The sequence below is a fragment of the Helianthus annuus genome, chromosome 12, assembly GCF_002127325.2.
Source record: "Helianthus annuus cultivar XRQ/B chromosome 12, HanXRQr2.0-SUNRISE, whole genome shotgun sequence".
Taxonomy (NCBI): domain Eukaryota; kingdom Viridiplantae; phylum Streptophyta; class Magnoliopsida; order Asterales; family Asteraceae; genus Helianthus; species Helianthus annuus.
Window position 1 is genome coordinate 41,846,511 of NC_035444.2, and position 72,089 is coordinate 41,918,599.

Consider the following 72,089-nt stretch of genomic DNA (forward strand, 5'->3'; position numbering starts at 1 on the left):
GAGGGATCCTTTTCTCTTAAAAATTCTAGCCTTTGGTGGTTCTCAAGGATCGTTGGCTCATCCCATTTTTCCATTGATCTCACAGAGCCAAACTTTGCAGTAACCATCTCCTCCTTCATCCTCCTAAACTGTAGTGCCCTTTTGTCATTGGCTTTCTCCCTGTTTTCTAGTTTGGGGATGTAGGTTTGATATCTGGATTAAGTTTCATCTTTTCAATCCTTACTATTTCATCTAGCAAGGGTTTAGTTAGCCATCCTACAAATGGATCTCTAGTTGCATTGTAAGGCTTCTTTTCCATGATGTGGTTTTAATAGTCTTCCCTCGATATCTTTTTGAGATATGGATAATCTATTGAAGCATGGGAGAGATTTTTGCACACATCTCTTGCATAATCCTTCAGGGCATTTACTTTTCTGTATTCCTTAGATGGTATTTGTTATAGTTGCTTGTTATATTTCCCTTTGTTTCTTTCAAGAATAATTCTTTTAGCCTACTTCATTTTGAGCTCCAAATGTTCTCTGACATTGATTGGCTTTGGATGTATGGAAATGGTTATGGCTATGGTATTTGGTAGGTTTGATAATGGAAGTGATGATGTGTTTTTATGGGTGAGGTTTGAGGGGTTTCATTAATATCATCTTGGACAATGAATTTAGCTTTTTTTATGGTTTGTATTATGGGTGTTTTGTGGATAAGAATGTGACAACCCGAGATTTCAAGGTCTTTCTTCTACGCATCACTTGTTTTACAATCCTATTTTCATAATTTGTTTTACGTTGTAACACGCGCACAATATATGAATGACTAAAATATTGTTATGTGGGTTGTATATGACAATCTAGGAGTTGTTTAATGTTTAGACATGGCGTGTTCATGCTTCTTAACTTTGGGCCGCACATCACCCACTCAAGTCGACGAAGAACCTATCCTTCGTTGACTGTCCTTTTGACGAAGAACTAAGGTTCTTTGTCACAATCACAACGCGGCGAAGAAGGTTCTTCGCCAAGGGAGTCTTTCGCCGAGAAGACTCTCGGCCCAGGTCCATTCGTGGCCCAAAATGAGCCCAACAATTATTTTGTTTGTATAACCTATAGAACTCAAATACCAAACCCTAAAACCCTCTCCCTTTCCTCTTCTTCCTGTACGACGGCAATTGTGGGTCTCGAAGCCTTTCCATCTCGAATTAGCTAATCACTTCGGTATCACGGTTAGGGTTCATTATTTTCCGTTGCTTAAATCCTAATGTTGTGATCTTATGTGAGATTAGGGTTCCATTAATAGGATTGTAAGTCTAGAACTGGCATGAGGAGGGTTCGATGATTTGTATACATGCATGTTCATATGGTGGTTTGATAGTTCTGCTTGATGAATTTATATCATGAAAAATTAACAATCTGATTTTGTGTGATCATTGGATGATTAGGGTCAATGATTGTTTAGAAGGGTTATTTATGTGTATTAAGGAAACTGTTACAATTCGAGGATCCGTATGAGCATGAGTAATAACTGTTAAATCATAATGTTTGATCTGTTTTGGGAAAATGGTAACGTGTTTATAGAAATCACGGATAGTTGTTATTGAAGAAATCAGGATGATCTGTTGAGGAACAGCGGCGAAGGGTTTCTCACGAAGAACTCAGGTCGACGAAGGACCTGATTCTTTGTTGACTGGCCGTTGACGAACAACCAGGGTTCTTCGTCACAGTCACTTCCTGAAGAAGTATGGTTCTTCGCCAAGGGGGTTCTTCGTCACACTCATTCTTGACGAAGAATGGTCTTTCGCCATTAGGGTTCTTCGCCATGGGAGCATCTTCGTGAGGATGCCGCAACAAAACAAAACAAACAGAACAGTCCAAACAGTAGATGTGTCCACATAACATAAAGTTTCGAATAGTTCATGATGCATATGATGATGAATGTTTCTGTTTATACAACTACGTTTGTTGCATGTTAACAATATTAATTAGAAATGAGGAACTTGATTTGATTTGTGTGAGTAGCCAATTCATCTGTTAAATGTTATTATGTGACATGCACATGGGATGTGGACTTAAATGAGAACTGAGTACTTGCTTTGTGATATACGGTGATCTTTGTGATGAATGCAATCTATGAAAATACGTGGCTTGATTAATTATGAAACTGATTTTCATTGGTAACCACGGTAGGGTTTGGGTTGACCAACTTGGAACAGGTAACTTAACATACCGAGCAAAAATAAGGTGAGTTCACTTCTCTTGAGCATGCGTCCCGGTGTGTGGGACAATCAAATGGGTATTCCTGAGAGGAATAAGTCTTTTGGGTAAAAACTGGGATGTTAGATAATACACTCATTTCCTATCACCTTAAGTCCCATCTTCTACCGAATAGTTACCTGAGAGGTAACGGGGTATTAGTTGATAGCGCTATTAGGCTTGGCAACCTCACACCGTACCTAAGAGGATGGGCGTGAACTAATGACCTTAATCATGACCAATGCTTAGATATGGGGCATTGGGGACGGGCAAAACAATCTGGAGCCATCTTGTACGGTACTCGAGTTATTATCAACATTATTATTAAACTGAACTAAACACTTGGCAATTAACGTTTTCACAAAACTATGAACTCACCAGCGTTGTCTGATACACTTGTTGCATGCTCGCAGGTCGTTAGATACTATGGACAAGGAACTTGCTATCTAGGAATGATGGAGTGGTCATGGTTCGAGCCTTTTGGAGAACACATGATAATACATTTGGTTTTCATATATTTGGTTTTGAAACATTGGATGATGACTAATCTTTTGCTTCCGCTGAACATGTTAAACTTGGGTTATGTTTGTGAACGTTTTATTTTAATAAATGGAAACTTTATTTAATAACTTGATATTAGTTCAATGTGATTGGTGGCTGGATCCTGGTTTGTCACACGCCTAGCGGGTTTGTCACACGCCTAGCAGGTTTTTCACGTGTGGTATTTTGGGGGTGTGACAAAGAAGACCAACAAGGGACTTTTGGGAAATAGGCTTGACTAGTTCTAGTAATGTGGTAAGTGTTGTTGTGGCTATAACATTCGTTGTCATTTTTGTAGTGCCAACAAATGTTTGGAATGAAGGGGCAGTGGTTTGAGTAATAATAGTGTAAGTTGCGAGAAAGCTTTGAGAAACTTGTCTTGCAGATTGTCTTCTTGTGGGAGCAATTGTTGATGGACCTAGATTCTCTTGAACTTTGTATGTCACACCCCGCGCAGCGGTAGCCAAGTGAGGTGCGACGTACAAAGGTTTTCAAGCATTCGATTAAGCAAACATCTATATGATTAAAACGTAATCATTGATACCGAATAGGTTCAAGAGTTACAAGCCTCCAAAAGTACATGTTTTCAAACGGTTACATCGACCCAGAACATTCATTTAAAATGACTAGGGATTAAACAGCATATCCCATGACGTAACAAGAATAAAAAAATAAATCTTCTTCAAAAGCGGTATCATATGATGCATACTTATGTTCCAAACTCCATAACTTCAAATCACTTCCCTGAAAAACATGCTGAAAATTGTCAAGATAATGCTGGTGAGTTCACAAGTTTAAGACTCAACTGTAAAATTCATTTCCCCGTGGAAACGATTTGTAAAAATGTACATATAGCTTATGTAAAATGCATGATCATATTAATGTGTAATTAGGACATTAAAAATGTGGCATCATGAGCCTATAAACAAACCAAGACTAATCAATTGCGCCTCAAGGGTCAAACAATTAAGTGAACTACAGTCGTGGAGGCAATTACAAGCACCACAAAGGCTTGGAGCGACCAATCAGCAGCAGGGGTATCAACCAATAGATCTATTTGAGAATTCCGTGGCTTCGTACAACTAAGGGTTATAGTATAAGGACTTTCTATCTGATTAACTAATTGTAAACTCTTGAACACATAAAGATCACATAATTACATATATAACTAACATAAGCGTAAATGAAACTTTGCATGTCTCCCCCAAAAGTAACAGTAAAAAGGGGTCGTGAAACTCACATAGATTCCGAGAAAAGCTAGTAATTATAAATTAAGCTCGAGTTACCCGACCTACATGTGTCCTAAGATATATAAGACACTAATGGTATCATGATGTGTATATGTGGCAATTTTTCACCTAACTTACTAGATTTAATGAGATGTTTTACTTATGAAAAAAATGTTTAATTTTACGACTCGTTGGTGATGATTATTATTCAAGTTACAAATATATATAACTCACACATAGAACATAAATCAAATTATAAATCCAATCATTATATAGGTTCCATCCCAAAATCTCGTTTCAAAACTCGTGTCGTCACACGACTCGATCTTTAATGAATATATATTCTAAAAATAATATATTTAATATTTTCAATATTCATTGTGTTTCGAAAATCGACTATGTATTTATATTTACTTTTAGGTCAATATATACTTTTTGAAACTTCATCGAAATAGTATCTAGACAATATATATATATATATATATATATTAGATTTTTATAAACATGAACAAGCTGTTGGATCTGAGTTTGATTTTGATTGTATTTTGTCTTTGTAATTAAAGTGAAAATGGATGAGTGTGCAGCGGAATTAAGATGAAAACAAACTTTGCATACAATCAAACGAGAGTAATACTTTTATCAAACATCTTTACACAATGAATCGGAAGATTGAATTTATTTCAATAACGATTACAATGATTGATGAATGAATGCAAACTCCCCCTCAGCCAGAGCTCAGTTGTTTGTTCGTGCAAAGAAGACGATTGTGCAAAAGAGCTAATAGAACAGTACAAAGTACTGAACTATTTATAGGACTTGCAAACTACTGAGCATCTTAGCTGACGTCACCATGAAAGTGACATCTAACCTCCTAACAAACTCAAACCTCTGATCTATACAAACACTGTTGTGTTAACTACTGCTATTACATTATAAAACAAAACAGACTATTGATCAGCTGCTGCAACCTTCTACTGCTGTGAACCCAGCAGCACTTGTCCGAATCAGCAGAGCTTGACTCAAAGCAGTAGATTGAATCAGCAGGGCTTTAGTCTTTCATCAGGTCTTTACATGAGCAGCAGTTGTAGGTCAGCATTTAGCAAGATCAGCAGATAGGAGGTCATCAGTTGTTGAAATCACTTTCAAGGGGAGAGATTTGTATGTAAACATCTGCTTATTTAGGATCCACTGCTCTGATCCAGTTTTGGCTTTAATTATCTGTTCCTCTGATAGGGTTCAATCCCAACAATCTCCCCCTGGAACAGATAATGCCAAAACTCTTCATTATTGTGGACATTTATTGCCTCATCAACAGTTCCCTTATTTGACCTTTAAACTGTAGTTCAAAGTTAAGGGCATCTGTGTCTTCATCATCCCTGCTAAGTGGAAGATCAAGGAGATCCTGCAAATCTTCAAGACTCAGGCCAAGAGCTTGTTCCCTTGATATTTTCTCCATTTCTCCACCAGACCTGAGCAAAGTCAATACGCAGGTCTGTTTGTCAGTTTCCCACTTTTGTATTTTTGAGCCTGGTGGGTTTCTTGGGAGATGTTTATTTGCAGAGGTATTTGGTGAGGCTGGCCTGTTCATAACTGGCTGAGCAGTTTGTGCAGATTGACCCAAACCAAGAGTTTCTATGATCATTTTCTTTATGCCTTCTTTTAAAAGGTCATCTCCTTTTATCAACTCTTGGATGGTTTCAGCTCCCAACTGTTTGTGTGACCTTCTTTTATAGATGGCAGCACCAGTTGGAGCAGTGGTTCTCCTGATTTGCAGCTTTGATGGTCTTTTTGAAACCTCTGCTTCAGGATAGTCAGGCTTTTGAGGAACTTTTGGATCTTTCTTTCTTAATTCCTCCAACCTTTTGTAGGTGATCCTGACCACATCTTCTTTCCATCTTGCAACTTGTCTTTTATTACCATATTCTACAGCAACCAGTTCTTCTCTCATTCTTTTCAGTTCTACCTGTTTGTCAGGTACATTCTTTCTATACTTTGCCCAGTCAGGAGGAGTGTGAGTGACTTTCCTTTTTATCATGTCTTGAATTCTTGTTGCTTCATCTTCAAGCTCAGGAACAGTCCACCCTTTGTACATGTATCTCTCTCCCTTGTACTTTTTGTGTGCCATGATGCTTTCAATGTAGTCTTTCTTCAAAGTTTCAGCTGCTCTTTCTGAAATTTGTTGACTGGCATTTTTTGCAAATCGTTCAGGGGAGCTGACTTGTGTGAGCAGATATTGATAGTTTCTAGAAATTTCTTTGTCAGATTTCCCTTGGGTGTTTTTCTTTGAGATATCCTCTGCTTGCTTGGCCTTGATCTTCAAATACTCATCAACATTTTTAGGCCAGGGATATCCTTTTATTGATGGCAACCTCCTTTTGGCAGGGTCATCCTCATAGTAAAAGGATTTTATTTCTTCTCTAACAGCTTCAAGTTCAAGAGGAAATTGAACACCTGCAGGAGGTAAGGGCTTGTGCATTTGATCTGGAGAGATAGAAACTGGTTATGTTTTTGTGACAAGAACCAAAGATTTTGAAGATGTTTGGGATGGTGAAGTGTCATCATCTTTGAGAATTAGCCTTCTCCTCTTTGGTTGAGGAGGGACTGATGATGTTTTGGATGGAACAGTGGTAGTGAATGTAGTGGCAGTGGTTTGTGATAGACTAACAGTTGTTGAGACAACTGGTGTTCCAACCACTGTTGTCTTTACAGCAGATGTTGTAACAACTGCTGTCTTCTGCCTTTTGGCAAGAGGTGATTTTGTTTTTGGTGGTGATGGTGGTAAGGCAGTGGATGTTGTGTGTGTTGAAGTGGTGTGTGTTGAAGTGGAAGCAGATGTTGAAACCACTAAAGTACCAACAGTAGTGGGTACAGCAGGAGTTACAACAGCTATTTTAGGTGGTGGTTTTGAAACAGACTTTGAACGTCTGGTTGGAATGGATTTGGGTAGCCTTACTATTTTTGTAGGCTTCTTCTTTTCATCATCTTTTGACCCTGAAGTACCCTGATCCGGATAATCCACCCTGGCTTTCCTTTTGGCCTCTCTATCTCTTTTTACACTTGCAACTGCTTCTGCCAGTGCATTTGTGGTCACATCAATTTTCTTGCTTCCATCTGGCAGAGGGATCTGTTTGGTCCTATTTGCATTTTCTGGTGCAAGGTAGATACCATCCTCTATTCCCTTCTTTTTCCACTCCTGAATTTTCTCCCCCTTTTTGGCATTATCTTCGGGAAGTTGATCAATGAAGAGAACTGTTGGAGGAGCAGTGCCAGTGGTGTGCAGGATCTGAGTTTTGAGAGCCTTTAGATCAGCCTGAGTGTTCTTGAGCCTTGACTCCATTGCATTTCGCAGCTGTTGAACATGTTTTTCATGTTGCTGATCTGCTAGTTGTGCTTGTTGATGGAGAAAAGGTTGAAATAAATTCTAGAGCTCATTTGTAGCAGATGCCTGTGGTGGAGCAGGTGCTTGAGGTGGAACAGCAATGGATTGTACCTTTTGTACTTGTAACAACTGTTGTAGCATATCTTTGAGTTCTGCAACAGAGTTATCAAGTTTTTCAACATGAGCCGTCAATTTCTAGTAATTTAAACCATCACCCAAATGAATGGGATCATCTGATTTCCCACTAGCAGTGGTTTTATCAGTGGTAGAGGTAGGGAGTTTACTCCAAACTTTAACCACTGATGCCCCTTTTTCTTGGTACTGGGGTCTTCTCCCTTCAACACTTGACCACCTTTTGATGTTGCCAGTAGGATAAATAAATCCGGATAAATAAATCCACTGGTGGTTGGCAGAGGTGCTATAAAAGGAATTGCCTCCAAGGAAGTCTTATTGATGTAATCACTGTCCAACTGTAAACCAGTGGGTTCAACAGATGTAGTGGCTGCTTCACTTGGATTACCACCAAGAGTTACTTGTAACTTAAGGGGTGTAACCTCCTCAGGTTGTGTTGGTGGGTTATCAAGGAATGATACATCAGGCTCAGTCATTTGTGGAGGCATATTCTCATTAACAGGTGATTGAGAAGGACTGGGTAATGCCTGGTTCAAATCGATTGCATCCAACAGAAGTTGTGTTTTTGGTGGAATTGTGGATGTGATGGTGGGTGTAGAAAGAGTATTTGCCCCGGGCATTGAGCTGTGGATGATGGAAATGAGTGTATCCAGAGCATCATAATGTGGTGGCCCTTTGTGTACAACCTGTTCTTTTTGTGAAGAAGCAGGAGGAGTTATGGTTATGGGTTGAGATATTTGTACCAACTGATTTGAGGAAGTAGCAGCAGTGGTTTCTTGTGACATTTGTGTTGTCACAGGCATTAGCTCTGGTATCTCATCCTCCACAGTTGCCGTTTTGATTGGTTTGGGGGGTTTTTTATTTTTCTTTTTGTTTGGCTTTTTGGGATTTGTAGGTGTGGGTTTCAAAACAGTTGGTCTGCTGCTTTGATCACCTAGAGCAGTAGGCTCAGCAGCAGATACCTGAGGAGCAGTGGTAGCTGCTAAATTCTGCTCAGGCACCTCTGCTTGTGTTTTGCAAGGTGCTAACATTCTTGAAAAAGTTTCAGTTGTTAGGCAGTTTATTTGAGTAATTTCACCTTGATTTATTGCAACTAAATCATCCTTACTGAATTTCTTTTCAAAATAGTAACTTAAAAACCTTGGAAACAGTAAGAATGATTTTGTCTCAACATTACTAACCAAATCTTTGAAGATTTCCCGAGAATAGTTAAAATTTTCTTCTTGTAAAATTGCATATCCCAGATTTTGAATCTTTAAAGGGATTTCATTGAAAGAAGTGGTTTTATTTGAAACACATAGTAGGAGGGTATGAAATAAAAATCTGGTTGCAGAAGGAAAATAACCTTTTTGTAAGGTAAGTTTCTTCATCATTGTGGCTTCATACCCTCTTTCAATGAAGTCAGTTTGTAACTCGTTTTTAGTGAAGGAAGTTTTACCTGCTTGATCATCGAGTTGAAAGACCTCTGAAATGGATTGTGGCGTGATTTGGACAGTTTTACCCTTTATGGAAGAGTGTATGGTGGTTGCAGTATCTCCTTGTTTTCCAAGGGTTGCATTCTTCCAAAACTCCCGTTGAGTAGCCAAATAGATTGGTATATTGGCGGTGAGCAAAGTTTTGTACTTTGATTTTGCCATGATGTTAATGATGGAATCGAAAACATCGGTGGTTCCTGGTTTTGTGAGAAGACCCAGGAGATTGTGAGAGGATTTATAAGGAATTTCAGTGGAGATTGTCTTTTGAGAGGCTGTTTTCGATGATGATTTGGATGTGGGTTTTGCAGATGGCTTCGATTTTGTCATTTTTGAGGAGAATGATCGAAGAAATTTGTGAACGATGAGATGAAAAACTGCTTTGAGAAGAGAATTTTTGAAGAATTCAATTCGACAGTAAAACCCTGTTTTGGTGGTGAGTGGGGGATTTTATAGGGAAGAAAGTGAATGCGGACGTGGCAGCCGTTACAAAAGGTCTGACCATTATGTACTGCCCACGTGACAACCCCTGGTGAAAGTGAAAGACAGTACTTTGATGAAAGCAACTGATGAAGGCAGTGGTAAGGAAGCAGTGGATGATTTTCGCTATCAGTGGATAGCATATCAGTGGATAAGACACCGTTTTTGAACAACAGAGGTTATCAAGAAATGAGAACAGGGGTTGACTTTCAGCAGTGGACAGACTTTTGAAGTAGAGCAGACTTTTGAACAATCAGTGGATATGGCAGACTTTTAAGGATTTTAATGAAAATTTCATTTTTAGCTATTTTTAAGGATGGATTTTTTATTTTCTGAAAACATTTTGTTGCATTTATTCATAGAAAAACAAGATGTTGCTTGTTATTCCATGTTCAGCATCCCAATCCTAGAGACCAAGCTTTCAAAAGTGGCTGTATCAAGTGCTTTTGTGAGCACATCTGCCAGCTGGTCTTTAGTTGGGACATGATGTAGAGAAATCAAACCTTTTTCATAGCAATCCCTCACAAAGTGATGTCTGATGTCGATGTGTTTGGTGGTAGAGTGGGAAACTGGATTTTTGATGATATTTTCTGCTGCCTGGTTGTCCAACATGAGTGGTGTTTTTAAGGCAGTGATACCAAAATCCAGTAACTGATTTTGAAGCCACAGGAGTTGGGCTGTACAGCTTGCAGCAGCAATGTATTCAGCCTCAGCAGTGGATGTTGAAACTGCTGCTTGCTTTTTGCTTTGCCAAGAAACTAAGCAATCACCTAGAAACTGGCACCCTCCTGAAGTGGACTTCCTTGTGGTGTGACATCCAGCAAAGTCACTGTCTGAAAAACCTGAAAGCTTGATATTCCCATTAGCTGGATACCAGATACCAAGTGTGGGAGCACCTTTTATGTATCTGAAGATCCTTTTTACAGCAATGAGATTTGATTTTCTGGGAGCTGATTGACTTCTTGCACAGACACATGTTGCAAACATGATGTCTGGTCTAGATGCAGTTAGGTACAATAAAGACCCAATCATGCTTCTATAGAGTGTTTGGTCAATCAGCTCATCCTTTTCATCAGACATGACCAGCTTATTTGTTGCCATGGGTGTGCTGCATGGTTTACAATCATTCATATCAAATTTGGTCAAAAGTTCTTTAGCATATTTGCTTTGATGAATGAAAGTTCCATTTTGCATTTGTTGTACTTGGAGACCAAGAAAGCATTGCAGCTCACCCATTGCACTCATTTCAAACTCAGCTGTCATGAGTTCTCTAAACTCTTCACACATTTTATTACATGTGCTTCCAAAAATAATGTCATCCACATAAATTTGGACAATCATTAAATCCTTCCCTCTCCATTTAAGAAACAATGTTTTATCAATGGTACCTCTTTTGAAACCATTTGAGAGTAGGAAGTTGGAAAGAGTTTCATACCAGGCCCTTGGTGCTTGTTTCAGGCCATACAAGGCTTTGTTTAGCCTGTAGAAATGATCAGGATAAAATGGATCCTCAAAACCTGGAGGTTGACATACATACACCTCTTCTTGAATTGTACCATATAGGAAAGCACTTTTGATATCCATTTGAAACACCTTCATGTTGTGGTTGACAGCAAAGGCCAGGAACAGTCTAATAGCTTCCAATCTTGCAACAGGGGCGAATGTTTCATCATAATCAATCCCCTCTTCCTGTCTGTAACCTTGAACCACAAGTTTGGCTTTATTCTTGACAACAATGCCCCTTTCATCAGTTTTGTTCTTGAAGACCCACTTTGTGCCAATGGGACTAACCTCTGCTGGCAGTGGTACAAGCTCCCATACTTGTTGTCTTTTAAACTGTTGGAGCTCCTCTTGCATGGCTTCTACCCAGCTGCTGTCTTTCAGTGCCTCTTGGTACTTGACTGGCTGATGGAGTGATAGAAAACCAGCAAAAAGACAAATGTTTTGGGTTTGGCTTCTTGTGAGCACCCCTTCATTGATGTTGCCAATGATTTGATCAGGTGGATGAGATCTCAAGAAGATTAAATCTCCTTGGTATGGTATGATGGCATTTGTTGGTGAAGGCTGCAAATGTGTATCATCTGAGCTAACCACTGCTGGTGACTTTGATGACCCAGCAGTGGCTTCAAAAGGTGGTGGAATAGGAGGTAATGAAGTGGAAAACTGCTAACTTTTATCCACTGTTTGAGGACTTTTGTCAGTAGTGTTTGAGGATGTGGAAGCAGTGGTGAATGGGCTACTTTGGTCAACAACTGTTGAGATAGCAGTGGTTGAGCTTTGACAGCTGTTTTGAACAACTGATGCTTTTCCATTTGTGGCAGACCTTTGAGGGATGATGATTTCATACCCATAGTCTGGTGTTGCATCCTCTGTTGGACCTGCACTGTTAGTCTTGACAGCAGTATTTTCAAAAGTAAACTTTTCAAGATCAAACAGATCAGCAGGATTTGCTGGAATTTTCATTGAGGAAAGTTCATTGAACTTTACATTCAAAGTCTCCTCCACTGCCTTGGTCCGTGTATTGAACACTTTGTAGGCCTTGGCAGTGGCTGAGTATCCCAGATGATAACCACAATCAATTTTGGCTGCAAATTTTGAAATGGAGTCTTTTAAGTTCAAAATAAAGCATGGGCAGCCAAACACCTTGAAGTATGAGATCAGTGGTTTAATTTTATACAGAATTTCATAAGCAGTCTTTTTGTGCCTAGGGTTTATTAAAACTCTGTTCTGGACATAGCAAGCAGTGTTTACCGCCTCTGCCCAGAAAGTTAATGGCAAACCTGAATCTGCAAGCATAGTTCTGGCAGCCTCAATCAAAGTTCTGTTTTTTCTTTCAACAACCCCATTTTGCTCTGGTGTTCTAGGGATGCTGTACTGCCTTACAATCCCTTTCTTCACACAGAAGGCATCCAACTCCTTATTTTTAAATTCTGTGCCATTGTCACTCTTGAAGCTTTTCACTGGAAGGTCAAATTGCTTTTCAACCTGTGTCACAAAGTCTTGCAAAATGCCTGCAGTCTCATCTTTAGAGTGTAAAAAGAAAGTCCATGTAAACCTAGAAAAGTCATCAACAATAACCAAACAATATCTTTTCTTTTTGAGGCTCATGACTTGAACTGGGCCAAACAAATCCATGTGTAGCATTTGCAAACACTGGGTTGTTTTGGACTCTTCAATGGACTTGAAAGAAATTTTATGTTGTTTTCCTTTTAAACAGGAAATGCAATGTTCAGGACATGAAAACAATTTTTGTGGTAGGCCTCTCACCAAACCATTTTTTGAAATTTCACTGATTGTCTTAAGATTTGTGTGCCCCAGCCTTCTGTGCCAAAGTTCTGTCTCTTTGTTAGAGGCAGCTGAGAAATGACAGGCATCAGCTCTGGGACACTCTTTTGACATATCAACAACATAAACATTGCCACTTCTTTGAGCAACAAGTTTAGTTTGACCAGCTTTGATTATTGCTTCAATCTTTTTGACCATTTCTGGTCCAACAATCCTACAACAATCTTTTGTGAAGAATGACCCAAACCCTTTGTCACTCATTTGTGATACACTCAGAAGGTTGAATTTTAGATTGTCTATTAGATTGACATTTTCAAATTTTACATTTCCAGATTGCACTGTACCAGACCCTAGAACTTTCCCTTTACTATTATTCCCAAAGGATATATCACCCCCTCCATGGATTTTAAAGTCTTTGAGGAGGGCTTTACATCCTGTCATGTGCCTGGAGCCTCCACTATCTACATACCAAAGACTATCAAAGCATGCAGAAGCTCCCTTGGCAGCAGCCATCATTGCACAATCACATTGAGGATTTTCTTCATCTTCAGCTCTTTCTTCTTTTTCACCCGCCTTTTCTTCTTTCTTTTCTTCCTTGTTCTCTTCGGACCATGGGTCTGTCAGCGGTTCAATTAGGGTACCTGAACTTTCTCTCAACAGTAGTTCACCAGCCACAGCAGTAACCACTGCTTCAGTCACCTCATCCACTGTTTCAATACTCAGCTGTTCCTCCTCAGTTTCAACCCCCTCCTGTATTGACTCTAATGCCATCAAACAAAATTCATTATTAGAAGAAACATTGGAAGCATGGAGTGCAAAATTTTCATCACTGAGGTCTTCAGGCATACTGCTCCAGTCAACAAAACCTTGAGTGAAAAAAAATTTGTTGATCTGGTTGTACTGCTGCTGGAGTAGTGGTTTGAGGTGCAGGCTGCACTTGTGCCTGAGGGACAGGGGTTTGAACATATTGGATCTGTGGAACAGTGGCTTGGACATAGTGCACTGGCACAGGGGCAGCAGCATAGTGAGCAGTGTTCACTTGAGCTGTTGGGGCATATTGGGCATAGTGCACAGTGCCTTGATTTTGAGGTCTAGGATTTGAGCTAGGATGAGTGATTATGGGACCAGTAGTTTGACTCCTACATTCCCTAGCAAAGTGTCCCAACCTGTTACACTTGTAGCACTTGGTTTTCGATTTATCCAGCCCAACCCTTAGATTCCCATGCAAACCTGGGAATTTTTGCCCTGTTCTTTTATAAAATTTGCTAGTTCTAACACTTAGCAAGGCCAGTTGATGCAGAATGTCCATTTCCTCTAAGTCAGTGGGGTCAAAATGCTGTAGATCATTGAGTTCAAAGCTTAGGTTGTCTGACATCTGGTTTTCGTTTGCAGTGAATGCATAACTTGTAGAGTGAGGATCAGGGTTGTTAAAATTTGCACCAGCAGTTATGTCAATGAAGTGATCATAACCCTGATCCTTACCACTACTCCCAGATTCTTCTTGACCCAAAAGAGCAGTGTTACCGAATGTATAATCATCAACGGTTTTTCCTGACTCTTGTAACTTCCTTTTCTGGTTCAACTCCCTTTTGTAGGTCAGGAGTCGACCGTGGAGTTGGGTCAAGGTCAGATCCTTGAACTCTGGTGAGTTTCGGGTGACAAAAGCTATGGTGTCCCATTTTTCTGGCAGTGACCTGAGGAACCTGCTATTTTGAGTTGAATTTGTAAAAGTGGTTTTAACAAGCCTCAGTTCACTGATGAGACAACTGAAATGCTCAAATTGTTGCGTCTGTGATTCACCTTTAACATGACAAAATGTTTCATACTGTTGGTTCAGGATTTCCCTATTGTTTTCTATGACTTCTTCGGTTCCCCCAAACTGTTCCTTAAGCGCGTCCCATAACTCTTTGGCACTGTTACAGTGTAACAGTCCAGCATATATTTCATTGGGCAGCGCTGAAGCTATGATGCTAAACGCTTTAGCATCTAGTTCGATCTTTTGAAAGTCGGTTTCGGTATAGTTTTCAACTGGTTTTGGAACGAACTTTTTAGTATCTTCAGCGCTTGGCACTGTAGGAACATGGGGACCGAAAACGACAGACCTCCAACAACCTGTGCTTTGTTGAGCGAGGATGTGACCCATCTTCCTCTGCCAGATGTTGTACTCATTTCTTTTTAGCATAGGTGGTTTAAAAAGAGAGCCGATGTTGTTTTTATCATCCTGAGATTGTGACGTCATTCTTGTTGTTTTACAGACACTGAGAAATCAACTTTAATGGTGATTAATCCTTGCTCTGTTTTTCAACAAATGAACAAACGATCAGTATCAACTGTTATGAGCTGAACTATTTACGTCAAAATGATTGTTAAATCAAATTTGACTGTCCAGGCTCTGATACCAATTGTTGGATCTGAGTTTGATTTTGATTGTATTTTGTGTTTGTAATTAAAGTGAAAATGGATGAGTGTGCAGCGGAATTAAGATGAAAACAAACTTTGCATACAATCAAACGAGAGTAATACTTTTATCAAACATCTTTACACAATGAATCGGAAGATTGAATTTTTTTCAATAACGATTACAATGATTGATGAATGAATGCAAACTCCCCCTTAGCCAGAGCTCAGTTGTTTGTTCGTGCAAAGAAGACGATTGTGCAAAAGAGCTAATAGAACAGTACAAAGTACTGAACTATTTATAGGCACTTGCAAACTACTGAACATCTTAGCTGACGTCACCATGAAAGTGACATCTAACCTCCTAACAAACTCTAACCTCTGATCTATACAAACACTGCTGTGTTAACTACTGCTATTACATTATAAAACAAAACAGACTATTGATCAGCTGCTGCAACCTTCTACTGCTGTGAACCCAGCAGCACTTGTCCGGATCAGCAGAGCTTGACTCAAAGCAGTAGATTGAATCAGCAGGGCTTTAGTCTTTCATCAGGTCTTTACATGAGCAGCAGTTGTAGGTCAGCATTTAGCAAGATCAGCATATAGGAGGTCATCAGTTGTTGAAATCACTTTCAAGGGGAGAGATTTGTATGTAAACATCTGCTTATTTAGGATCCACTGCTCTGATCCAGTTTTGGCTTTAATTATTTGTTCCTCTGATAGGGTTCAATCCCAACACAAGCCTTTATGAAAGAAGAATTAAAAAGACCTAGAATGGAATGGAGTGGAGATTCAAATAACGTAACTTCACATGATACCCTAGGAAGAGAATCCTGGGCACAACCATCAATAAATTACAGTCAAGAGTCAGCATTAAGAGGAAGAGGTAATAGATTACCAATATGACAAATATACAGTGGGGGTATGTTATTATTATAACAACAAAAACCCCAACTATGGATAGATAAAGTATTAACATGGGAACAAACAGTAGTTATATATATATATATATATATATATATATATATATATATATATATATATATATATATTACATTATAACACTAATAACAATATCACTTATGCATAAATCACTATTTCACATATGCAAACTCAATCATACACGTTCACGTTCACGTATCGTTAACTTAGCAATCCATAATCGTACTTAGCACATTCTCAATCAAAATCACTAAATCATGTATAACCAGTATATATTCTCCTAATGTGTGTGTGTATGTATATATATATATATGGTGCAGTTCAGCTACAAAGTCCATTTTTCCTACAAAGTCGACAATTTCAGCCATAAAACACACTCGAAACCCACAAATAAATAACTGAGTGAAGATCATTAAAACACAATATCTAAACCCTAACAGTCCATAAAAACTTCAAACACGCTATCACAGAATTATAAACATAAAACACAACATGATAATTAACATAAAACACACTAATGTTAGTCATTCAATAATCAAAGCCTTATCATCCAAAACACAACACAAAACCCAAAAATATGATGTTTTAGTAATCTTCACTTTGTTATTTGTGCGTTTTAAGTGTGTTATATGGTTGGCATTATGGTGTTTTATGACTTTTTACACTTTGTAGAAAAAATGGACTTTGTAGCCAACTCCCACCCTATAAATTATATATATATATAGGGTAGGGTTCTAACGTGAACAACCTCCCAAGAGTGAACTGCGTGAACAGATATGGACCCTTGATTTCATTTTTAGTTGTTAAGGGTAGGATTGTAATTATATAAAAAAATTGATTTAAATCATTATTTTAATAATTGAATTAAGTTACATCTTTCCTAATTTAAATTCATTATCCACATTATGTTTATTTATTAATAAGATAATTATCAAAACAAACAACAAATCACCAGATTTCAATTTTAATTTTTATTTCAGATTTCATCACCAAAATTCAAATTTTGATTTTTAAGATCCACGTAACCTTCATATTTCAACGGTATACACATGTGTACTTGGATATAAATAGAACAGTACACATATGTACTGAGCATCGTACATATGTGTACAGTAATTCACAGGTGTACATCAACATTCAATACAAAAAAAAAATTCTGAGATATCACAAAAATAGACGATATACACATGTGTACATCGCATTAAAAAGATGGCAAAATGAGAATGCACATGTGTACATCGCATTTAAACAAATAATTATTTTAATAATTGAATTAAGTTACATCTTTCCTAATCCTTGATTTGATTTGTGAGAGATTTATGCAATCAATTTAAGAGGATAATTGATTACTTGATTTGTGAGAGATTTATGCAATCAATTTAAGATTGAAATTACACATATACCCTTTTTGTATTTAATTAAATGGAAAAAATTAACCAAATAATTACCATCATGCCACTCACTTTAATCTCAAGATCATAAAAATCAAGGGCCCAGATCAGTTCACGCAGTTCACTCTTGGGATTTTGTTCACGTTTGAACCTAATCATATATATATATATATATATATATATATATATATATATATATATATATATATATATATATATATATATATATATATATATATATATATACACATCACATTCTTGAAAACCATATATCTCACTTATCATAATGTACAAAATTAACTTTTTCACATAAGATCACAAGTTCACAATTTCATCTATTTGCAAATATTATAACATGTTTGTTTAACACATGAAGAATATCAATTACGTCTAACACATCAAGCACAACAATTTCTTCTAATGCATCAAGCACAACAATATCATCTAGCGCATCCAGAACAACAATATCATCTAACACATCAAGCACCATGATTTCGTCTAACGGATCAAGCACAACAATTTCGTCTAATGCATGAATCACATATTTATCATGGCAACAATCACATCCCTCAAATAACTATATTTTACCAACTTAGGCACATAAATATATATTATCACACAATAGTCTACAAAACTACTGTTTGTAAGCATTTGTACCGTATATATGTTCGACTTTCCAGGACTTGTTGTTCAACCATATTTATTCTAAGACTTTAAAAATATATATTTTTCATCAAAAATATGTCTTAGTTCCAGAATGTATAAAAATTATATAACTGTCCATAATTTTACCGTTTTCAAGTAAACTTACCGAATAGTCCTTTATTCGACTTTCCTGGTTTTGTGATTCAATAACTTACACACTAAGACTTTGAAAATACATATTTTATATCAAAAATTTGTTCTAAGTACAGAATGTATAATATTATACCAAAACCACCAAATACTTGGGTTTTAATCAAAATATCGTTTTCACATAAAAATAATAGATTTTTCGACAAACTATACTTATATGTTTCGACTTTTTAGTGTACGAAAGTAATGTTTTTGGACATTAAATCACCAAGTATTGTTTTTAATATCACAATATAACCATTTAAAATAAAATCATCATGGAATATAACCAAGTCATAAAATCACTAAAACTAACACATTTTCAACAATTTCACATTCATGAACATACCAACTTTACCATTTTCAGGGTGTTATCAAACCTATCATTCCTTATAGTAAAAAATACATGTTTAGAGCTGCATATAATGTGTTTTGAAAACAAAAAATAATATCACACAAGAGTTTACCAAAACGAGCATATTTCAAGCGTTTTCGCCTACTTAAACGTATCAAACATGCCACCTATCATGTCCTATTGTGTTCATCATTTCATGTGATCAAAATACTCAATATATGCTATGTGTAATCTGTTTTGAAAACTCGAAATAATTTCATGCCCGTATTCACCAAATCAACAATATTTCATGCATTTTCAAGTACCGTATTGTATCAATTTTGCCTTAATTCGTGTCAATCATTTGTACTACTTCATATCATCAAAATATACATTTTATACACATCACAATATGTTTGAACACATTTTCAAAATCAATCCAAAATGCACTAAATTCATCTCACAATCATAAAATAATCTATTCTTATGCAATTTCAACTATCTAAACATCGTAACACATCTATTTTCACCAAGATCATCATCATACAGTTTAACCAAGATCATGAATTAACAAATTTATGTTCATGCATGCTAAGATCAATTCCATGCAAACTATAATCAACATCATAAATTTCAAAATTCATCCATGCATGATCACTAATCTACCAACTGTCCGAAAACAACAATTTTCACATATCATCCTATGTAAATTCGGCCATATATACACATATCCGTATTCACTTTTCAAGTATTATTATCTACCATATGATCATCAACTCAAACTCAACATCATTTCATCAAAGAAATCACCAAACTATGCATTTTAACATACTTTCAAGAATCAAAACTTGCATGTATACTATCATATATCCCTACGGTTTGCATGCATGGTATAATACATCATTTTAAGACCCATTTTATGTATCATATAATGGGTGGAGATACAATAGGAAGTTTATTTGGCTAGGAAGGATAGGAAGTGATCTTGACCATCCATTAAGTTAATCAAGGGCTAAGATTAAATTAGGGAAATTGAAAGGAAGAGAGGCGCGTGAGTTTGTTCAAGGGCATTCTAGTCAATCCAAGCCAATAGTTTCTCTCTCCTCCAATTCCCCCCCCCCCATTTTTTAAACGTTAATAACTCTTTCATACGACATTATTTTTTTATAAAAATTGCACCAAAAAAACGAGCGTTTTTTATCTTTAAAACGAGTATACTATTGCTATATTTAAAAAAAGGAAGAGAGGCGCGTGAGTTTGTTCAAGGGCATTCTAGTCAATCCAAGCCAATAGTTTCTCTCTCCTCCAATTCCCCCCCCCCATTTTTTAAACGTTAATAACTCTTTCATACGACATTATTTTTTTATAAAAATTGCACCAAAAAAACGAGCGTTTTTTATCTTTAAAACGAGTATACTATTGCTATATTTAAAAAAAAATTAGAACCCAGTTGCGTAAAACGCAATAGAAAAACCACCAGTTACGTAAAACGCAATGAAAAAAAACCTAAAAAATGACATTTTTCTAAAACGCAATGCACCAAAAACACAAAGAAATGACTTATTTGTAAAACGCAATGGCCAGAAAACACACAGAAATGTCTTATTTGTAAAACGCAATGGCCAGAAAACACATAAAAATGTGTTTTACCTAAAACGCAATGCACCAAAAACACAAAGAAATGACTTATTTGTAAAACGCAATGGCCAGAATACACTTAAAATGTCTGTTATGGACTGAAAACACATAAAAAAGTGTTTTACCTAAAACGCAATGCACCAAAAACACAAAGAAATGTCTTATATGTAAAACGCAATGGCCAGAAAACACTTAAAAATGACTCATTCTAAAACGCAATGGACTGAAAACACCTAAAAAATGTGTTTTACCTAAAACGTAATGACTAAAAACACTTAAAAATGTGTGTTTTTCTAAAACGCAATAGCCAGAAACCACATAAAACTCTCTTATTTCTGAAACGCAATGGACACATAAAACTGTCTGTCACTGTGAACTGTCTGAATTGTCTACGAATTACCTGGCAGCTCAACCCCAGCCAGGGGCTCTGCCCCTTGGACCCCGCCAGGGGCTGCCGCCCCTGGGACCCCACTACCGGGGGCTGCCGCCCCCGGACCCCCGCAAAGATCGTAAAACGCAATGAATAAATCAAATAACCAGATCGTGAAAATGAAATTAAAGAATTTCTTACATGGATCGAAGCCGATTTCTTCATCAATTGACGAAATTTGAATGATAGAAACACTTATCAACGCTCGAATCGAACGAATCGAGTGATTATCTCCAAAATCACCGGAAAAAACGATATTTTTTTATGAAATTAAACTGGGTTTTCTTCAAAAAAAAAAAGCTGAAGAACACGTTGATCGGGTTCTGAATCATTGATTGGTGATGAAAATCGCACTATAATGTAGTGATTATTGAGATAGAAAGTGAAGAAATAGTTGAAGATGGTGGGTTTTGAAAATGGTGGGTTTTTGAATTTACTGGGTTTTGAAAAAGGAAGAAGAAGGAGTTGGATTGACTAAAATACCCTTTCTCTTTATTTTAAAATTTGCCACATGTCATAATCCTATGGCTTCCTATCCTTCCTAGCGAAAATTAACTTCCTATTTGATCTTTTCCCATCATATAATTTGTTAAGAAAACAATTTTTTAAACATCTCATTAGGTGATCCGAACTTGCACTTAATAACACATTAACAAAAAATATCAAAAGAATGGTGTAGAGATTACCACTAGCACTAGGCTAGGGATGAAAACAAGATGAAGAATAAGATGAGAGCTTCGGTTTTGTGGTGTATAGCTCCTATGTTAGCTCAAAGCCTTCCAAATATCACTTCAAAGCTCCATGACTTGCTGAAATCTTCTTGTATGTTATGTTTTGTTGAAGCAAAATGAAAGTGGGTTTGTGGTGTCTAGAGTCGAAGGTTCTATAGGATAGAGAGCTTGGTTTTAGGGGTTTATTGTTCTGAAAATTCTCATGACTGTAAGAAAATTGAAGTCCAAGGAGATAGGAAAAAAGAATCTTCGAATTCCGGATTGTGTAGCCCTTTGAAATATCACAAATTAAAACAGATAGCACATCAACTCCGTTCTGGGCAGACGTGTTTTATGAGCAGTTTGGAGGTCTAATACTCAATAGAATTGAGTGAAATCGGTGGGTATAGTTTTGGGTTAGATAAAAGTTTACTCCAGAAAAAGTATCACTCAAAAAGACGAAGAAATGAATGAGATATGGTCTTGCAAAGTTGGGTATATGAATCTGGCAGATTCTGAAATCAAGAACACAAAGCAATATTTAAGAAAACTCATGATCTTTTGATCATGTTTAGAATCCAAAGACAGAGGAGTGTTTTGAGGGAGGTTTTATAGAGAGAGAGAGAGAAAGAGATGTATTGTTTTCAAAATGAATGAATAATACATGTTAAAAAGCTAGGTCTTTCAACTTAATAATTACAATAGGCATTCCCAAGACATGCAAGTGTCTTCTACAAGCCAAAGAGACAATAATCTTGGACAAGGAGCATGTACATGACTGAATTTGGGCATGAGTGGGGTCACCATGTGATAGTTTTGTCATCTTGTAAGTTGGAAAGATTCTAGGGTGATTAGAAGATGATTAGGGTTAGTTTATGACCTAATTAGTTATTTAGTGTTAAATTATGCCACCAACCTGAATATATATTTAAGATATTTCTAAAATAAAATTAACATATAGTCATAAATTTATTCGGGTGTGAAATCGTTAATTTTAAATGTTAAAAACTAATCAACGTCAAAACCAGACAATAGATCGTCTAATTATTGTTTTATAAGTTTTCACATAATATTGCACCAGTTCACATAATAATGCCAATAATTTAACGTTCCAGACATATTGGAACAATTCCAGTTATTAAAATTCACCGGGTGATCACCAACGTTCATTTCATATATTAATACTACTACACGATATGACAATTACTATTATTTATCGAATGCAATCCTATGCATTTAGGGCGGAAGGAGTGCTCCCCAAATGGGAAGTGGTAAATTTCCCCTAACCAATAATATCACGCCATGCCAACCTCCCCCTTCACTCCCCATTTTGCACTCAAACACTAGGGGTGCTCAAATACATGGAAAGTGGTAAACCATTTTTTTAAAGATAAATTTGTGATTGGTTGAAAGAGGATGGGGCCCACCATTAACCACATCTCTCTCCCTTCTCTCTCCTCTTCCCCACATCGGTGATTAGTCAACGTTTCAACCCTTCCCCACTCACCGAATGGTTGTTGGCGGCACTTCACCGCTCGGCAAAAATGGTTCACCGAAGGGGTCACCGATGGTGCCCCTTCCACCCTTAGACGGGTCTTGCTAGACTTCTATAAACTAAATTTAATCCTCATTAAGTCTAAATGTATGTGATTAATGCTAAACATGATTAATTAAATGTACAGATTAATGCGATTAATTGTTGGATATCACACTTTGTCTTTCAATGATCTTTTGCACTATCAGCATATCCTTAGCTTCTCTTGTATCTCTCCTTTTTTTTCTTTTTCAAGAGCATTTGTTTTAGCATTTTTGGTTGCAGCTGTGTCAGGCTTCTTTTAAGCTCTTTGGACTTGAGGAAGCTTTCTCATTCTATCATTCTCCCCTTTTTTTGGCATCATCTTGAGTGTATAATGAGAGGAAACGCAAGGGGAAGAAAAGGAAATAGACGATTAATGAAACGATGTTTGATTTTGTCCATCATTTGACACAAAACCTGAATTTGAATTTGACACGAGGCCTCATATAGTACTATACGTGTCGTATATAATAAGAGGTAACAACTACCAAGAACAGACAACTGGTGCGGGTCTTATCTGTCAAATACCTATACGTCGTGTATACAACTATACGTAACGTATAGGGTAAAAGGTAGTGCGAGGTCTACAATGTAGGCATGACTCTATGTCACATCGCTATAAGCCACATACAACGCTATACATGGCGTATGTTATACTTGTAAGGTTTTTAGTGGACTGTATTTGTTCTAGTTTCCACACCTGTCGATTTCTTCCTTCTTTGTCCAATCCACTACAGTTCAATTAATATTCCCACTCAATTTCTATTTAAGACCTCTAGCTTCCCCTATGGCAACGCTGGTGATTTAACCGCCCCGTACAAAACCACCAGAGCCGGTGGAAGCTCTGAAAGAAACCTTCACGTCGTAGTATTTTGGTGATGTCCTATGATCACTCTCACACCGTTCTAAAAAGCAGTAACCCCTACCTTATTAAAGAAGCTCGTGGATCCAGTTTATAGACTTGTTTACGCCGGAGCTCAAAGGTTGTTTGACGTTTCCCGCAAGAGCCATCCTCCTCTGTCATTACAACGTCCGTTAGGCTCAACAACATTGTTCTTTATTCCTCACCTCTAATTTCCAAGTACCATGCTTTGGTCATACAAACCTACCAATCTAAAAGGACAACCATTTTTTTGCTACGGGAATGTTTAATCGTGGTTGTACTATTGTATTCGCCACTATGGTTGCATTCAAGCCATATCTTCACGACTGACGTTAACAACCCTTTGCCATTTTTCTTTAATCATCGGGTGATAATAACGTAACCATTCTCTTTTGATATAGATTCAACCCAATCTACCAACTTTTTACAAGACATAAAATCATGATATAATGGTAAGGTAAACTATTACAAAAACACTTATACAATATTTTTCCATTTAGCAAATTTCATATATAAATTTAAGTAAAACCATTATTACAAGAACAATTCTATACGTTAATTATCGTGTTGTCAAGTTTTATATAAAAAAATCGGTAAACTTATATATGTGGAAGGATATGCAAGTGAAAGAATGCCATACCTTGGCAGTCTCATACGAAACTTTCGGGTTAGAATGTTCTTCGTACCCCAGAATGTTTTGTTCCATGCACGTAGATTGAAACTTGTGTTCGTATTCGTATTCGTGCGTCAGATTGCTTGGTTCCCCGTAAGAAGGTTAGACCCCGTAAACATATTCTAGATTGCTTTGTTCCAGGTAGGAAGGTTGACCCAAAGACAAACTCGTTATTGGGTTGTGCCAAGTAAGAAGGTTCACCGTCAAAGACGAACTCCTGTTACAACATAATTAGTTAGACTTTGGTAAACCTAACCGATAATAAATATAAAGATCTTTTACCTCATTCAAGACTGGTTGCCCTGTCTCGTAATAAGAACGAACATCAGACACGACCTCCTCCTGATTAAAATCTTGCATCCCTGTCTCTTAGGAAGATTCTACACCAAACCTCTTCTAAAACAACACTATTATAAGTATTTTGTAAACAAAACAGTTGGGTGTATAAATGTCATGCCAGATTCAGGTACTCGTGACTTGTTTGAATATTTGCTAAAGACGTTGTTGTCCCAAAATGACGTAGCTAACCAATAACATTGGCTTAACACATTCGGGTGAAAAAAACCTTGATCTTGATTAATAAAAAATCAAACTCGTAAGTGTATATCGAGAGAAAACGCAGAAGGAAGAGAAGGAAAGAGACGATTAATGAGTTGTCGTTTAATTCACTCCAACATTAACATTTGATACAAAACCTGAATTTAAATTTGACTCATATAGGCCTCATATAGCACTATACGTTATGAGGTGACAACTCCCAAGGACAGACATCTAGGTGCGGGTCTTATTTCTGTGTAGTATAGATCTATACATAACGTATATGGTATGAGGTGTTACGAAAATAGAAATTTTACGATTAAAAAAAAGTAGAACAACTTTGTGTCACATAGTTACTATACAGTTTCCACTCCCGTCGCTTTCTTCCCCTCTGTCAAGTCCAGCGTTGAATTAATCTTCCCACTCAATTACTATTCAACACCTCCAGCTTCCCCAATGGCGACGCCCGGCGATGTAACCGCCCCGTACCAAACCACCGGAGCCGGCGGAAAGCTCCGAAAGAAACCTACACGCCGTAGTATTCCGTACGATCGCCCTCTCACCGCTCTCAAAAACAGTAACTCTAGCTTATTAAAAAAGCTCGTGGATCCAGCTTCTAGACTCGTTTACGACGGAGCTCGTAGGCTGTTCGAGGTTTTCCGCAAGCATCTTCCTCCTCTGTCATTACAACGGCCGTTAGGTTCAACACTATTGCTCTTAGTTACATTGATTTTATGAATTTTTTTCTCTGTGTGACCTAATTTAGACGCGTTTGTGTGTTTTTTTATTGTTGTAGCTTTGTGAAGTGTTTTCCTTTGTTTAATTGGCTGATTGTTAGACTATTTGCTGTTTGATTAGGTTTTTGCTTTGGTAAAGTTATTAGGATTTTGTTTCTGCTCGTTGATATTTGATTACTGCATTTTTGAAGTGCTTATCTCTGATTATATCATAGATCTTACCTTTAGATATACCGGTTTGGCGATTTCTACTGGTCGAATGCTTCTTTCTGCGTGTTTTAGCTTCTAGCGGTTTAAGTTTTATAATACAATATGGCTGCAGAAAGCCACTTATTCATAGTAGACTTGTTTTAGCTGGAGTTTTTACTCATTTAGTTTCTACTATGAGAAAGTTAGGCTTTTGAGGATGAGAATTTCGTGTTAATGGAAAAATGGATTATTGACTCGTTACTCTGGAGTTGTGTTGTGGTTGATAGGTTTTTTTTTCGTGTAGAGAAATTGGACATACAGTTGTAGTTGTGTCATGAGTCTGCATCTTTAAATGAGTTTTTACTTGTAGTAAGTGATAAGTGATTATTGACAAGTTTGTTGTAAATGTTTCTGTGCGCGGGATCTAACTCAAGATATACATATTGAACAGCCTTTGTATTATTACTTAACTTGTGTTTCAGCTTTAAGTTTTTACACGCCCTTGCAATAAATAGTTTTCACATGATCAGGGATTAATGAAGAACCCCATAATACTCCTAAGGACGAAAGACGAAGTGATAGTCTTGCTAATACTGCCGCTGCCACCGGGATATCGGAGCTTGAACAAATGTTGCAGGAAGAAACTTTTAGTAGGTTGGTCTTTCTTGTATTACGGTCCGACATTGTTGTTATTTAATAATGTGTTGTGTGTGTGTATTTACACACATGCTCATGGTTCTACACCACTGAAGCTAATCAAAGAACCTACATTGTTGTTAACAGGTCCGAAATCCAGCGATTGACTTCATTGTTGCATTCAAGAACCACCGAGTCACCATCTGACTCATTGGAAAAAGCTGCAAGGGGTAACTTCCATGCTGCTATTTCGACTCCTATTGTTGCTTCCAAAGTAAGTAATCTGTTCATGCTGGTTTCCTTTTGTTGTTTGTAACTAGTAAAAATGTAAAATTACCCGTGTGTTGCGGCGGGAGTTTGGTCGACAACGGTTCGGTCCATTACGGTATCGATACGATACCAGCACTCGGTATAACAACCAAAAGAGAAAAACATAAAAATAAAGTCAAAAGAAAAGTTTATTGAAGTTTAGGGGTTGTTTGATGCCCGCTATAACAACCGAAAAAGAAAACCACAAAAATAAAGTCAAAAGAAAAGTTTATTGAAGTTTAGGGGTTGTTTGATACCGTTATAACTACTAAAAGAGAAAAATGTAAGGTCGTCTTCCTTCAACGAACACACGAAAACCCGGATCGATCGACACACACGCGATGTGCGGAAACCACCGCGTGTCTCGTACCGCAACATAGAGCTCGTACAGAAGGTGTAGAAGATGAGAGAACAGTGAATACACTGAGTAATCAAAATCAACAATCACACACAGTGATGAACACACACAAAGGTGGGGTTTGTTTGCACAAGAAGTTTTCTCCAAAAAGCCACACTTTCATTCATTCACTAAGAATATATATACAAAGGCTAGTACGGACACACAAGTCCTGACAATGCAAAACCCTAGCCTAAATACAGATAGAACAACTAGAAGCATTTGTCAGTACTTAACAAATAAGTACTGACACTACAAATTCGGACAATAATCAAAGAACTACAAGTACTGACATCTAAATTTCAACAAATTCGGACAATAGATCCTTATACATGTCCGAATTTGTGATCAAACTTTCAATTAATTACAAGTTCAGTCCTTGAAGATTGAAACTTCAGCAGCATGAAGCATTTATCAAACTTAGGTGCACTTACAGACTCCCCCTTGATACATGCGGGAACTGCAGATCTTCACTAAACCTTGGAGTAGTCACTTCCTGCTCCCACCTTGTTCTTCACACAGAACTGAACAACACGAATGAAAGGTAGAGCAAGCTCCCGGTCTTCAGAGTTGTAATACAGCGGTAAACGTCTCGGCTTCTTCAGATCTGAAAGTTTGAAATACACTAACCACATTGGATCTAAAACTTTCACGATCACTTCAGACACTTTCTTCTTAGTGATAATAGCTTCTCTTGTCTTCCCATCAAGGTACCAAAATCCAATTCCGGCCATGCTGTCTAAGTTAAACTGTCTCAAGGGAATAGCTCTCAAGCACAAAGCAGGTCGGTACACAACCTTATACTGACTTTCTTCTGAGAACTTGTTTCTTGTTCTGACTTGACGCCCCACAGCAGGGGTAAATTGCTCCCATTTATTCGCTCTGCTTTCTGCTTCCAAAACTTTCTTCAAGGCACAAATAATTCCATTTTCTGTTGGAGTATTCAAGTCAAGCTGAGCAATATGATGGAGGTCGTGTCCTGGAAGTGAACTTAGAGTTTAAAAACGCGGCTTGAAGTACTGAACTCCATCCATTCGCTTGATTAAAACCAGATTATTCTGCTCATCCCAATCCCAGTTTCTGATTTGCCCTGAGTACTCTCCCTGTATGCGTCCAAAACGCTTCTTCTGAGTAAGATCTGGTGGAGGTGCTCTAAACCATAAAGCGCTCTGACCTCTTCAGGAATCCGCTGTGGGTTGGAATTAGCTTCAACCGGTGTATCACTATAAGCAACTCCGCGCAAGTCTTCAAAATCAACTTCCACTCCTTCGACCGATTGAACATTTATCGAATATGACACATTACCACCTTTGCTCATAACCACATGATCAACATCTTCATCTGGTCTAAGCACCTCTACTATTCCAACGACTTTATCATCTTTATCTAAGTCGTCGTTGGAAATGAAGTGTTCCCCGGCTTGCATATCATGATCCGAATCATACGATGAAACACCAAGTTCAACCTCTGTCGGACCTTTATCTTCACTTCCATCTTTGCCTTTCTGGGACTCCCCCTCACTCGCAGCATCAGTTGCAGCTTCCGTAGCTTGTGAGCTACTTGGCTGCTCCCTTTGCTGAGAAGCGTTGGGATCTTTGTCTTTATCCAAGTCGTCCTAAATCTTTTTCAGCTCGTCCAGTTTGCACTTGGCTTGTACTTGCAAAGACGTATTCTTCCCCTGAGCAGCAAAAAGCTCGACAAGCTCAACGACAATTCTGCGAAGCCGTTCAGTTGCAGCAGAAAGAGTTTCATGTCGCGAGGTATACGTCATATCCCTCTTGATCAGAATAGCTGATTGGATGGCTTGTCTTTGGTACTAAAAAGTTAAATCTTTAATCTTCTCTTCATTTTCAGCATTTTTTCCTTTTCTGCTCATCCAATTCTTTCTGTTGCTTCCTGTTTACTTCCAGAATTTCATTGATAACCTTTGTCTGTCTTTGCATTGCCTGATGAGCTTCTTCCAACTTTCCCCGTACATAAACTTGGAAAGAAGGCTTATCACCCCTAACCGAAGTTTCTTGAGTCTGTGGGGCTGAGGTAGAAACTGGAGGCCTTGGAGCTATAGGACGAGGAGGTCAGATGCAACCTTTGGACGGAATTTTCTAGACGACTTTGGCGAAGACACACACGCGATGTGTGGAAACCACCGTGTGTCTCGTACTGCAATGTAGAGCTCGTACAGAAGGTGTAGAAGATGAGAGAACAGTGAATACACTGAGTATTCACAATCAACAATCACACATAGCGATGAACACACACAAAGTTAGGGTTAAGTTTTCTCCAAAAAGCCACACTTTCATTCATTCACTAAGAATATATACAACGGCTAGTACGGACACACAAGTCCTTACAATGCAAAACTCTAGCCTAAATACGGATAGCCCAAATTCGGACAATAATCAAAGAACTACAAGTACCGACATCTAAATTTCAACAAATTCGGACAATAGATCTTTATACATGTCCGAATTTGTCATCAAACTTTCAATTAATTACAAGTTCCGTCCTTGAAGATTGAAACTTCAGCAGCATCCAGCATTTATCAAACTTAGGTGCACTTACAAATCTGTATATGTTTTTAGTGAATCCGCATGTTATAGGCTGTCCGGGGTTATGAAGCCGCATGATATAGGTTGTCCGGGTTTGTGAAGCAGCATGTTATATTTTCACAGCGTACGCATCATACGTTAAGGCCAATTGTACAATAACCCGCCTCTATATATATAGTTATTTTTTTTCTTATAAGCAAACAGTTAGTTGCCTATCATATGCTTCCCCGTCTTTAATATTTACATTCAGTATATTATTTTACTTTCTACAGGTTATCAAGGAGATTTCTTCACCTGCTGAGCTGACAAAGTCTTACATGGGATCCAGGTCAAAGTTGATTCAAAGAACACCAATCACACCAGCGGCTCAAAAGGCTGCAAACAGTTTACGGGATCTTGAAAACGGTTTTATGACACCGAGATCTCGAGGCAGATCAGCAATGTACACCATGGCTCGGACACCATACACCAGAAGTCCAATTTTTAGTCAAAAGGTTCACTTGATCAGTTGATCTGCATATCTGTAATGAACTTACTTCTCAATTTCACTGAGTAGAATACGTTTATGCTTACGTAATTTTCAGGGAATTAGATCAGATTACGTTCATGATGCCGCATCAACATCTTCTCGACTTGGGCATGAGGGCAAAATGGTAATTGTGTATTTTCGTACATTTTAGAATTAGGCAAATTGCATCAAAAGGTAACCAACCTTGGTCGGATTTCGAATCTATTTTGGTCAACACACTTGTTTTTAACCCCTCAAAAGGCACAAAACTTTGAAAAAAAATGAGTAAAATGTCATTTTCGTCCCTGAGGTTTGGCCAGTTTTGCGACTTTCATCCAAAAAGTTAGAAATCTTGCCATTTTCATCCGACTTGTTAACTCCATCCATTTTTCGCCGTTAAGTCAAGGGTATTACCGTCTTTTTAGACTTTTTTTTGTTAAACTAAAAACACTATAAGAAATAAAGATCCACATTTGTCGATTTTATTTCTTTTAGTATTTTAGTTTAATAAAAAGATGTCGAAAAAGTCTGGATACCCAACGGAGAAAAATGGATGGAGTTAACGAGTCGGATGAAAATGACAAGATTTAAACCTTTTGGATCCAGATGCGAAAAAAGAAACCTTTGGACAAAAGACGCAAAACTGACCAAACCTCAGGGACTCGAATGACATTTTACTAAAAAAACTTGATTCAGGGTAATGTATGTAACCGGTTACACGGTCAAAATGATAGCTTTGATCATGTTGACTAACTACGACGCTACCTTGCTGAGCTGATGTGGCGCATGAAACAGGTTAGCTTACAAGTTGTGTTAAGACCAAAGTTTTTTTTTAACTTCTTATTATCTTATATATGCGATTTGTCTTATCTTCAGTGTTTTTTCCTAACTGTGTTTCCATATATTCTACCTCAGGCTCTAAAACGTAACAGTTCTGTATTAGACGATGTTATAGGGTCAGGTGGCCCGCTGCGTAGGATTCGACAGAAAGCTAACGTTTCATCACAAAGAGACAAGAAAGAACTTGGATGCACCGTTTTTCAACAAGACGGTTCGAGCCAGAATCTGGTTTTATATAAAGAAACCGAACCAAAAGTTTCAGGCTATGCTTCTGTTCCCGCAAAGTCCACCCAAACAGCCAACAAAATATTACAACACCTTGAAAAACCGAGCCCGAAAGAAAAAAATAAAACTGAAGCTATTGTTTCAAGGAAGTTTCCGGTACCTACTAGCATGTTGACTTTGGTCAGTGATGAGTCAACAGGTTCTTTAAAAGGTAAAGCACCAGTTGGATTTACTGATTTGCCCTCCAAGGTTCAAGAAGAGCCTCCTCGGAAGAAGCGTGCAACTGATTATACATTTAAGATAGATGATGACATTCATGATAATGGGCATGTGTCCTTTTCATTGGTAAAAAATAATAAACCCGAGAGCTCTATCGCTGACATCATTAAAACTCCGTCACCACCGGAAGTTTCTGAAACGCATACGTTGGTCGAAAATAATAATAATCTGATATTACCGGAAATTGCAAAGGTTACACAACATGCTGAGGTCATACATTCATCTGTGCTCCCACAATCAACCTTGCAAACGGGGAACATCGCTCCAGAAAAAGATTCAAGTTCTTTGTCGTTTGTTAAAACCGCTGAAAATGTGACACCAGCCCCGTTTTCTGCTAGCGAACCTTCAGAACTCGAACTGATGTCTAGTTCTGATCAAAAAACAAACTACTCAACCAGGTTTGAAAATTCGTCTACTTGTGTCGGTTTGTTAGTTGCTTTATAGCTGAATTGATATATACGGATCCTCTTTAGGGCTGCAAACAAACCGAACGAACACGAAAACAGCCTTGTTCGTGTTCGTGTTCGTTTGTTAAGGAAATAATGTGTTCACGAACTGTTCATAAACACCTACCAAACAAGATTTTTTGTTCATGTTCGGTCATTAAGGAAATAAACGTGTTCGTGTTCGTTTGTGTTTGTTCGCTCGTTAACATAAGCGCAAAGACCCTAAATCGGAGACTAGAATGAGAGCGGGGGAGTGGTCGAGTCGCGTCTACTTGGATTGATACACTATATTCAATAAAAATTTATTAGTGGGTATTTTGTAGTACTTAAACTAAAATAAAAGTTAAAAACCCTAATAAACTATCAAATACAAATGAACACGCTACCGAACGTTCACGAACATAAATGAAAGAACGCGACCCCTGTTCATGTTCATTCATTTAACTAAACGCACTAAGTTTCTTGTTCGTGTTCAAACGAACGAACTTCCCGCCGAACGGTTCGCTGAATGTTTAGTTTATTTGCAGCCTAATCCTCTTTATCCTTTCTTTAATGTTTATGCAGTGTGAATGGAAATGGAAATCATCAGAAGTCAACAGGTGGTAGTTTCTTGTTTGGCACTGCTACCGAGAACTTAAGTGCTCCTTTTCCAGCTCCCGCCAGTACTTCCGCCGCTATATCCACCGCCACTACTGCTAGCACCGCCGTGTTCACCGCCGCCACTACCACTGCTGCTAATTTCTCTACTTCTGTGCCGCCTACAGTTTTCAGTTTTGGGTCAACTTATTCAACAGCACTGACAACTTCAACGGCCGAAACTGCGAACACAACCACCACCACCACCACCACATCACCTTTTTCCGCTATTACCACCACAACCACCGGAAGTAGCCTCTTTGGCTTCAGTTCTCCGGCAGCTACCATAACCACCACCGCCTCTCAGCCATCGGGATCTTTCCTCAATATCACTAATGGATCTCAGACAAACACACTGGCATCTTCAAGCGGTACTCTTTTTGGTTCATCACCTAGTTTTGATATCGGTTCGTTGGGCCCCACTTCAGAGACCAAATCTGGTCATTCTGCAAGTGGGCCCACTACTAACATATTCGGGTCAACTTGGCAACAACCACAAAATTCTTCTACATTGTCTTCAGTGTTCGCTTTTGGAGCATCTCCTACACCCACACCCACACCTTCATTTGCGACAGGTGGTGCTACCAGCTCATCTTTTGCGGGCCTGCCTGTTTTTGGAGCGGTCGCCACATCACCAAATAATAATAATGATGATCAGATGAGTATGGAAGACAGTATGGCTGAGGACTCGATGCAAACTCAGAGTCCTGTTTCTCCGTTTGGTCAAGCTTCTGTGGGTGCCACACCAGCACCAACACAAACCCTAACCCCAACAGTGGTTCCTTTCCAATTTGGTGGCCAGTCGAACCAAGCAACGGCGCCTCAGAATTCGTTTCAGTCGTCTAGTTTCAATGGTGGTGTCGGGAGTTTCTCGTTAGGCTCTGGTGGTGAAAAATCTAATAGGAGGATAGTTAGGGTTATGAAAAGCAAAAACAGGAAGAAATGAGATAATCTGAATAAGCAATTAAGCATTTGTGGTTAGAATGTTATTATTAGATAGCAATTTTGAATCATGCAACATTGGTGCGGGTCCTTACATGCGAGAAAAACCATGAACCTAACGGGGGTAATGAGTATTAAGGCACCGGACAGGTACGAGATAAAAGTTTACAATCGGGGTCTCTTTATATTATTACCCCTCTCAACCATGACTCATTGCCATCCTGAAATGAAATGGTTGTAGTTATGAAACAATAGAAAGGTCTAGCTTCTTGGATTATGAACCATGTTTTCAAAACCGGACATCGAGTTGGTATATTTTTTGTTTAAGTGAACCTAACCTGTTGTATAACCTTTTATGTGCACCTTCAAGTATTAGAAAGAAGTGTTATTTGAAACTAAAACTTAAAAGAGCCTAACCTGTTGGATAACTAACCTCATGTGTTACACTATGATAATATTTCTTTTTCCTTAAAACATTTTCATCCACTGTCTAAATCACCTTATAACATTCTTTTACAACTACATTGTTTTCCAAGAACCGAACCAAATATTCTTAATCGGTCTAGTCTCGGGTATCCGGGTTACTAGGACCCCATGAATATAACCGCTACGACATCCAAAATTTGGAAATTATGTTTTTAATAAAGCATTTCATAGAACTACTAAACTGTTTATTGGCAATAACTGGAAGGATACTCATTCCTTCACTTACATAATAGGGGTCACAAGCATCATGTCTAAAGAAAACCAAATAATAAGTCGAGTCGGTTAATGAAGACAATCATCACGGGACCCAAAGGATTGCTAGCGTAGTAAACTTGATGCATACGAGACGAAAAGGGCCAGAAAACGACACCATGATTTCGGCTAACCAAAAGTTTAATCACTTGCAGGAAACAGCTCTGAGACGAGCTTCACGACCCCCGACATCGGTGCATCATGCTGCACAAAATCATAATATATTACAAGATGAAACTTGAGGCAGTGATTATTTACTTCAGTAATAAAGTATCACACACACACATATATTGAGAACCAGGTTGAGTTGTGAGAACTTGAGAACTTTTCTAAATAAAGTTTTTTTTAAAAAAAAAATTGATGAAATTTTTATTTTTATGCGACTTCTTACATCGGTGTAAAACAAATTTACACAGCCGTAACGTTCTCAAACTGGTGACGTCATCAGTTTTGATCCCAAATTTACATCGGTGTAAATCAAACTTACATGTCGAATAAATGCCGGCTCATCAAAAAAAATTTTAATTCTTTTTCACAAATGTCTTAGTTAAATGTTAATCTACGTTTGTGCAAAATTTGGTTGAAAAACTCGCACGGGAAGTAGGAGTTCTCGCAACTCGGAGGAGTTTTCATCTGAAATGAATCCTATATATATATATATACACTCACTAGATACACAATGTCATAGCCCTTGCGGTAGTTATCAAGAGAGTTTTCAATGTTGTGATTCCTGCAAAAAAGCGAATAATATAATTACAAATTTGTAATTTTCGGCTGCCAAAAGATGTGAATATTAAGGGTGTGAATAGTTCGGATACAAAAATTAAGGGTGTGAATATCTGACACGACATGAACCAAACACGAAATTCATGGGTTTGGGTTTAGCCTAGTCGGGTTCGGGCCAGTTTCAGGTTGAACCCACGAACCCGTTTAGCTAAACAGGTTGGGCTCGTGTCGAACCCCGCGGATTGACCCATTTAACCTATTTATATTAAATTTTAATTTTTCAAAATGTGTTTTTATGTCATAAGTTAAACTGGTTGGGTATTTTATGCAATAATTATAGCTTAAAAGAGTACCTGACATAAGATTTTATAATTACAATGTATTTGTTTTACATACATTCATATTTTTTTGTTGTAAAAAATTATTTTTAAAATATTAATATGCAAAAGAAAGAAAAAAAATCGGGTTAAACGGGTCGTGTTCAGATTCATGTGTTTGACACGATTTTTGGGTTCGGGTCGGGTGGGACCCGCTAACCCGTAAACACGACCCGTTTAACACCCCTAACAAAAATTGATGACTTGAAACACTAAAATCAACTTACAAAAATCCAACGGAAATGCGAGTTTCGTAATTCAAACCATCCGACATTCTTAGATCTCCCATATGATCACCAAGAAGTAGCACGTTAGTTCTTTTTTTAAGAGACGCGCTATCGATTATTTGATCATCAGTTTCACCTAACTCCTCATGCAAAGATGCAGCCATATCAAGAGCATGCTCGTTTTTATTCAAGCTATGAATCAACTTCCCTATGCAGATTTCAAAATCAAAACAATGCTTAAAAACTTAAAACGATTATTAAAGTCATTTAAATATATACACATGTTAGCAGCAGCTATGTTACCTGTAAAAGATACTAGATTGCCATTTTGATCGAATTTCATCCGGTTTGATACGATCTTAACGTTTTTGAAAGTTCTATGAAGTTTTTGACGAAGAACCTGATGAAATTGAGAATATACATCATAGTTATAAGTAAGGTGCTATTTGCCAGCTGGCATACAAGAACGCTGACATGGCAGTGGTTTAACTTACCTCCTCGATAATATCTGCTAGACCAGCTGAAAATATGAGAACTGGAATGTCTCTCTCCTGTACGTATAAAAGATATCGTTTGACTAAACTGTTCTTATAATGTATAAGTATCGAGACTTTTTTTGTTTCGTTTCAGTGTATTATTTCCCAGCTTGGCGTCTTAGCTTCTTGCTGAGGGGCCGGCTGGCTTGTGTTGAATAATATGTTTCGCTTGCTATTCAAAGAAAAAAACACTTAACTGTTTTTATAACCGGACCGGTCATCAAACTGGCCGGCTTATGGGTCCACATACCGCTTGATGTCATAAATGATTAGATATTATATATATATATATATATATAGGAGAAGGATCCGTTAGGAACCACCCTTTATTGCGAGAACCGCGAGAACCAATGTGAACACAACCAAAAATAGCTAAAAAACACCCAAAAAATTTTTTTTTTTTATTTTTTATAAAAAAATCGCTACTTTTAGTAGCCAAAAAAAAATTTTTTTTTTTTTGCTACTAAAAGTAGCGATTTTAATGTAAAAAAAAATTGTGTTTTTTTTTTATTTTTTTAGGTTTTTTGGGGGTTTAGCATTTTAGCGGGGGGGGGGGGGGGGTAGGTTTTTGGGGGAGGTGGGGGTTAGGTTTTTTAAGCTATTTTAGGTTGTGTTCACATTGGTTCTCGCAATAAAGGTGGTTCTCGCATGAACCTTACCCTATATATATATATATATGTATATATATAATAGCCCCTTAACGTGCGACGGTACGCAAGTAAATGAATAGGTAAATAATATTTTGAAAGGGAAAAACTAAAAGCAAAAAAAAAATTAACTCGGTTCGGTTCATTGGTACAACCGGTTTGCAACCGGCCGATTCAAAGAGACTCAAGCGAACCGGTTATGTAGCCGGTTCCAGTCCGGTTTTGAAAATAATGGTTTTACTAAATGAACCCTTTTGATGATGCCTAAAAATAAGAGAAAAAGGACTAAAAACTTGCCTCTAAATACTCAAAAAGCTCAACAACACCTTCTCTGAAAGCAATTAGAGCACTCGATACAGAGTTTCTTATCGCATCATATGTAAGACCTCCTTCAATAAGAAGACCATGGGTCTTACCCCACCTGTATTATTAGAAAAAATTAACTTAATGTTTATCATAAATTCATAATCATCTTGAAGTACTAATATATAAGGCTGCAAACGAACCGAGCGTTCGGCGGAACAATTCGTGAACCGTTCGGCGGAAGTTAGTTTGTGTTCGTTCGTTTAATAAATGAATGAACACGAACAAGAAATTCCATTCGTTTAGTTAAATGAACGAACATGAACAAAGACCGCGTTCGTTCATTTATGTTCGTGAACGTTCGGCAACATGTTCGTTTGTGTTTGATAGTTCATTAGTGTTTTTGATCTTATATTTTATTTAAATACTTCAAAATTCCAATGAATAAAATATTTAATAAGTATCAGTGTATTGTATATATTATGTTAATGAACGCTTGTTTGTGTTCGTTTGCATTCGTTACCTAAAATTAACAAACGAACACGAACAGAAAATCACGTTCGATAAGTGTTCATGAACAGTTCGTGAACACATATTTTCCTTGACAAACGAACACGAACAAGGTCTTGTTCGTGTTCGTTCGGTTCTTATGCAGCCCTACTTATATATGCTTGAAATATTAAAGTGTTTGACTTTTAAGTGTGTAAGTAGTCAACATACCACTCTTCCATGAGCTTTGTTTTTTCATCGATTGGAAGTTGCGGGTCAAATTCTATAGGATGATAGTAGTTAAATAGTTCATCTCTCTTAGCATTGTACACTGGGTTCTCTTGTTGTAGGAGCCCGTGACTGGCTACAAGCGTAATTAGAAAAAAAAAGTTTAATTACATTTAAAAAAACACATAATAACAACAAAATTATTCAAAGTTTATAAAGAAACGGTGAGCATACATTGACCTCGACATCCATCAACCCAAAACCTTGTCAGCGTATTATCAAAATCTGCGATTACCTACGAATTAACCAACCAAACGATTACAAACAATTAGATCAATAAGAATGTAACTACTATACATTAGCAATTCGGTAAAAAGTATAAAGTGCAAGAAAATTTTGAACACGGGAACCAAATTACCATTTGCAGACTCATAGATCACATTCGGTTTATAAGATTACATAAACATTCTAAATTTATATTTATGTCACCTTTGGTTTTGATCCAAAAGTATTGTGTTGGGTATTTTATACAGTTGGTCAACAAAAGGGTTGGTCAATACAAAACCAATTCTAAGTAGAAAACTGCGAAAATCATATAAACCCTTTTTACCTTTTGCTTTAACTATGATACAACCCGTTACCCGCTCTCTTTCTAACTCCCCTTATACTTACGAAACATTACACACTACGTACAAGTGTATTATGCAGTTCTCACGCATCTCTACTTAAAAATTTATTCTATATCGATCGCACTTCATGGTCAACAATATCAAACATAGTTACTAAAGTAGGTCCCAAATTAAAATATTTTTGACCCCAACTATTTATACTTAAAATCAAAAGCATTAAACCAGGTTTTACGGTGCAAACGAGCCGAGCAGCTCGAGAAAAAGCTCGAAACAAGCCGAGCCTTATCGAGCCCGAACCAAGCTTGAGCCTAAAAAAAAGCTCGTTTATTTATCGAGCTCGAACCTGGCATGTGAAGCTCGTCAGGCTTGTCGAGCCTTAGTGTAATATTCGTTTTTGTTAATATTTAATAACATTTACCCCCTATTTAAAGTTGTCTAATAAACGAGCCGAGCCGAGCTTATCTAAACTTTTTTAAGAGCCAAGACCAAACCTAAAAATAAACTTGTTTAGTAAACAAGCCCGAGCCCGACCTTCACTAATCGAGTTTGCGAGTCTAGACGAATCTATAATTTATATCATTTTTATTTAATATATTAATTAATAGATAATAAACCAACCGAGCTCGAGCTTGAGAAACTACCAACTAGTCGAGCTCGAGCTCTCATAAGTTAATCAAGCTCAAGCTCGTTTGCACCCCTAGGTTTAGCAACAAATTCATAAATTATCAACATATATCCATTTATAATCATCAACAACTAAACAAAATCCCAAATCTTTCCACCTGCAACAACTCCTAACACCACATTAATAACATCATAATATCCCATGAACACTAAACCTGCAAAACCCCCAAATAAAAAATTTAAAAAAAAAAAAAAAAAAACCTGAAATTTCGAGGGACCCATGAGGCGAATAGCAGCTTTTTTTTGTTGAAGCAGTTTGGGATCATCAACAACAACAGCTTTTGAAGAATACCCATTAACCATTGTTTCAGTTTTAGCTTGATTCATGCTTCTTCCACCACAATTCCAAACCCTAAAAACCAACAAGAAGATGCAGAAATTAGTGGGTTAGAACATAGATGTTGCTTTATGTGCATGCATTGTGAGTGACATATGTTAAAGATTTAAGATTGGTTGTTGTTGTTGTTGTAGAAAGAAAACCTGGAATCGAAGTGAGAGAAAGTGAGATGATCGGAAATGCGAGCAATTGTTTGTTGTTGGGAGTGTGATGGAGATGAAAGGAATTAGAGATATTAATAGGAGAGTGTGTTGGTGGTGGATGAATAGATGATTGAATGAAATGGAATTAATTGTGTTCAAAGATTAAATAAATGTGGTTAAACATGAATGTAAAAGGGTAAGACTTGAGAACTAAAACATGTTAAATAAAGCTACCTTTTTTATATTTCAAATTATATTATATGGGTAAATATCAAATAGGAAGTTAATTTTCGCTAGGAAGGATAGGAAGCAATCTCAGCCGTTCATCATCTATTTTTAAATTTTTGGACACGTGGGCTTTTTCGTCTTTTTACATTATCATATCTTCGTTCTAATTTATAGATTCTGTTACTTCTTTTCTTAGTTCATCACTCTCATAACAGAATTGAAGATTCCATAACCCTAAATCACCATCGATCGCAAATTCAACTCTTTTCAAACATTAATCTTCTTTCGTTTGTCAATTCGATAACTTCAATGTCTTCGTCCGACTCTGCTGGTATGTTTAGCTTCAATTTTGAGTTATTTTTTGTAATTTTTGTCCAAATTTCATTGTTTTACGTTTTATAATTCGTGTTTCTGTAATTAATATTTGATATTTCATAAGTTTAATTGTTATTGTTGTATAATTTAACATAATTTGTTTGTTTTGTTTCTTCATCATTTTATTGCGTTTTAGTTAATAGTTGCGTTTTATGATATTAATTAAATTATATGCATACAAACTTGTAGTTTAAGATTTATGTAATATAAAGCTAAATATTAGCTATAATTGTTATTGTTGTACAATTTTTGTTTGTCCATCATTGGATGCGTTTTACTGAATGTATTGCGTTTTATGCTTTTACTCGTAATACTTCTTATACAAACCTTAAAGGTTTGTATTTCTAAATTATTATATACATACTTTGAGATTTAACAGTAAACACATTATTATATAGGTTGTAATGCGTTTTATGATTTTTTGTAAAGTGTTTCAGATCACATGATGCGTTTTACTGGACATTTATTTTTAGGTTTATCACTAAAAACATTATTCTGTAAGAGGTATTGCGTTTTATATTCTTTTTAATTGTTTCAGATAACATTTCCAAATGGGAGGAACGTGTATGCATAAACAGTGGAAGAAAGTTTTTCAAACCTAAAGTCAGTGGATCTCTTACACCTGCTGTTGGAATGCTTTTTAAGTCATTTGATGAGGCATTTGCATTTTATCAGAGATATGCACTTGCTGCAGGTTTTTCTGCAAGAAAAAATACCTCTTGGAAAAATGTTGGTGGTTTAGTAAAAATAAGATATATTGTCTGTTCAAAAGAAGGATTTCATGTTTCCAAAGCAATAGATTCTGGTTCAGTTGAGAATAGTAAAAAGATTGTTAGACGTAATAGAGGTTCAAAAAGAGTTGGATGCAATGCTCATGTGAAACTATTAATAGAGGACAATAATATGTATAAAATCTACTTCTTTGAAGAAGAACATAATCATATCTTTGTTGAAGATGAAGATATTCATTTCTTGCCGGCTGCCAGAAGTATCGATTATGTGAAAGAAAGTTTTATATCTGGATTGTCTGCAATCAATATTGGACCTGTGAAAGCATTCAATATTATAAAAACAATCTATGGTGGTTTTGGTGAAGTTGGAGCTAGTAAAGTTGATTGTAAGAATTATAGAAGGGATTTGAATCTTTACATCGGAGAGTATGATGCATAAATGGTAGTTAGGCGCCTTATTAGGAAGAAAGAATGTTGTCCTGGTTTCACATGTGATTATGTTATTGGTGAAGATAGAAGATTGAGAGGGCTTTTCTGGGCTGATGAGCAATCAAAAAAAAATTATACAGTGTTTGGTGACATATTTGGTTTTGATGCTACTTATAAATCAAACAAGTAAGTTTTTTTGATTTATTGCGTTATATAAATTCTATTGCGTTATATATCCTGTTCTAAATTTTCTAATGCTTTTTTAATTTTTTTTTATTCAGGTATGATTTGGTTTTTGTACCATTTACTGGTATTGATAATCATTTTAGGAATGTCACATTTGGTGGTGCATTACTTGGTTCGGAGACTGCAGATTCGTATAGATGACTTTTAAGATGCTTTGTTAATGCTTTTGGAAGTGAGCCTAAAGTTGTTGTTACTGATCAAGATGCTGCAATGAAGAGAGCTATTAAGGATGTACTTCCAAGAAGTAGGCATAGGTTATGTATGTGGCATATATGGGAGAAATTGAAGACAAAGGTATTAACTGCGTTTTATGATATAACAAACTGCAATTTTATAATTGTTTTATTACTGTGTTTTATGTATTATACAATAAGATCCAACATTTTTAACAATAGAATTACAAAACAATTGCGTTTTACAATCAATGCATTATGTTAATCATTTTCAATATATTGGTTTTTAAGTTATTGCGTTTTATGTTTAATGATTTTGTAACTTTTTATTCAGGTTGGTCCTGTTTTGTCAGCAAACACTGATTTTAATACAAGAATGACTCATGTTGTTTGGAATGATACTATTATTCCAGAAGATTTTGAAACTGAGTGGCATTCAATAATTTCTACTTTTGGATTGGAAAATCATGAGTGGTTAAAAGACATGTACGATCTTCGATTTAATTGGATTCCTTCTTATTACCATGGAGAGGATTTGGCTGGGCTTATGCGTACTACGTCAAGATATGAAAGCGAGAATTACTTCTTTGGTCAGATTTGCAATCCAAGATGTACACTTGTTGAATTTTTCACTCATTTTGAGACTGCAATGGATATTCAAAGGCATGAGCATAGGAGGAATGATCATGATACAAGGTATATTGAGTGTAAACCGTGGAGTGACTTTCTATTGGAGAAACAAGCATCAGAAATATACACTCAAACAATTTTTAAGGATATTCAAATTGAAATTGATGCTGCTATTACAAAGTGTATGTCAAAGTCTGTTGATACTGTGGGTGATGTTCAATATTTTGAAATAAAGGATTTCAGACAGCCATTCACATCTTTTTTCAAGGTAATTTTTTAAATTTATATTGTTTAAATATCTATTGCGTTTTATGTTTCATCTTTAATTGCGTTTTAACATTATATGATCATATGGTTATATCTGTATTATATTTATTATTCATTGCATTTTATATTACATTTCACTAATTTTATATAGCTTTTTAATCTTATTTACAGGTGCAATACAACAAAGAAGAAGATGGTTTAAGTATAAATTGTTCTTGCAAACGGTTTGAACAATTTGGTATATTGTGCCGCCATATATTTTACGTATTACGGTATGAGGATATTAGTGAGTTTCCTAGAAGATATGTTCATAGAAGATGGACGAGAGATGTCGTTTCAGTGGGATCAAATCATTCAAATATTCGATTTGATAAAATTGGTAGGAATAGTGAGATTGATAAAGTTTATAGAGAGATTGTTGTTGCAAATGAGTACGTGGTTAATAGGCTGGTTGGCGATTTAGATGAACTGTGTCATTACAGGGATCATATTAAAAGTTATATTGATAAAGCGGATGAGGTTATGGTTGTTGCGCCGCCTCCTACTCGCAAAGAAAGATTTGCTGATATCGGAGGGAACATAGAGAAATCTGATTCTATGATTCGTGTCCCCATCAAAACTAGGACCAAAGGATGCGGTGTACAAAAAAGGATCAAGTTTAATCGTGAGATTGCAATTCAGAAATCATCAAAGATCCAGAAATCGTGCCGTGTTTGTGGTGGAAAAGGACATAACAGTCGAACATGTAAAGATAAGGTTTCTTCTAATGCTATAGGTTCCAGCAATGCAATGTAATTATGTATACAAATTCTTTAGAAATCAGATATCAATAAGTAAAAAAAATTTGTCATTGCGTTTTATGATGTATAGGTTTCATCTCTTTTTGTTACTACGTTTTTGAGATATCCTTCATAAATATCAGTTTGTTTTGGTTAATTGCGTTTTATGATAACAACAATATATTTGATCTTTACCATATACTTTATATGGTACTTCCAAATCACTTATCAGCTTTTTTGGTTATTCCGTTTTATACATAGAACAATACAATATACTTTAAATGGTATTTGTTGATTATTGCGTTTTATTATCACACAGATCATACACAAAATTAAACAAGAAATGCAAGTGGATATAATAAACATTGCGTTATATAGATGATGATAGTTTTTAAACCCACAAACATGATGTTTTCAAAACACAAAATTAAAGAAAAATTACTAGCATTATCAGCTTCATGGATCAAAGTTTGTTTCTTCATCGTATGAGAACCCTAAGCTTCCATCAGGGATTTCCTCATCACTTTCAGATTCAACCCAAAGTTCAACCTGTGAGACTACTGCGTTTTGAAGCTTCTCTGCAAATTTGCTACCAGAGTTGTTGATGATTGGTATTTCAGATAACTGCTTCAAAAACCTTAGATCCTCATTGGTAGATATGTCCTTTGGGTCATACATCTCCACTTCACCATCGTCCCAAGTCACTGAAACTTTGAAAGTTTCCTCAATGAACTCCCAAGATGTAACCTGGGCATCTTCGGTTGCATTTTGATTCGGATCACCATATCTCTTGTGTAGAATTCTGAACAGTGCGGCTGATTGATTTGTGTAACAAGAAGGTGGTATACCTATTTCGTTCATTCTTTTCAAAACATTTTCATTGCAGTTATGAAGAACAGAAGCAACGGAATGGTATTTTATTTTTTTCCATCAAGGAATTGAAGAACGAAATTGCCTCTTTTAACCCACCAAACTGATAGTTGTGCATTAGCCATTTTAGGGTTTGTGTGTGTTGGGTATTTGGTGTATTTTTGGTGTATGATGAGAGCAATGTGAAAATAGTTTAGGGTTTCTGTTCTTATATATTGCTAGAGGAATTTGAATCAACTGTTTTTAATAATAAAAATGATTATTTTTTATTTTTTTCTTTGAATTGAATGTTCAATCATACACAGTATTGGCTATCAGGAATCCAAAAGGCTTTTTAAGGCATTTTAAGGCTTTTGGTCTAATCAACTGTATAAATTTCTATCATACACAGTATTTTAAGGCTTTTCTTTGTATATTATTTTATTTTTTTTATAACATTTCGTTTAAGAAGATTATAATATATTATTTTTATTATTGTCCTTATTGTAATTATGTTTTTTGTGTTATAAAAAATTTAAAAAAAATGCATTGCGTTATAAATTATGTTGCGTTATATGTTTGGAAATGAATAATTAGAAAAAACATTGCGTTTTATAATCAAAACATATTAAAATTAAAATTGACAATGTTGAGTTATAGCATACTTTTAAAATGTTGCGTTTTGTAAATTGTATATATATTTTATAATTTTTTTTCAAAATAATGTTTAAATAATTTTAAAGGATACATATTGCGTTATAAAATAACAAACAAATAAGTTCATTTTAAAAATATCATCAAAATATTGTGTTATATGAAAAAACATTGCGTTTTATAATAAGTAGCATTTCTAAATCAAAGTAACTAGCAAGATCAAAATCAAAACATTGCGTTTTGAAATAAGTAGCATTTCAAAATCAAAGTAAACCAGCATTAGAAAGCCTGTCTTTAATCCTATCTAAACTAGTGTCATAGGATTGTTTTTTAAGTTTCGCACTGAGGTCTCGAAACTTCTTTGAGTCCTCAATAACATAATCTCTTTGTTCGTTGATTTCATGCAATAATATCTTCGCGATGAACTTTCTTCTTAAATCTTCAAGTTGTGCGGTCTGCTTGTTGACTGGTTTTTTGTTTTTACCCCTTGCAGGTTCTTCATACTCCACGTTAAACCCACAATCCCATTTTTCGATCGGTTCTCCATGATAACATTCCATATGACGCATAGTGAATATACCACAGTCAATGCCATTATATTGTGTCCTCCATTTCATCTGCATTCTAATAGGGGTTATTTTCTTTATATCATCTGCTTTTTCATGTCCAACAGATACAGAAAAAAAAAACAAAACAAGAAGATTAGGTGGTTTATATTTGTGTTTTAAAAGCATAAGTAAGAATACTTACTGTATTTTCAGGCACATCCCCATATTTAGCTTTATTTGTTTCTTCTTTGGCACTGTTGTCAATGATGAATATTTGTTTCTCTTCAAGATTGAAGGAGATCACAAAGAAATGCTGTATATGGAGAATCGGGACAAGGATAATTTTAAAATCCTTTATGCTTTTTAGCTTTGCACCTTGAAGAATTTTTTCTATGTTCATTGTGAATGCTTCTATCATCTTATCTTTATTTGTTTCTTCCTTATCATTCAATGGAAAAGTCTGGGTAAAATTAAACAAATTAACATATTATTGCGTTTTATGAAGTTAATAAATATACAGTTGCGTTTTATGAAGGTAATAAAACATACAGCTGCGTTTTATAAAACTTCATTCAAACAAAGTAAGCATTACGTTTTATTAAAGAAATAAATTATAAAACTTCATTCAATCAAACTTCAAAATACTTCATTATACGAAAACAGAAGAATTGAGTTTTATATATCATACCAGCATTCGAATAGTACAGAAAAATCTTGGAGTTTTGTTGTCTTTTGATCTTCTTTTTTCTTCTTCGTTCAAAATATATGACCAACAATTGATTACTTCTCCGGTGATTTCCAATCCTGGCCTCATTGTTTCAACAGCATATCTATATAGAAATACATGTTCTTTGATTTCAAAGAGAGTATCCCTGCAAAAAAAAAATTAATAATTAAATTATAATTTTTTTATTTTTGTTTTTTTGTTTTAGTGTATATAAATGAATTTTTACATCATTTCTCCTTCTGCATGGAAAGCGTATCCCGATATGTTGTTTTCGTGTGCCGTTCTTGCTTCCTTCATTGCTACTTGTCTTAGATAGTACGGTGAACAAAATACTTCTGGTATATTTTTCTCTCGATCAGGTCGTACCATCTTTGTTATTATTTCTTCTGTTTTGCTTATATCTGTTGTTGGTTGTTCTTGATGAACTGATTTTGCAGGTGTTTTATACGTATCTTCTTGTGGGTTGAGGAATGATGTGTTTTGAATTAGATCACTGATTTGCTTTTCAGTATTATCCTATTCTTCAATTCTCTCAAACATTATTTGTATTCCAGTAATTTGAACATCTTTTTCGATTGATCTATTTTCAGATTCCGCTTGAATTTCGGTTTGTGCAGCGTGAGGAGTAGCATCAACTTCAACTTCATTTTCATCAACATTTGAAGACAACTGAGAAATTTTCAAATCAAAGGATGGTACCTCATTATCCTGAATTTTCTTTTGATTTGATTTTTTTTCTTCTTCATCTGTCCTTTTGATCATCTCCAACATTAATGATGAAGTTTCTTCGCTAAATGATGATTGTTCCATTGAAGGTTTTTCCATGTGTGTTTGCAGAATAGATGCAGGGTCATTGTCACTGATTTTTTCTGGATTGGAAGACTGGACTACAGCTGTGTTATCCTCATTGCGTTTTGCATCATTATCATCATTGCGTTTTATAATCAATGGAGTTGAAATGATTTGATTTTCAGTGTCTTCATTTTGGCTCAAATTTAGAAATCTTGATGGTGTTACCATCATATTTGAATCAATATTAACTTTCTTGTGCTTTTTTGCTTGATGGTTTAATTTTTCCATCAATGACACCCATTCGTTTACTTTGTTATGAAGAGCTTCACTGTTTGGATATTCTTCGACAATCTCATCTATGCGTGATTGGATGTTTTCGAAAATATCTTCAAATCCTTTTAAATGATCATCCAAAACAGACACAAGATATTCTTCATGTGATCTTTTATCTTCAGTGTTCTTCATATTTTCATCGCCACTTTTTGTTGAATGAATGTCAGAAAGACCTTCACTTTGATTTTGTGATGGCATGAAATTACGCAGTCGGCTTTGACCGTCTACCCACATTTTATCTTTATTTCCTATTGATGGTTTAATGAAGAATTGCCCCCATGATCCTCCACTTTCTGTTTGTGTTTTCTCAGTTTCGTTGGTTTTAATTGGGCTGTTTTGAACATTTTCTTGATTCTCTTCTTGATCAATCCAGTCTGTTGCAGCTTTAAGTAATGTGATTGGTTGTTCTTCAGCATCGTCTTCATCATTTTCTTCAGATTCATTTTCAAAAATTTCTTCGTTTTCATTCTCGGATTCAGTTGGATAAACATAAAATTCATCCTTTTCATCTTTCTTTTTTTGCTTAGTGTTTTTGACTTTTTTCTTTTTTTCCATTACAAGACATCTCCCCTCATTTTGCGCAGCAATTTCCAATTCATCTTCAAATTCTTGTAATGTTGTAGAGTCAATTTTATCAAGAGAGAACACTTCAGTGTTTTCAGCATCGTCAAATCCTTGTTTTTTATAAGCATATAGTATCTGTATGAATCATTTCGTTTTAGAAATATAATCAATTCAAATTTTGATGCGTTTTAAAATATAAATCATTGTAAACAACTTATAAAACTAATGTTTTGTAACTTTAAATATATTGCATTTTACAAAAACATTGCGTTTTACACTAGAAAAGAAGTTTTAACAAACAAAGAATATAAAGAAACAAAAATGAAAGATCATTGGGTTTTATAATATACATTGCGTTTTATAAAGTAAAGTTTTAAATAAACAAAGAATATAAACAAGCAGCCTAAACAAGCATTCAGCAAATATGCAGCAATAGTGAAAGATCAGATTTCATGCCGCTAACAATGCAATAGGTCCATTGAAGAGCTTCTCATTTCCAGGCCATTGTATTCTTGTACGCCTTAAAACGGTCAGAATATATTCACACCAATTAAAATCCTGGATTTTTTTGTCACTTTTCATTGATGGCAAGAATCTTTGATTAACATTACTACTTTGCATTGCCTCCGCCATGATCGTAAAAAATATAACCAAGAAATTTAGTTTGAACATTCTTCCAAGCTCATTTCTTGATTTTAAATAACTAATCAAGTTGTGCGCATACATTCTCTTCAAAATATCTTTGCTGAATTGACCGCGCCAGAATTTAATTATAAGATCAGTCTCTTTTGGTCTCAATTTTTCCTCAATCACTGTTTTTCCATTTGGTATTTGAAATACCTTTTGGATAAATTCAGCTGTGATCTTAATCTTTTCAACTCCAGTATTTATCTCATTATTTTCAGCATCAAAGTTTTTTACCAGCCAATATCCAAATTTGCGTGGAACTGAATGCAGATTGAATTTTAGTATGCTCTCAAACCCTATTTCTCTAACAGCATCCCTTTGCTCTTTTGACAAACTTTCAATATAATCTTTTAGATTATTGACTGCACATTTTATGTTGATTTTTTTTTCCGTCGTAATCATAATATGGTTGTTGTTCTGGTTGTTCTTTTATTTTATCTTTCCTCTGTGATCTCTTTGGTTTTGATTCTGCCTTTTCCTTCTTTTGATTTTTTGTCGATTTAACTCTTGGTTGTGGATCAACAAAATCATCATCTGACACACTGAATTATGTTAAAAACATATATTTTTTTCTTGAAATTTGTTAAATGCGTTTTATGTTACCTGAATTTACTTCTTGTTCGGAATTATGCAGAACGATAGCACGTCTAGATTTTTTATCATTGGAATCGGAAACTGTCTCTTCTGATGATTCTATCACCACTTTCTTTCTTCTCCTTTTTTGTTTTTCCTCTTGTTTTTTAACTTAAAATAGAATAATGAAACAATGTCAATTAACAAATTTATGATAAAACGCATTAGCTAACACTATAAAGATAAAAAGCAGTGATTCCCATGATTTAGATAAAACGCAATACTTTAAATCATATTATTTAACACAGCAAATTAACATTACATAATCTCATTTTGTTTTTTATGATAAATTAATATAAAACGCATTAGTTAACAATGTCAATTAACAAATTTATGATAAATCGAATTAGCTAACACTATAAAGATAAAAAGCAGTGATTCCCATGTTTTAGATAAAACGCAATACTTTAAATCATATTATTTAACAGGCAATAGTTAACAACACATGTATCTCAACAAATTTAAACATAAAATGCAATGTTCTAAAATTCGATTACAATTCTCATAATAATAATCTCTTTGTTTCTGCAACTTTATTAAGGTAAAACGCATTAATTCACAATATATAAATCCCATAAGAAGCATTAGCATCTTAGATCATAGTCTTAACATAAAACACAATGTAGTCTCTACTAACAAAAATGTTAAGATAGGGGAAGATATAACTCATTAACTATTTTTCGGAACGGATATGATATATTAGGTCTACTGTACTTCATAAAACGTAACTTGAATTCAGTTAAAGAGCAAAAATAGATAAAATTACCATTGTCTGAAATATCTTTGCGTTTTCTAGTTCTTTATTGTTTCATTGGTGATTTTCGGCTAATATTTTCTTGTTCATCTATGTTCTCTTCTGCTGATGATGTTTTTTGCTTCTTTGATGATTTAGGGTTTTCAGAGACGGATTTCTTTTGAGTAACTCGAATGTAAACCTTCAAATTATCTCTCGACGACGCCATGAAGTTCAATGGAGTATGATTTTCTCAAATTTCTGTATGTGTTTGATCGTTCAATGGAAGTGTAAAACGTAATGCACTTTTTTTCGAAAGATTTCTGTGTATATTCAACGGCGGTTATTTTGGATTTTGATGATAATACCCCTGAAACCCCGGAGAGCGTGTTTAAATGACAGTTTTTAATTTGATTTTGATCTAGACCGTAGATTGTGCAATTGGACGGTTATGATTGCTTCCTATCCTTCCTAGCGAAATAAACTTCCTATTTTATCTCCACCCTATATTATATTACATTATTTATTATTATATATAAATTTTCTTTGCATTGTACCTAAAAATACCTATTGAAAAGGTTTATGTACAACCATGCACTAGCATATCTATAACTTTTTTATAGGCGTATACACAGTGGCAGACCTAAGAATTTTTGTATGGGGTGTGGAATATTTTAAAAAATTTTAGGCGCTTAGATATATAAATAAAAAATTTGGTTCGGGTCGGGTCATGTAAAACAAAAGAACATCAAACTAAAATGTATATATTAATCAAAAACACGTCAAACGTTGTTACAAACATATTTAAAATGTCGCCCTACGGGTTTTCATTTTTTGAAATCTATCCAAAATATCATATATATAAATAAAAAATTTGGTTCGGGTCGGGTCATGTAAAACAAAAGAACATCAAACTAAAATGTATATATTAATCAAAAACACGTCAAACGTTGTTACAAACATATTTAAAATGTCGCCCTACGGGTTTTCATTTTTTGAAATCTATCCAAAATATCATCTAGAGGTACTTTCTTAAGCAAGTATTTCTCTGTATAACATACTAGCCTAAGACCCCGCGAGCTTCGCGGGTGGCTAAACACCAACTAAACGCATAAAATAATTTAAACATAGAAGCGTTAAAGTGTGATTTGTTAAGCCTAATATTTTGAGAGATTTGAGCACGTCCCAATAGTACATCTACATGATGTTCGTTACACATTAAGTATTTGTATATGAAACCTTCATTATTTTTTAAATATTACAAACCGACAAAAAAAGAAATGAGGTCAACACATAACTTCAAATGTTGTATTAAACCAATGAAAAAAAAATATAATAAGGTCTTTAGTTATTCAAGTTAAGAAGGATATAATATAAAAAACTTGAAACAATAAAATAAAAATTTCTAAACTATAGGCGACATAGTGGTCTCGATAAATAAGGCTCCCTTTCGGACCAGTGTAGTCATCAACATGTTCGAGGTACTTGAAAGATTTGTTGCAAAGGTCAACTTCAACAATATCACCCCAAATGCTTGTTATGAGCCACTTGTTGTCTTGAATTATATTAGTCCTTCGACGCCTTTCAAGATAATCAACAATATGAGGCGTATTGAAAGAAAACACCTTGATCCAAGCCTCATCTTCAAATTTGAACAAATCAGCAAATAGCTTATCAGACCGTCCAACAACAATCACATGCAGCTTCATTGCAATGCTCAAAAAATGTCCTTGCCAAGGATTCACTTCCAAAACCTCGGGAAAAGGAAGAGTGCTGAAAGTTTCAGAAAGAACATCGAAAGCTACTATATGTCTCTCACCTGGTGGAAACCAATAATTGGAAACCATGAAATATATGTTTTTCCCCGAATAAATTCCGAGAGACCATGAGTAATATATTGAAGCAAAATTAGTTACGTTCAATGAATTTATCATTCTCCATGACTCACGACGACGTGAGTAAACTCGAGCATTAACAACATTACGGTAACGTCTGATGTGAAGAGCTTTGTGATCGTTCAAGTCGTCAAAGTACATTCCACCAGTATCAGTGTTTCGCTCGAAATTACGATCAAAGTAGTCATCTGCCAAAAATTTAAAGCGCCTTGTTGTTGGATTCCAAAGTATGAGCTCACAACAAAACCTTTCATTGCAAATTAATAGCAGACCTTTAAACGACGCTATAACACGTAAGAAAGAAGGATGGACATTCAATGGAGAAATTATGGTTTTGGTTGTATCTATAACACCCCGTGTTTTCGAAAGTCAAAGTCAAAGTCAAAGTCCAAGTCAAGTTTGACTTCTTTGACTGTAAATAGTCTATTTTTTATGTTTTTATTGTTCGTATTATGTGGAGTAAGTGTTGTTTATCAAAGGAATCGAAGTAATCGAATGTTTAATCAACGCAAAACGATTTACGACTGTGAATAGTAGGAAGTAACAATGCGATAAAGTTAATCAATCAATAATCAAGCTAATCGAGTCATCAATCGAACTCGAGACTCGAATTACGCAGCTTTGGTGTTATTATACATGTGTATGTGCCTTATGTGTTACCTGTGCGTGTTTACTTTATGTTATGTGTGGTGATCAATCGAATCAATCAAATCGAAACTCGAAACTCGAAACTCAATCGAACTCAATCGAAATCGAATATGGAATGTTGATGCTTGTATGTAGATATAGTGGTTGGGATTAAAAGTAATTTGAATAGGAAACTCTATCGTACTCGTATCGTCCTCAATCGAAATCGAAATATCAGAAATCGTCACACCGAACACTCGAAACAGGCTGTGGATCGATCAGGCTCCTAGCCGATCGAACAGCCCAACCGATCGGACAGATGTCCGATCGAGCAGGCTGTCCAATCGGGATGCCTAGCCGATCGGCCAGCCCTTTCCCCTTTTGGAAGCCTATAAATAGGCCTGTCATTATCATTCTTTCCACTTTTGGAAACCCTCTGACCGACCAGCTCGTGCTCCCCTTCTTTTCTCAGATTTCTTCCGATTTCGGTAAGTTTTCATCCTAAATCTTGTACTTTCTTGATCAATACATGCTCCTACACCTTTCTATCTTTCAAATCTTGATTTCTAACCGTGAAATCATCAAGATCTAAGCATTCTAGGATGATGTCATCATGGTGTTCTTCAAGAACATCATGTTTTGGCCTCAATCTGCCAAGAATCACTTGGATCTAGCGAATTTCCACATAACAAACTAAGATCTATCACAGATCTAAACATTTACATGATGTGAAGGATTGAAAGAATGATTTTCAATTTTCTTTCAACTCTTTTGCACTCAATGCCTTCAAACCGGTAGAAACGAAGCTCGAGCCAACTCACTAATCATTATAATGGTTGTGTGGTTCAAGATTCGGATTCTATCTACGGGGTTCACCAATTTCGGGTTAAACGTTAAACTACCGTTCCGAACCGTTCACCGGCCGGACTTGGGTGATTCCTGTCCGAGCAGGGGAAACAAGTAAGAACGAAAGTTTCATTGTTCAGCTCGTCGTCAAAATACCTCGATATAACGTCAAACAATCAGGACAGCCAAGAGTTAGACGAACAGGCCGACCAGGTCAGGATGCTGACCGATCGAATAGGCTGTTCGAACGAACAGCCCAGCCGATCGGACATGTCAGCCGATCGACCAGGCCAGCCGATCGGCTAGCACGTGGCCCCACACTTTGACAATTTTATGATGTATAGTATTGAACGAAGTGATGTTCGATCGAACGAGCTGTTCGATAACATTACTCATCGGATCATGAGATACTATGCTTCAACACTTAATCGATTTTCAACTCGTTCGACGTATTGGAGTGCCACCCGATCGAACATGCTGTCCGACCAGGTGACATTCCACTGAGGACCCATTTCTGAAGTTCCTAACCGATCGGTTAAGTCGGTCGATCGAACAGACCGTTCAATCGATTGACCTGAAAGGTAAGGACACTTCAGTGTTCTCAAATACTACAACGAAAACTTCAAAAGGTCAAGCCATCATACACAAACACATCCTATTCAAAGGAAGAAACAATCCACTCGAACAGTCCAACCGATCGAGCCTACCAACCGATCGAACAGGCTGTCCGAACGGACCTTCCAACCGAACGAACAACCCGTCCGATCGAACCTGCTGTTCGATCGACCAGGCTGTTCGACCCATCATCACTTGTTTCCATTTAACACGTTACTCATCATTATGCTATCGAACTATTCAGGCTAACCCTACTCTCAAGCGCTCCCTTCAATCCATCAATCAATCGCTGTGAGTATACTCGAACCCTTTTTGCTTTAGCACTTTTGGGTGTTACATGCGTTACCTATCTAAAATCACAATCGATCACACTACTCAACTATTTTAACGCTAACCGTTATGCATGTATTACATGACTAAATGAATGCTTATTGTTATGTTTACACGTGGAATGTTGTCTACCTGCCTTAACGACGTAGTACTATAGTTTGGACTCAGCACCCGTTCACACGGGGGTTGTTAAGGACAATTACTTGTATGGATTACGGTGGTAATCATGTATTGCGAACTGTCTCGGACAGTCAACCCACAGTCATTGGTATCGATAGATCCATGTCGATAATTAACATGCTTCGTTTTCCTCTGTGTACGTGCTGGTTATGCGTAAACTATTTCGAACTCTCTATGCTATTATCAAACTTGTATGCTCACCTTTACATTTTATGTATTGACTTTATTTTAACGTATGTGACAGGTGTTTAAGATGCATTCTTGCTAGGGAAGCGAGGCTAGAATAAAGCGTCTAGAGCCCCCAACAAATAGTTGTCTGTAGCAGTCACTCTAGGGGTCTTTAGAAGCAGAAACAATATTTATTTTACTATGTTTAAATCTGAGTTGTCGGAATAATATATTTGGCTAGATGTTTATCTGTAATAACTTGTTTTATTATTTGGGATACGGTATGGGATGTATTATTTAAACTAAATAGTAATGATAGTTGTTGTGGAAACTTCTGGACAATCTGTTTCGCTCAGTGCCATGCCCCGATGATTCCGCCATCGGTTGGGGTGTGGCAGATTGGTATCAGAGCCATAACTATAGGGAATTAGGCTAGACACGACCTAGTCCGGGTCGCTGTCTTAGAGTCCTAGACTATAGTTAGGAACTAGCAGACCAAGCTTATAGGCTATGCCCAGTTATTTCTCGCTATCACTGCACTCGAATTTTCAAATGGAATCAAGCGATTTAGTTAGGAATAGGTGTGAAAACCGCAAACTCTCGACTAAATTGCTTAATCAATGCTGATTTTATCGATTCATCAATGATTTCTTCGTTAATTCTTCAGAACCAACGAGGAGAATTATACCAAATCAGGAGTGAAATCCATATTTTGATGAATAATCTCCTCAAATTTTACTAAAACAAGGAAGAAGTTGCTAAGCTAGGGGTGAAACCTTGATCTTGACAACTTGTTCCGGATTTTATTTATCTCACCAAAGCCTCGACGGACTCCAACGACCTGAACTCACGAGTATGACCTAAGGAATGCGTGTTGAATGCCCAAGAATCGAGGCAGAAACACGAACCTGAAAGTCTAAATGTGACGACAAGTCTATTGTGAATAGTCGAATCGCTTTGGGTAGTCGATGTCTAGTAGCCGCAGACAATCCATTTCTCGATTTTATGTGTTTCGATTCTGAGCCCGCAACTGCCGACTCTGATGATTCGTCAATTTTATATGTTTTAAGTGTGTTTACCCGTTTATGTGTTTAATTTTGATGTTCGCTCAATTTTTGCTATCACTTCGATCGACACACACGACTCGTATTGCTATTCTATCTCAAGACGCTAACAAGTCGCTGCAACTTTAGACAATATTGTGCTACGATTATGCTATACTATTCGACACGCTATACGACTATACGATGCTACTCGAAAATGCTAATCGCGACCGATATATACGAACGACACACGAGCTTGAATGATAGGTTTCTGTATTCTGACAGCCTCTGTGACTGAATGCGTATGTGCTTTTATGTTTCTGTGTTTATGTGTTTATGTGTTTCTATGCCCTACGTGCTTATGTGCTTCTGTGATTACGTGAATCTGTGGTTATGTGCCTATGTGTTTATGTGATACGTGTTTCGACATGTTCCTGAGCTTTAGTAAGTAGTAGACGTGTGAGGTGAAATTCGATTTGTTGTGTCTGAGACATACGACGATGTCTGCTGCAGACCATGTCGTCATCTGGACACCGAACCCCACTAACTCGCCAAGAGAAGAGAGACAAGCGTCTCGCTGCTATCATCGCCAAGCAAGTGGCAAAAGCTGTGGGCGAGGTGTATGAAAACGTCAGCAAATCGTCTGAAGAGTCGCGAACCGATGCTCCTAAAGATGCCAACAAGACCGTTTTCAGCTTCAAACAGTTTAAAGCATGCGGACCAAAAGAGTTTACTGGAGAAGATGGCCCTACCGCCATGTTTCAATGGTTTGATTCAGTTGAAGTCACTCTGCGCCAAAGTGGCTGTCCTGAAAATCTCCATACCCTAAATGCAACCGGTGTTTTCCAGTCCCGAGCTCTAGACTGGTGGACGGCCGAACGAAACAAACGCGGGAATGATGCAGCTTATGAGCTGACTTGGGAAGAGCTGAAGGCCATCATGATGGATGAATTCTGCCCTCCCCATGAACGCCAAAAGCTGGAGGACGAGTTTTGGAACATCAAGCAGAAGGACGGAGACAACGCTGCTTTAACGGCTCGCTTCAAGCAGCTTAGCATTATCTGTCCCGATCAAGTCAAGACGCCAGACATGGCCATCAATAAGTACATTCGAGCTCTACCCGATTGTGTTGCCGACTTTGTTCACGCCACCAAGACATCATCAATTGAAGAGACTTACTTGCTTGCCACCGAGATCAATGACAAGCGGGTAAAGTCTGGTTTCTGGGATAAGCCATCCAAGTCTCTGCATCAAGCTACTACTGCACCAACCGCCGACTCCACTGCTCAACCATCCAAGTCATCACGTCGCAAGAAGAAGCACAACAACAGCAGCTCCAGCAAGAACTGTGCTGTCACAACAACTGTTGCACCTCTGCAAGCCGTACCGGCTCAGCAGCAGCCTCATCATCGACCAGCTCCAGTGACCAATGCACCGCCAGCAAAGCGTGCTTACACAGGACCCCACCCACTCTGCCCGACATGCTCATATCATCATTCGGTGGGAATCGCCTGTCGTTTCTGCGCTTACTGCAATCTCTACGGTCATTTCACTGCGAACTGTCGCTATGGTCCCCGAAACACTGCAGCTCCTACCGCCGCTCATTAAGCTCTACTCTCAGCCCCTTAAGGCCAACCTGCTGCTCAAGCACCCGCGGTCAATGCTCGAGTCTGCTTTGCATGTGGTGATCCTAACCATTTTGCAAACATGTGCCCGAACAGGGTTGTTAAACAAGAGCCCCAACAGCAGCCTCAGCAGCAGCAGCAAGCAGCCCGTGCCAGAACCTTCAACATCAACGCCTGTCAAGCCCAGGCTGACAACAACGTGGTTAATGGTACGTTCCTTGTGAATGGTATTTATGCATCATGTTTGTTTGATACTGGAGCCGATAACTGCTTTGTGTCGTTTGAATTCGAGAAGCTCCTTAGTCGTAAGCACTCTTATCTCCCCTCGTCATTCGAAGTCGAAGTCGCTACTGGAAGAACTGTCGCCGTTAAATCTGTTCTCTGTGATTGTACTCTCGAGCTCAACAATCATATTTTCCCTATTGACCTTATTCCGATGCAACTCGGAAGTTTCGACATCATAGTAGGCATGGACTTTCTTCGCGAAAACCATGCTGAAGTGGTATGCTTCAATAAAATGATTTGATTCTCACTCGCGAATGGTGATCTATTATGTGTGTACGATGAAACAGCTTCGAAAGGTCTCAAACTCATGTCGTGTATTCAAGCTAGCAGGTATCTCCGCAAGGAATACAGAGCTTTCTTGGCCAACATTGTAGTAGCGGAGAAGGAAAAGAAAAAGAAGGCCGAAGTCAAAGACGTCCCAGTGGTCCGTGAATTTCCTCAGGTATTCCCTGAAGATCTTCCGGGACTACCGCCAAGTCGTGATATCGACTTTCGTATCGACCTTATTCCTAGAGCTAACCCTGTTGCCAAAGCCCCGTATCGACTCGCTCCATCTGAAATGAGGGAACTTTCAAACCAACTCCAGGAGTTACTTGAAAAAGGTTTTATTCGCCCGAGCACCTCTCCTTGGGGCGCGCCAGTCCTCTTCGTTAAAAAGAAGGATGGGTCGTTCCGGATGTGCATCGATTATCAGGAACTGAATAAGTTAACCATCAAGAACCGATACCCTTTGCCTCGAATCGATGACTTATTTGATCAGCTGCAAGGTGCTAAGTGTTTCTCGAAGATCGATCTACATTCAGGCTATCATCAATTGCGCATTCAAGAGGAAGACATCCCCAAAACCGCTTTTCGAACTCGTTACGGCCATTATGAATTTGTTGTTATGCCTTTTGGTTTAACCAACGCACCCGCGGTTTTCATGGATCTGATGAATCGCGTGTGTAAGCCATTTTCTAGACCGTTTCGTCATCGTGTTCATCGACGATGTCTTGATCTATTCCAAGTCGAAAGCCAAACACGCGCAACATCTACGATTGGTTCTCGAGCTACTCCAGGGGAATCAACTCTATGCCAAGTTCTCCAAGTGTGAATTCTGGCTGGAGGAGGTTCAGTTTCTGGGTCACATCGTTAATAGTCAAGGTATTCATGTCGATCCCGCGAAGCTTGAAGTAGTTAAGAGCTGGATTACGCCTAAGAACCCGTCTGAAGTTCGTTCTTTTCTCGGACTAGCGGGCTATTATAGACGATTTATCGAAGGATTCTCTAAGATCGCTGTGCCGCTTACCGCTCTTACCCATAAAGACAAGTCTTTTGTTTGGGGAACTGAACAAGAGTCTGCCTTTCAAACCCTCAAGAATATGCTTTGCAATGCTCCTGTCCTCACGTTGCCCGACGGAAACAACGATTTCATTGTCTATTGTGATGCTTCCAACCTTGGTCTTGGCTGTGTTCTCATGCAACGGGAGAAGGTTATAGCTTACGCATCTCGTCAGCTCAAAATCCACGAGAAGAACTATACAACCCATGATCTCGAGCTAGGCGCAGTTGTTTTTGCATTAAAGATTTAGCAACACTACCTGTATGGTACCAAGTGTACGATCTTCACCGATCACAGGAGTTTACAACACATCTTTAATCAGAAAGAACTTAACATGCGTCAACGCCGATGGGTAGAACTTCTTAACGATTATGACTGTGAGATTCGTTATCACCCAGGCAAGGCAAATGTTGTTGCTGACGCGCTCAGCAGACGGAGTTATTTGCTCAGTATTCGCAACACCCAAGCCCAGCATGATCTCGAAACCCTCATCCGCGAAGCCCAGCATGCTTGTTTCAACGAGCGCACCTTGAAGAAAAAGAGGATCTATCACGATGGAGCTCAGCTTGTAAGCAAGGCAAATGGGATCTTCTATTATCTGGACCGAATTTGGATCCCTAAGCGGACCGATTTGCGAAAGATTATAATGAACGAAGCCCACAAATCCCGATATTCTATTCATCCCGGTGCCGATAAAATGTACCAGGACCTTCGATACAAGTACTGGTGGCCGGGAATGAAAAGGGATATCGCCCTCTATGTTCGAAGTTGCCTGACTTGTGCGAGAGTCAAGGCTGAACATCAACGACCTTCTGGCTTACTCGAACAACCTCCAATCCCTATATGGAAGTGGGAGAGTATAGCTATGGATTTCATAACCAAACTTCCACCCACGCCATTAGGTCACGACAGCATTTGGGTTATAGTAGATCGTCTGACCAAATCAGCCCACTTTTTGCCAATACGGGAAGACTACAAGGTAGAACGACTAGCCCGAATCTACACCGACGAGATCATTTGTAATCATGGTACGCCTCGTGACATCATTTCAGATCGTGACGGTCGGTTTACTTCGTGATTGTGGGAAACGTTTCTAGCAGCTCTTGGTACGTCGCTTAACCTGAGTACCGCATTCTAACCTCAAACCGATGGATAAACTGAAAGAACGATCCGTACTCTTGAAGACATGCTCCGTGCGTGTGTCATAGACTTTGGTGGTAGTTGGAACAAATACCTACCGTTAGTCGAATTTTCGTACAACAACAGTTATCATGCCAGCATCCAAATGGCACCATTCGAGGCCTTATATGGAAGAAGATGTCGTTCGCCTATTGTGTGGCACGAGATCGGTCACTCGCAATTAACCGGTCTCGAGTTACTAAAAGAAACGACCGACAAAATCCTCCAGATTCGAGAAAACTTGTCGAAAGCCAGGGATAGACAGAAAAGTTACGCCGATAGAAGACGCAAGCCCCTTGAATTTGATGTTGGCGACTATGTACTCCTAAAGGTATCACCTTGGAAGGGTGTGGTTAGATTCGGCAAGAAAGGGAAACTAGCGCCTCGATATGTTGGACCTTTTAAGATTCTGGAAAGGATCGGCAAAGTCGCCTACAGACTCGAGCTACCAGAGGAACTTAGTAACGTCCACCCAACTTTCCATGTGTCAAACCTCCGAAAATGCCTAGCTGATCATGATCTGATTGTACCTCTCAACGACCTTCAGGTCACCGAAACGCTACACTTTGTGGAAAGGCCTGTCGAAATCATGGATCGCCAAACCAAGCAACTCAGACGCTCGCGCATCCCTATCGTGAAAGTCCGATGGGAAGGCAAACGAGGCGCATAGTTTACTTGGGAACTCGAAAGCGACATGAAGGCTAAGTACCCGCAGTTGTTTAGATAAAGATCTGAAGCGAGAAATTGGTAAAATCATTCACGGTGATGTGCAGCTTTCAGCCTAATTTCGGGACGAAATTCCCTCAACAAGGGGAGGCTGTAACACCCCGTGTTTTTGAATGTCAAAGTCAAAGTCCAAGTCAAGTTTGACTTCTTTGACTGTAAATAGTCTATTTTTTATGTTTTTATTGTTCGTATTATGTGGAGTAAGTGTTGTTTATCAAAGGAATCGAAGTAATCGAATGTTTAATCAACGCGAAACGATTTACGACTGTGAATAGTAGGAAGTAACAATGCGATAAAGTTAATCAATCAATAATCAAGCTAATCGAGTCATCAATCGAACTCGAGACTCGAATTACGCAGTTTTGGTGTTATTATACGTGTGTGTGTGCCTTATGTGTTACTTGTGCGTGTTTACTTTATGTTATGTGTGGTGATCAATCGAATCAATCAAATCGAAACTCGAAACTCAATCGAACTCAATCGAAATCGAATATGGAATGTAGATGCTTGTATGTTGATATAGTGGTTGAGATTAAAAAGTAATTTGAATAGGAAACTCTATCGTACTCGTATCGTCTTCAATCGAAATAGAAATATCAGAAATCGTCGCACCGAACACTCGAAACAGGCTGTGGATCGATCAGGCTCCTAGCCGATCGGACAGCCTGCTCGATCTGTCCGATCGAGCAGGCTGTCCGATCGGGATGCCTGGCCGATCGGCCAGCCCTTTCCCCTTTTGGAAGCCTATAAATAGGCCTGTCATTATCATTCTTTCCACTTTTGGAAACCCTCTGACCGACCAGCTCGTGCTCCCCTTCTTTTCTCAGATTTCTTCCGATTTCGGTAAGTTTTCATCCTAAATCTTGTACTTTCTTAATGAATACATGCTCCTACACCTTTCTATCTTTCAAATCTTGATTTCTAACCGTGAAATCATCAAGATATAAGCATTCTAGGATGATGTCATCATGGTGTTCTTCAAGAACATCATGTTTTGGCCTCAATCCACCAAGAATCACTTGGATCTAGCCGATTTCCACATAAACAAACTAAGATCTATCACAGATCTAAACATTTACATGATGTGAAGGATTGAAAGAATGATTTTCAATTTTCTTTCAACTCTTTTGCACTCAATGCCTTCAAACCGGCAGAAACGAAGCTCGAGCCAACTCACTAATCATTATAATGGTTGTGTGGTTCAAGATTCGGATTCTGTCTACAAGGTTCACCGATTTCGGGTTAAACGTTAAACTCCCGTTCCGAACCGTTCACCGGCCAGACTTGGGTGATTCCTGTCCGAGCAGGGGAAACAAGTAAGAACGAAAGTTCCATTGTTCAGCTCGTCGTCAAAATACCTCGATATAACGTCAAACAATCAGGACAACCAAGAGTTAGACGAACAGGCCGACCAGGTCAGGATGCCGACCGATCGAATAGGTTGTTCGAACGAACAGCCCAGCCGATCGGACATGTCAGCCGATCGACCAGGCCAGCCTATCGGCTAGCACGTAGCCCCACACTTTGACAATTTTATGATGTATAGTATTGAATGTAGTGATGGTCGATCGAACGAGCTGTTCGATAACATTACTCATCGGATCATGAGATACTATGCTTCAACACTTAATCGATTTTCAACTCGTTCGACGTATTGGAGTGCCACCCGATCGAACATGCTGTCCGATCAGGTGACATTCCACTTAGGACCCATTTCTGAAGTTCCTAACCGATCGGTTAAGCCGGCCGATCGAACAGGCCGTTCGATCGATTGACCTGAAAGGTAAGGACACTTCAGTGTTCTCAAATACTACAACGAAAACTTCAAAAGGTCAAGCCATCATACACAAACACATCCTACTCAAAGGAAGAAACAATCCACTCGAACAGTCCAACCGATCGAGCCTACCGGCCGATCGAACAGGCTGTCCGAACTGTCACACCCCTTTCTGCGGCGGAAGCACGAGGTGTGATCATGAAAGGTTCTCATTGCATACGAAAGGTAAACATACTATATGCTCATGAAAATAACTTCAAATACCATAATTTGAAACATACGTTTAGTGTTTACATCGCTAGGTCACATAAAACATTGTCTTAAAAGTTTACAACTTTATTTAAAGATAAACATAAGCGACATCCAAGAGCATAAGTAAGACCACGCGCACATCCATCCTAGTTACCTGAAATACATGTGAGTTTTGGAAAAACGTCAACATAATGTTGGTGTGAATTCATGCAGTTTTGTATTTCACGTTTGTATACTTTGTATGAAAACGTAGTTTGTGAATAAATCAAGTTTTCATATATATATAAATCCAGTTTCATGTGTACACCACGTACTCATGTATAATTCAAATTCTTCTTGAGTACCCCACGTACTCAAGTATAATTCCCATTTTCTTGAGTACCCCACGTACTCAAGTATTCATCAAGTTTTAGTATGGTATGAAATTTTATGTAAATAAAGTATTCATGTAAGTATCAGGATTGTTAATGGGTTGCAAAGCCATTAACATGTGACACGACATAGGAAGTCACCAAACCTTAGGCATTTAATTGGTATATTCTGAGACACAAAAGCACTACTCGGTACTCGCCCTCACCGAGAGTGTGGCTGGCCGGCACCCGTTAGATCTAACCTTTTGTTCTGCGGTCTAGGTATATTGTTGATTAATGGTGCTTCTGTACCCTATTCGTGAAACGATTCCTCGCATCATTTTTCATAGCGCATCCTACTTGGTACTCGTTTCTCACCAAGCGCGCTTCCCGTATTCTTATATCACATCACACTTGGTACTCGTTTCTCACCAAGTGTGTTTCTTGTATTCTTATATCGCTACACACTTGGTACTCGTTCTCACCAAGTGTGCTTTTTATTATCATACCATTTGTTAAACATAAAAATATTTGTAACATGTATTTGACCCCCGAAGTTATAAAACTGAAAACAGTTAAGAGAAAAGGGGGAGCACGAACTCACAACTTTGCGTTCCTGTGCGTCGTAAACTTCACCGGATTTGCTTAATTAACGTCGTAACCTATACGCGTTTTCTTAACGTTAGTCACTAGACTTGCATCGCACAAGTACATTCACTCTCTTTTGTGTATATATTCTTGTGTTAGAAATATTTTATATTTTTAACTAAGTATCTTACTTATATTATTTTCTCTAAAATTAATATAAGTATCTTGTGTTTTGCACTTTGCACCCGAATTATGTATCTTGTATGATGTATGTGTATTTTTAAGTTTTAATACGCTAGAACGTATAACACATACTATATCCACTTAGCACAAAAGTTGGTGATAAAATAATATATATTTTTCTCTCAAAAATATACATACTTATATCCATTTTTATTTTTGAAGAAATCCTCATTTCTTATCACCAAAAATTAGGGAAACCTTGGTAATACTCTTAAATACATTTTTAGGGAATAAGTTCTTCAAAACTTATATTTTTTTCTAAGTGTCAAAATTTATAAAAATTTTGACAGAGTTTCCCCTAAAAATGGAGGTTTCCCATGTTTTCAAAACATGTGTTTATTTTCTTTTAAATCGTCAACAATCAACATCAACAATTATCAACACTAATCATCAACAACATTCACTAATTACTCCATTTCATGAACTTGAATATTTACAAAAATGTGTAGTAATTTACTAGCACATTTAGTAAGTCTTGTTATCTTTATAAATAAGTTTAATTTCTTAAAAACCTTATTTTTAAAGAATATGAAGTTTCACAACTTCTAGTCGGTTTTTATGAAAATTATTTCTTTGTTAAAACTTTTGTTACACAAGTGTCCACACACTTGTTTGTTCACAAAAACACCTCTAGTTCATGAAAGATTCGGTTTTAAAACATGGTTTCGTCTTACAGTTGGTCTTTCGAAAATACCACTTGTAGATCTTTAGATCTATTAGTTTAGAACTTCATTTTACAAGAAAAATTCCTTTTTACACAAGTTCATGATTCATGTGTAGTAGAGTTTCACCCTTTAACCCTTGTTTCTTTCAAAACATCCTTATGTCATGATCCATGATCATGACCAACCCGGGTTAAATGATGATCCGAGCTACCACAACATAGATCGGGTCCAAATAACCACACAAATCAATTACTACAACATTTACACAACATATGAGCTTTTAACCATCATTATTAGTATTTTTAGTAGACTTTAATGCATCAATTTGTAAGATTTCGAGTTTTAACCGTTACATATCATATTAACCACTTCAAAATAGTTCAAGAATGTGATTTAAGCAACATACCACTAGCTCGAGGCTAGGGAAGAATCTAGACGCAAATAGGGTGGATAAAAGCAAGAGAATGAGGTCCTTCGCTTTCCGTTTGCACCAAGCCTCCTTATACGGGATCCTTGATACTTGTATGGACTTGGAATGTGGTGATCAAAACCGAAAAATTGATGGATTGAGAGGGGGTGTTTGGCCGTAGCTTTTCTAGAGGAAGAGAGTGGAAGTGTGGTGATGAGGAAGATGGAGTGATGGAATGGTGGTATTTATAGACCTTCCATATAGCATATTCCTAGCATATTCCTGGTATATTCCTGGTATATTCCTGGCATATTCCTGGCATATTCCTGGCATATTCCTGGCATATTCCTGGCATATTCCTGGCATATTCCTGGGTTTGCTGCGTTGTCTGCGTTTTCAGTGTAAGCACTGTGTCGCGTAGGAACACACGGTACGCGCTTAAACTTGAAAAATAACGTTTTTTAAGCGTTTTAATTTAGTTTTCAACACGAACCTGATTAAAATAAAATTTTAATCATAACAGAGTATTTGTGGGATTAAATATTATCCGGGCGGCCACCAACGTTCGTTTCGCAGTTTTGTCGTAATTAGTTCTGCACTTAAAGTGTGTTTCGGGTGCCTTTTAGTGCGTGTTTTAGCTTTCGTGACGACCATAAATTAAACCCTGATATGTACTCTTGGGTTTTAATGTACCTTTGTCGTAGGACCTACACCTAGGCCTCAATTCTAATGTCTGACTGCTTTCTGCAGTTCCGTTGACACAGTTTGTCTTACCGGTGAGTTTACTAATATTTCTGACGCAGCGCTCTCGATTGCATGAAGCAATATTTTGTAGTATACAACGTGCATGAATTCACTTGCTTAGCATCTAATTAGTCAATGTTGACATTTAAGCACATAATTGCAGTCATTAAATAATAATTAAAGTGTACGGAAGTTACCGGTTTTGTGCCAGTTGTCACAGTCTCCCCCCGTTAAAAGAATTTCGTCCCGAAATTCAGGATGAACTAACCCTCGCAGGAGTCTCTCTGAATAGGTGGGGATACTTTTCCTTGAACTGGTCTTCGCGTTCCCATGTGTATTCGGGTCCGTGCTTAGAGCTCCAACGTACTTTGACAAGTTTTACGCTGCTCCTTCTGGTCTTGTTGACTTTTCCAGTCGGTAACCTCAACGGGTTTTTCTGTAAATTGGAGGGCTTCATCAACATGCACTTCATCCATCGGGATGATCACGTTTTCTTGTGTTGGACTCTTCTTCAGGTTGGATACATGAAACGTATCATGTACTCCATTAAGTTCTTCCGGTAACTCCAACTTGTATGCCACGGTACCAATTCTTTTCAATATTCTGAATGGTCCGATATATCGTGGATTCAGCTTTCCACGCTTTCCGAATCTGACTACGCCCTTCCAAGGTGAGACTTTTAACAACACTTTGTCCCCCACCTCGAACTCTAATGGTTTTCGTCTTTGATTAGCGTAGCTCTTCTGTCGATCTCGAGCCGCCTTAATGCGCTCTCGGATCTGCGCTATCTTGTCGGTTGTCTCTTGTACGAGTTCAGGACCAACCATACGCTTGTCACCGGCGTCTGCCCAACATAGGGGCGATCGGCACTTGCGGCCATACAGAGCTTCGAACGGCGCGACCTTTATGCTTGTATGATAACTGTTATTGTAGGAAAACTCAACCAAGGGTAGGTGAGTATCCCAGCTGCCGCCTAGATCCATGACACATGCGCGAAGCATATCTTCCAGTGTTTGAATAGTCCGTTCGCTCTGGCCGTCTGTCTGTGGATGAAATGCCGTGCTTAGATCTAATTGAGATCCAAAGGCTTCCTGAAATGATTGCCAGATCCTTGAGACAAAGCGTCCATCTCTGCCTGAAATAATGGAAATTGGCACTCCATGCCGCGTGACAATTTCTTTTAGGTATATCTCTGCAAGCTTTCCGGTGCTATCCTTCTCTCGGATTGGTAGGAAATGCGCAGACTTCGTCAATCGATCAACTATTACCCATATCATATCGTGCCCTTTTGGGGTCCTGGGTAACTTTGTTATGAAGTCCATCGAGATTTGCTCCCACTTCCACATGGGAATCTCTGGTTGTTGTAGTAGGCCAGACGGTTTCTGATATTCAGCCTTAACCTTAGCACAAGTTAGGCATTTACCAACATAAACAACAACGTCGCTCTTGAGTCTCGGCCACCAATAGTACTCCTTTAAGTCTTGATACATCTTGTCCGATCCTGGATGGATCGAGTATCTTGACTTGTGTGCTTCATTAAGGATGACTTCTCGTAGGCCACCATAGAGCGGAACCCAAATACGTTTTTTAAAGTATAGGGCTCCCTCTTCATTTGGCACCATGTGCTTTAATGCACCTCGGAGGTATTCAGCTTTGCGGTTTTCCACCTTAAGGGCTTCTTGTTGTGCGTCACGAATACGTGAAGTGAGGTTCGATCGGATAGTCATTTCCAATGCTCGAACCCGTAGGGTCTTAACTCTTTCCTTTCGGCTCAACGCGTCTGCTACAATGTTTGCCTTTCCAGGGCGGTACTTGATCTCACAGTCGTAGTCATTTAACAGCTCGACCCATCGCCGCTGGCGCATGTTCAGTGCCTTTTGATCAAGTATGTGTTGCAGGATTTTGTGATCTGTGAAGATTGTACATCGAGTACCATATAGATAGTGTCGCCAGATTTTCAAGGCGAATACCACTGCGCCCAGTTCCAGGTCGTGAGTGGTATAGTTTCTTTCGTGCACCTTCAATTGCCTTGAAGCGTAAGCGATGACCTTTTGGCGTTGCATGAGCACGCAACCCAGTCCTTGTCGCGAGGCGTCGCAGTATACCACGAAGTCGTCCGTGCCTTCGGGTAGTGACAATATTGGTGCATCGCATAGCTTTTTTTTAGTAGCTGAAAAGCTTCTTCTTGTTTAACACCCCAGTCATACTTCTTGTCTTTCTGCGTAAGAGCAGTTAGCGGCTGAGCTATTTTCGAGAAATTCTCGATGAATCGCCTATAGTAGCCCGCTAAGCCCAAAAATTGCCGAACTTCAGTCGGGGTTTTGGGAGCTTCCCAATTCTTTATGGCTTCAATCTTGGACGGGTCTACATGAATGCCCTTCTCATTCACCACGTGACCAAGAAATTGTACTTCGCGAATCCAGAATTCGCACTTTGAGAACTTTGCGAATAGTTTCTCTTTCTTCAGTAGCTCTAGAATGGTCCTGAGGTGTTGCTCATGCTTTTCTTTCGTCCGAGAGTAGATCAGGATATCGTCGATAAATACAATCACGAATTTATCGAGATATGGTTTGCATACGCGGTTCATCAGATCCATAAGGACCGCTGGTGCATTCGTCAGCCCGAATGGCATCACAAGAAACTCGTAATGTCCATAGCGTGTTCTGAATGCAGTCTTTGGTACGCTTTCTTCTTGTATCCTTAACTGATGATATCCAGATCGAAGGTCGATCTTGGAATAGTAGCTTGATCCTTGCAACTGATCAAATAAGTCATCAATCCTCGGTAGTGGGTACCGATTCTTGATAGTGAGTTTGTTCAGTTCTCTGTAATCGATGCACATTCGTAGAGTTCCATCCTTCTTCTTCACGAACAATACTGGAGCTCCCTAGGGCGAGAAGCTTGGCCTTATGAATCCTTTATCCAACAACTCCTGAAGTTGTGTAGATAATTCTTGCATCTCGGATGGTGCAAGTCGATAGGGTGCCTTGGCTACAGGTGCGGCTCCTAGAACCAAGTCTATACGGAATTCGACTTGTCGTTGCGAAGGTAGTCCTGGCAGGTCTTCGGGAAAAACATCCGGGAATTCCTTCACCACAGGAATATCTTCGAGTTTCGGCTCCTCAGCCTTCTTATCTACAACGTGTGCTAGGAAGGCAACACATCCTTTCCTTAAGCACTTCTGTGCCTTAATGCAACTGATGATTCGAAGAGGCGCGTCTCGCTTTTCTCCATGTACAATGAGAGTTTCCTCATTCGCTAAAGGGATGCGAATGATTTTCTCATGACAAATAACTTCAGCTTTGTTCTTGGACAACCAGTCCATTCCGACTACCACATCGAAGCTACCCAATTGAATAGGTAAGAGGTCGATGCTAAATCTTCGTTCACCAAGTTCTAGCGTGCAACCTCTAACAACTTCGCTCGATTCAACAAGTTTACCATTGGCTAGTTCTATGGAATAAGGAATTTCTAATCTACTAGATTCTATTCCAAGTATGCGTTTAAATTCCACATAATTAACATCAAACAATTATTACTCTAGCAGAGTACTTAGTAGGCTTGTACTGAGGGAATCTACACGTGACAAGACCTGCTGTGGTTTCTGTGCACTGAATTCCATAATTATGTATGCATCCATAATTACGTAACTCCTTGCACAGTCCGCACAGTTCGTTTCATCCTCGTATTTCTTCCTTCAGTTAAGTCATTGTTTTCAGGCAAGGTCATGTATACTAGGGGTATTCTACATCTAGTACATGTATATGCTAATTATCACACATATTTGTAAGTAATCCTTAATCATAGACAAGTGCTACCCCAGTGCACCCTAGGTCACGTAGCGTCTTTTCTAGACTCATGCAAATAGTTTTAGGCAGTGGATGTCGCGGGACGTTTTATGCAATGAAAACTTTTTGAAAAATTGTTTTCGTGATAGGATCCTAGAGATTGTAGACTAGACTCGAGAAGGAATCCTGGTTCACTACAATCGCAGCTTTGATACCAATCTGTCACACCCCTTTCTGCAGCGGAAGCACGAGGTGTGATCATGAAAGGTTCTCATTGCATACGAAAGGTAAACATACTATATGCTCATGAAAATAACTTCAAATACCATAATTTGAAACATACGTTTAGTGTTTACATCGCTAGGTCACATAAAACATTGTCTTAAAAGTTTACAACTTTATTTAAAGATAAACATAAGCGACATCCAAGAGCATAAGTAAGACCACGCGCACATCCATCCTAGTTACCTGAAATACATGTGAGTTTTGGAAAAACGTCAACATAATGTTGGTGTGAATTCATGCAGTTTTGTATTTCACGTTTGTATACTTTGTATGAAAACGTAGTTTGTGAATAAATCAAGTTTTCATATATATATAAATCCAGTTTCATGTGTACACCACGTACTCATGTATAATTCAAATTCTTCTTGAGTACCCCACGTACTCAAGTATAATTCCCATTTTCTTGAGTACCCCACGTACTCAAGTATTCATCAAGTTTTAGTATGGTATGAAATTTTATGTAAATAAAGTATTCCTGTAAGTATCAGGATTGTTAATGGGTTGCAAAGCCATTAACATGTGACACGACATAGGAAGTCACCAAACCTTAGGCATTTAATTGGTATATTCTGAGACACAAAAGCACTACTCGGTACTCGCCCTCACCGAGAGTGTGGCTGCCCGGCACCCGTTAGATCTAACCTTTTGTTCTGCGGTCTAGGTATATTGTTGATTAATGGTGCTTCTGTACCCTATTCGTGACACGATTCCTCGCATCATTTTTCATAGCGCATCCTACTTGGTACTCGTTTCTCACCAAGCGCGCTTCCCGTATTCTTATATCACATCACACTTGGTACTCGTTTCTCACCAAGTGTGTTTCTTGTATTCTTATATCGCTACACACTTGGTACTCGTTCTCACCAAGTGTGCTTTTTATTATCATACCATTTGTTAAACATAAAAAATATTTGTAACATGTATTTCACCCCCGAAGTTATAAAACTGAAAACAGTTAAGAGAAAAGGGGGAGCATGAACTCACAACTTTGCGTTCCTGTGCGTCGTAAACTTCACCGGATCTGCTTAATTAACGTCGTAACCTATACGCGTTTTCTTAACGTTAGTCACTAGACTTGCATCGCACAAGTACATTCACTCTCTTTTGTGTATATATTCTTGTGTTAGAAATATTTTATATTTTTAACTAAGTATCTTACTTATATTATTTTCTCTAAAATTAATATAAGTATCTTGTGTTTTGCACTTTGCACCCGAATTATGTATCTTGTGTGATGTATGTGTATTTTTAAGTCTTAATACGCTAGCACGTATAACACATACTATATCCACTTAGCACAAAAGTTGGTGATAAAATAATATATATTTTTCTCTCAAAAATATACATACTTATATCCATTTTTATTTTTGAAGAAATCCTCATTTCTTATCACCAAAAATTAGGGAAACCTTGGTAATACTCTTAAATACATTTTTAGGGAATAAGTTCTTCAAAAACTTATATTTTTTTCTAAGTGTCAAAATTTATAAAAATTTTGACAGAGTTTCCCCTAAAAATGGAGGTTTCCCATGTTTTCAAAACATGTGTTTATTTTCTTTTAAATCGTCAACAATCAACATCAACAATTATCAACACTAATCATCAACAACATTCACTAATTACTCCATTTCATGAACTTGAATATTTACAAAAATGTGTAGTAATTTACTAGCACATTTAGTAAGTCTTGTTATCTTTATAAATAAGTTTAATTTCTTAAAAACCTTATTTTTAAAGAATATGAAGTTTCACAACTTCTAGTCGGTTTTTATGAAAATTATTTCTTTGTTAAAACTTTTGTTACACAAGTGTCCACACACTTGTTTGTTCACAAAAACACCTCTAGTTCATGAAATATTCGGTTTTAAAACATGGTTTCGTCTTACAGTTGGTCTTTCGAAAATACCACTTGTA

At 37.5% G+C, this 72,089-nt stretch overlaps 3 protein-coding genes across 3 annotated transcripts; 2 read left to right on the plus strand and 1 right to left on the minus strand.

Annotated features, from left to right (window-relative positions):
• Window positions 1–25,467: 25,467 nt before the first annotated feature.
• Window positions 25,468–34,154, plus strand: LOC110922676 (nuclear pore complex protein NUP1). The gene is made up of 7 exons (XM_022166921.2): window positions 25,468–25,799; window positions 26,556–26,679; window positions 26,809–26,935; window positions 30,189–30,410; window positions 30,501–30,569; window positions 31,340–32,166; window positions 32,779–34,154. The coding sequence occupies exons 1-7, from the start codon at window positions 25,556–25,558 to the stop codon at window positions 33,794–33,796; spliced, it is 2,631 nt and encodes an 876-aa protein (XP_022022613.1). The 5' UTR covers window positions 25,468–25,555; the 3' UTR covers window positions 33,797–34,154.
• Window positions 34,155–34,414: 260 nt separating this feature from the next.
• Window positions 34,415–40,010, minus strand: LOC110922687 (7-methylguanosine phosphate-specific 5'-nucleotidase A). Its single transcript, XM_022166922.2, has 10 exons — window positions 39,857–40,010; window positions 39,578–39,728; window positions 38,298–38,358; window positions 38,067–38,199; window positions 37,341–37,464; window positions 36,355–36,411; window positions 36,164–36,260; window positions 35,861–36,068; window positions 35,200–35,260; window positions 34,415–34,734 (listed from the first exon to the last, which is right to left on the minus strand). The coding sequence occupies exons 2-10, from the start codon at window positions 39,701–39,703 to the stop codon at window positions 34,672–34,674; spliced, it is 930 nt and encodes a 309-aa protein (XP_022022614.1). The 5' UTR covers window positions 39,704–39,728; window positions 39,857–40,010; the 3' UTR covers window positions 34,415–34,671.
• Window positions 40,011–42,023: 2,013 nt separating this feature from the next.
• Window positions 42,024–43,730, plus strand: LOC110896400 (protein FAR1-RELATED SEQUENCE 5-like). Its single transcript, XM_022143771.2, has 3 exons — window positions 42,024–42,159; window positions 42,373–42,936; window positions 43,107–43,730. The coding sequence occupies exons 1-3, from the start codon at window positions 42,076–42,078 to the stop codon at window positions 43,728–43,730; spliced, it is 1,272 nt and encodes a 423-aa protein (XP_021999463.2). The 5' UTR covers window positions 42,024–42,075.
• The last annotated feature ends 28,359 nt before the right edge of the window (window positions 43,731–72,089 follow it).

Coding starts and splice junctions, on each gene's coding strand:
- LOC110922687 (XM_022166922.2), bottom strand. CDS start 39,703: ATGAATCAAGCTAAAACTGAAACAATGGTTAATGGGTATTCTTCAAAA. Junction 36,261..36,354: donor TAGCAGATATTATCGAGGAG/GTAAGTTAAACC, acceptor CAATTTCATCAG/GTTCTTCGTCAAAAACTTCA. Junction 34,735..35,199: donor GCTATGACATTGTGTATCTA/GTGAGTGTATAT, acceptor GATTTTGTGCAG/CATGATGCACCGATGTCGGG.
- LOC110922676 (XM_022166921.2), top strand. CDS start 25,556: ATGGCGACGCCCGGCGATGTAACCGCCCCGTACCAAACCACCGGAGCC. Junction 30,570..31,339: donor TTGGGCATGAGGGCAAAATG/GTAATTGTGTAT, acceptor ATTCTACCTCAG/GCTCTAAAACGTAACAGTTC. Junction 32,167..32,778: donor AAAACAAACTACTCAACCAG/GTTTGAAAATTC, acceptor ATGTTTATGCAG/TGTGAATGGAAATGGAAATC.
- LOC110896400 (XM_022143771.2), top strand. CDS start 42,076: ATGAAGAGAGCTATTAAGGATGTACTTCCAAGAAGTAGGCATAGGTTA. Junction 42,160..42,372: donor GGGAGAAATTGAAGACAAAG/GTATTAACTGCG, acceptor CTTTTTATTCAG/GTTGGTCCTGTTTTGTCAGC. Junction 42,937..43,106: donor CATTCACATCTTTTTTCAAG/GTAATTTTTTAA, acceptor TCTTATTTACAG/GTGCAATACAACAAAGAAGA.